Source organism: Rutidosis leptorrhynchoides, chromosome 5, assembly GCF_046630445.1.
Source record: "Rutidosis leptorrhynchoides isolate AG116_Rl617_1_P2 chromosome 5, CSIRO_AGI_Rlap_v1, whole genome shotgun sequence".
Lineage (NCBI taxonomy): Eukaryota > Viridiplantae > Streptophyta > Magnoliopsida > Asterales > Asteraceae > Rutidosis > Rutidosis leptorrhynchoides.
Genome location: NC_092337.1, coordinates 147,397,917 through 147,470,005, shown reverse-complemented (window position 1 = coordinate 147,470,005; position 72,089 = coordinate 147,397,917). Strand labels below are relative to the sequence as shown.

General features: G+C 32.2%; 3 protein-coding genes across 3 annotated transcripts; all 3 read right to left on the bottom strand.

The window, feature by feature from the left end:
• Positions 1 to 19,471: 19,471 nt before the first annotated feature.
• LOC139849087 (uncharacterized) lies at positions 19,472 to 20,645 on the bottom strand. Its single transcript, XM_071838760.1, has 2 exons — positions 20,496 to 20,645; positions 19,472 to 20,389 (listed from the first exon to the last, which is right to left on the bottom strand). The coding sequence occupies exons 1-2, from the start codon at positions 20,643 to 20,645 to the stop codon at positions 19,472 to 19,474; spliced, it is 1,068 nt and encodes a 355-aa protein (XP_071694861.1).
• Positions 20,646 to 24,307: 3,662 nt separating this feature from the next.
• LOC139850732 (uncharacterized protein At5g65660-like) lies at positions 24,308 to 24,896 on the bottom strand. The gene is made up of 2 exons (XM_071840286.1): positions 24,654 to 24,896; positions 24,308 to 24,481 (listed from the first exon to the last, which is right to left on the bottom strand). The coding sequence occupies exons 1-2, from the start codon at positions 24,894 to 24,896 to the stop codon at positions 24,308 to 24,310; spliced, it is 417 nt and encodes a 138-aa protein (XP_071696387.1).
• A 7,795-nt stretch (positions 24,897 to 32,691) lies between these two features.
• LOC139846522 (psbP domain-containing protein 5, chloroplastic-like) lies at positions 32,692 to 36,073 on the bottom strand. Its single transcript, XM_071836004.1, has 7 exons — positions 35,975 to 36,073; positions 35,630 to 35,689; positions 35,432 to 35,486; positions 35,033 to 35,082; positions 33,409 to 33,485; positions 33,266 to 33,292; positions 32,692 to 32,793 (listed from the first exon to the last, which is right to left on the bottom strand). The coding sequence occupies exons 1-7, from the start codon at positions 35,999 to 36,001 to the stop codon at positions 32,763 to 32,765; spliced, it is 327 nt and encodes a 108-aa protein (XP_071692105.1). The 5' UTR covers positions 36,002 to 36,073; the 3' UTR covers positions 32,692 to 32,762.
• Between the last annotated feature and the right edge of the window lie 36,016 nt (positions 36,074 to 72,089).

Genomic DNA, 72,089 nt, shown 5'->3' with positions numbered 1-72,089 from the left:
CAATTACAAGTATATGTTTTAATATATATATATATATATACATGATATAGGTTCGTGAATCCGAGGCCAACCTTGCAATGTTTAGTTGTTCAATGTCGTTATATGTATTTTTACTACAAAATACAGTATGGTGAGTTTCATTACTCCCTTTTTATATATATTTTTGGGACTGAGAATACATGTGCTGCTTTTATAAATGTTTTACGATATAGACACAAGTAATCGAAACTACATTCTATGGTTGAATTATCGAAGTCGAATATGCCCCTTTTTATTAAGTCTGGTAATCTAAGAATTAGGGAACAGACACCCTAATTGACGCGAATCCTAAAGATAGATCTATTGGGTCCAACAAGCCCCATCCAAAGTACTTGATACTTTAGTACTTCAAAAATTATATCATGTCTGAAGGAGGATCCCGGAATGATGGGGATATTCTTATATGCATATTGTGAATGTCGGTTACCAGGTGTTCAATCCATATGAATGATATTTTTGTCTCTATGCATGGGACGTATGTTTATGAGGAATGGAAATATGAAATCTTGTGGTCTATTAAAATTATGAAATGATTATTTATGTTAAACTAATGAACTCACCAACCTTTTGGTTGACACTTTAAAGCATGTTTATTCTCAGGTACGAAAGAAATCTTCCGCTGTGCATTTGCTCATCTTAAAGATATTACTTGGAGTCATTCATGACATATTTCAAAAGACGTTGCATTCGAGTCGTTGAGTTCATCAAGATTATTATTAAGTCAATTATAGTAAGATATATTACGAAATGGTATGCGTGTTTTCAACTTTCGATGTAATGAAAGATTGTCTTTTCAAAAACGAATGAAATATTTGTAAAATGTATCATATAGAGGTCAAGTACCTCACGATGTAATCAACTGTTGTGAATCGTTTATAATCGATATGGACTTCGTTCGGATGGATTAGGACGGGTCTCTACAGTTGGTATCAGAGCAGTGGTCTTAGCGAACCAGGTCTTGCATTAGTGTGTCTAACTGATAGTTATTTAGATGCGTTAGTGAGTCTGGACTTCGACCGTGTCTGCATGTCAAAAGTTTTGCTTATCATTTCTAGTCGGAAATCATTTGCTTATCATCCTTAGTAAATTACCTGCTCATTATTCTTAGTCTAGACACATCTTATTGCATTGACTACATGAAAAGTGTATAGACAAAATTCATATCTTAGCGTATATGCTAATTCATATCTTAGCGTATCTGTTATTGTTATCTTTGCCTGACAGCTTCCGTAGATTCCTCCGTAACTTATGAGATTTTAGTATTATATATGTATATGTAAATTATGTATTGCAGGATACTAATATACATCCTATAATCTATTTCTTATCAAAAATTCTTCATCTGATCGTACGAGATGAATCCCTCAACTAGATCGAGTCCCTCGGATTCCGACAGCTATTCCGATAGTTATCCCGACAGTTATTCAGAATGGAAAGTCATCTAAGCTCCAGAAGCAACGACACCAGAATGAATCAATCAATCAGTCATCCCCAATTCATCTGATGAGTTCGTAGCCTATTTAATCAATGGAGACAAGAAGAAGGTGATCTTTTCCATCAACTAAATTTACCTCTTGGCAAAGAACCTGAAGCACTTACCGGTGAATCTATTAGAAACACCATTTTCATACTCATTTCCCGAATACCTCGCCACGAGTAGATTCTATCTAAAATTTTAAACCGTATTCATTCGTTTGTTATGACCGACAATCATCCCGGAATAATAATTCAACAAGCCTCATGCCCGAGTTGTAGCCTTGGAAAATATGGTGCAAAACATACCAGCTTCAGCAACATCACCGACACCAACAGTACCATCAATAACGGCACCAGTACCATCAAAAATCTATGCCTCAAAATCTCATTATGTACTTCGAGCATAATCATCAATCTACGAATCATTCTATATCATTTATCTTTGTTCGACATGACGATTATATAATCTCTAATGTTTTAGAGATTATATAATCTTATTCTAACCGTAAATCAAATGAGTTTAATATCATATTGACTCATTAAATCCATGATTACATATGAAGAAAATATATATGTATATATGTTTTCATAAAGATTGTAACTAAAAATTCTTTTGTACTAATTGTTAATGGTGAAAATATTTTAACGGGTAGGTAATACCCTAGAAATATTTAGATTTCACATTAATAAGTTACACTGTACATTCTTCGAATCTGATCCAACGGTCATTTACTATCCTACTTACATCCACAGATATACATATTAATTCACTGCAGAATAACCATTTCCATTCAATTTCATACTTGGATTTTGACCTATCAGAATCCAACAAGTGGCATAATGAAGAAAACATTTGACAAGATAAAATTTGTTAGAAACAAACAAATTAACTATGAGAAATTTTGTTAAGAATCCACGCTAACTGTTCCTAGCTAATTGTTCCTACCTAACTGATTACATTTTATTTATCGCAATTTACATTCTCGCGATTTTATTTATAGTCATTTAATTTCTGTTAGTTACTTTACGCACTTTATTTATCGTTATTTAATTTCTATTATTTATTTTACGCACTTTAAATATCGGGACACGTATACAAGGTTTTGACATATCATATCGCCGCATCTATATATATTATTTGGAATCACCATAGACACTCTATATGCAGTAATGATCGAGTTCTCTATACAGGGTTGAGGTTGATTCTATAATAATATATATACTTTGAGTCGTGATCGAGTCTGAGACGTATACGGGTCACGATACTTATTAATTAATTCGAATATTATATATTAAACTATATATGAATTATTGGACTGTCAACCGTGGACTATCGACTGTGGACTAATAACATTGGACAATTAAAATGAATTAAAATATTGATTATAATATATGAAACTAAACAATTCTTCAAGTTTGCCACTTGATTTCATCTTAAACCTAAATTGTATCTTGATGATTACGACCTACGTTCAAACCTTTCATGATTCTTGAAAACACCTCAATCGAGAGGATGAACCAACCGCACTTCATATACGGAAGAAAGGATTGATGTATATAGTTATGCACTTGAAAACACTCAGAACCTGAGTAAATGTTTAACACGTAGCTGTGCTAATTCCTTTAACGTGTTATTACCGAAAATAACTTTGCAATCTCTTTCCAAATTAAAAAAATTTTTGTCACAGCTCTAGCAAGTCAACTTCGACTTTCATTCGGATTAGCCTTATTATAGCCTTGATATATAAGTCTGCCTTTCGACATCATTGTCAGGGAACCTTTTATATTCCGCCACATTAGCAGTAAACTTACCAGCAACTTCATTACTCATTGGCTTAAGTCTCTTCGAAGAACCATTATATTTATTCATTGAAACCCTATCATATACTCATCCGCATCTTGAAACGAGAACTGTCATACCAATTACCGGGAATCAGCAATCAGTACTTTGAAAACTCACAGCATATCTACATCAATAGTTACATGTATGACATTTATCTCTTAGAATTATGATCTCTCATTCTGAAATTTTGAAAAGCACTCAGTCACAAATCAATACTCTGAATGTTGAAAAAGCTGAATGAAGCAGCAGAAATCATAGACAACCGTAAACGAATTTAATCATCGGAAGTTTGATGATAAAGAATAATATGTTAGAAAAGCTCAGAAAAGTTGGAACTGGAAAACGGATTAAGCTAACCATGAAGGAGACCAAGGACAAATACAAGGACCAAACTCTATATTTAAAGAATCCAGGTAATTCTGGATCCGATGAAACCTTCAACGAATATCTTGCTCCGTACTCATGTTAAAATCTTGCGTAAAATCTTTCTTCATCAATCATCGAACTTAGAAATCCCAAAATATCATCATAAATATCTTCGATATTTCTGAGGATATTTTCATAACTCTTCTTGTCTGAAATTAGTTATATCTTCGTGCTATCTGTATTACATCATAAAGGAAAACCATTTAGTTTCTAAATTTCTTTAAAATTCGAGTTTAAATCATGAATGACTTTTGGAGTAGTGTTGGAAATTGATGCATGAGTTAGTATAATATAATGACACTTGATCAACGTGATTATATTACAGTAAGTCATGCTGAGTTTCTAAATGGAACATGATGATTCACAGATTATAACGTCATCATGTGTCATGTTACATAACTCTTTCATTCTGATTAACTTCTGAACATATCAAGAAAATATATTCTTGATAGTTCTACTCTCAGTGATTCTGGTAATTTGACAAATCAAATCGTGCTATTACGTTCTTTCTTGTTTCGAACATTAAGCTCATTCGAAACTCCACGCCTATGAATTCTGGACCATTACTTGCAAAAAGAAAACAAAAGCATGAAGCTCTGAAATAAAAAAGGGGTATAAATCGCAGCAAAAAGAGAGAGCATTAACTGTGAATGACGATGATTATAGAAGACGGAAGCGGGGACTTCAAGGTATAAAGGAAAATATAAAACCCAACGAATCAGAAATTACAAACCATGGATATTAATACGAATAGCAATATAAAGACACAGTATAATTAAGAATAGTATCACCCCAAGGCGATAGTAGAAGTAACCAGATTCTTCTTGGTGGAAGATTAAAAAGAAGGATGATAGAAATGATAATTAAGAAAATATCAAGGAGTAGAACTGGATGAAGCATTTTCCCAACCTTTTAGAAGTAAGAATTAAGAATGAAAGTATAGGAATGATGAAAATAAGGGAACGGAAGAAGTTCATTTATAGTGAAGATACCAGACAAAGCAATGAATACAGATCATAGCATTTAATTATAGAGATCTTAATTTCCTTACTCGCCGAAGAATCAAATCTTTTAGATTTCGAAGATTTCCTTTAAATCTCCTGAATTCCGAAATTCAAACGTGACCACGTCAAAGGTTAAGACGCACCTTATTTTCTAAATTCAACCATGACTAGTCAAAAAAAAATTATGATGAAACTTGTCTTTCTCATTTCACTCTTTTGTGATAGCCTCATTCGTGCTCTTCGAGTAATCGAATTGTTTTATCCATATTACTCAATGATGATAAAACTCTATTTATCAACTCAATTTTTGTCATAAAAACATTTTTATTGTTAACCATGACCACCTCACTCAAATTTCGGGACGAAATTTCTTTAACGGGTAGGTACTGTGATGTCCCGGGAATTTCTGACCAAAATTTAAGCTTAATCTTATAATGATTTCGACATGATAGCAAAGCCTGTAATGTTGAGTCACAAAACAATTTAAACTGTATTCATGTAATTATTTGAACCTTGACCAACTCCCGACGATTCACGAACAAATGGGTGTAAATAAAATTGTAAATATATATAAATATGAACATAAGTATTTTGAATAAATAAAATACACTTTAATCAATTAGAATTAAAAATATAAAATAATAATAATGATGTATTCTTAAAATGAATATATATATATATATATATATATATATATATATATATATATATATATATATATATATATATATATATATATATATATATATATATATATATATATATATATATATATATATATATACGATTCTTACTAATAACTATTATTATATGGTAGTATATATATATATGGATAAATATTAAAATGATTGTTATAATATCAACATTTGTACTAATATTAATATTAAAAATTTAATGATAGTATTATTATTATGTTTAAAAGGTAATATATGAAGATGAAAATTGATACATGTAAATTGTTATGGTATTATTGTTATCATTGTTAGTATCATTATTATGAGTAGTAAAACCTTAATTAAGATTATTATTATTATTATTATTATTTTTACTAGTTTTATTATTAAGAATATTATTATTACCATTCTTATAAATTATTATTAACAAACTTATTAAAATATATATATATATATATATATATATATATATATATATATATATATATATATATATATATATATATATATATATATATATCATTTTGGTTATTATTAAAATCCTCAAATTATTATCCTTACATTTTTTTAAATTTATTATTATCAGTATTTTATTAATAATATTTAATATAATTATTTTTAATATTATTATTAGTATATTTATATTTATATTATTTATTTAAATAAGAAATGAGCTTCTTTATCTATGGAATTAGTTTAACGTTGCCATCAAGCTGTCATCTTTTTTTGTTTTGTGTCTCTAAATTGTAAAATCAAGATTCAATCCAAACAAACGAGACAAATTCTGTTAGGACTCAAATCATTACTTTTTATTTTTTTCTTTTTTTTGCTGTACGATTTAAAAATTTTGAGAATACCCTTCTGATATTAAATCGTCCATTTAACAATTGATATGAGGGGTTCATTCAGTTCTTCATTCATCATTCTCAAATTAGAAACCAATTTATCCCTTGCTCGATTTAAATCAAAAGAATATTTTTTTTTAAAGAGCAGGTCTCTCTGTTTTTTCCTTATTTCCCCAAATGTTCAAACTCGAAAATAATTTTAAAAAGTAACAATGCAGTTATATTAGGAATTGATTATGTAAACTACCTGCAAATTTACAAATTTCAATTCATTTTATCGATTACAAAATTGGAGGTCAAAGTGTTGGGTTTTCAAAGTTAACCGAAGAGTTTATTGTGGAATTCGAATTATGTTTCATGTTTTATGATCAATTAATAATCCAAATAGTTTCTAGAAGTCATTTACAATGTAATTCATGTTGAAATCGAGAGCTAAAATGATCTAGATTGTTGAATCAAGTTTGAAGTTCATCGTTTTTTTTAAAAGGTCTGTGTTAATTTTTTTTATTTTCTGTGATCAAGAACCTTCACATTCCAGTCGTATCTGTTTTTATTTCCATAATAAAACGAGTCCTTAAATTTCTGTTATGATTGATTCTGGTATTGATCGATTGAGAGTTTAAAGAATGAAGAAGAAGAAGAGAATTAGGGAAACAGGAAACATCAGGTTTTATTTAATTTAGAGGTGATTTAAATCAGAAATAAAGAAACAGTGGAATGGTTTGAGTGATTATCAGGTGAACGGGAGGTCATGGGTTCGAGTCCCATACTAGGCAGTTTTCTTTTTAAAAAGGGCTTAAAAGGTATAATACTTTTATTACTATTATTATTATTATTATTATTATTATTGTTATTGTTATTATTATTTTCATTATTATTATTATTGATTATGCTATTATTATTGATAATGCTAAAAATGAACATATATTTCATAGCATTATTCCTCAAGAAAGACAAGCTTTTAGTTGCAATTCTCCTAATTACAAGTGATATTCGTTTAAATAATAAAAGATGAAGACAAAAGACAGATTCGACGAATTGAAGACGCAAACGACCAAAAAGCTCAAAAGTACAAATTACAATCAAAGAGGTTCCAATTATTGATAAGAAACGTCTCAAAATTACAAGAGTACAAGATTCAATTCGCAAAGTACAAGATATTAAATTGTACGCAAGGACGTTCGAAAATCTGGAACCGGGACCAGAGTCAACTCTCAACGCTCGACGCAATGGACTAAAAATTACAAGTTAACTATGTATATAAATATAATATAATATATAATTAATTATATAAATTATATATATATTATATTTATATAAAAATCCGTCGGCAAGAAAGGAGCCAAAATGGAGTGAGCTGAAATTTCAAACTCCGCGACTCGCGGAGTTTGAAGAGCAAAAATGCCGCGAGTTGCGGAGCAGCCAAATTCGAAAATCCCTATAAAACCCAACGAATTCTGATCATTTTTATCATCCTATAATCTATATTATATTTTAATTTTAATTTTAATTTTAAATCCTAATAATAAGGGTATGTTAGCGAATGTTGTAAGGGTGTAAGTTGAAATTCTGTCCGTGTAACGCTACGCTATTTTTAATCATTGTAAGTTATGTTCAACCTTTTTAATTTAATGTCTCGTAGCTAAGTTATTATTATGCTTATTTAAAACGAAGTAATCATGATGTTGGGCTAATTACTAAAATTGGGTAATTGGGCTTTGTACCATAATTGGGGTTTGGACAAAAGAACGACACTTATGGAAATTAGACTATGGGCTATTAATGGGCTTTATATTTGTTTAACTAAATGATAGTTTGTTAATTTTAATATAAAGATTTACAATTGGACGTCCCTATAAATAACCATATAAACTCAATCGGACACGATGGGCGGGGTATTTATATGTACGAATAATCGTTCATTTAACCGGACACGGGAATGGATTAATAGTCTATGGAATTATTAAAACAGGGGTGAAATTATGTACAAGGACACTTGGCATAATTGTTAACAAAGTATTAAAACCTTGGGTTACACTCAGTCGACATCCTGGTGTAATTATTAAACAAAGTATTAAAATCTTGTTACAGTTTAAGTCCCCAATTAGTTGGAATATTTGACTTCGGGTATAAGGATAATTTGACGAGGACACTCGCACTTTATATTTATGACTGATGGACTGTTATGGACAAAAACCAGACGGACATATTAAATAATCCAGGACAAAGGACAATTAACCCATGGGTATAAAGCTAAAATCAACACGTCAAACATCATGATTACGGAAGTTTAAATAAGCATAATTATATTATTTCATATTTAATTTCCTTTATTTTATATTTAATTGCACTTCTAATTATCGCACTTTTATTTATTGTTATTGTATTTAATTGCACTTTTAATTATCGTACTTTTTAATTATCGTAAGTTTATTTTATTGCACTTTTATTTATCGCAATCTCATTATCGTTATTTACTTTACGCTTTAAATTAAGTCTTTTATTTATTTAATATTTTACATTTGGTTTTAACTGCGACTAAAGTTTTAAAATCAACAAATCGGTCATTAAACGGTAAAAGCCCCCCTTTATAATAATAATATTACTTATATATATATTTGTATTTTTATAAATTAACTAATATAGCGTTAAGCTTTGATTAAAAGATTTTTCCCTGTGGAACGAACCGGACTTACTAAAAACTACACTACTGTACGATTAGGTACACTGCCTATAAGTGTTGTAGCAAGGTTTAAGTATATCCATTCAATAAATAAATAAATATCTTGTGTAAAATTGCATCGTATTTAATAGTATTTCCTGCTAAAATTTAAGCTATTTTATATACACCTCGCATAACATCAATTATTAGGAGTGTAATATTATTACTAACATAAAGAATGTTATTATTTTTAAAAGTAATTAATGTTATTATTTTCATCATGGTTATTATTATTATTAATATTACTTATTAGTATTATGGTATTATTAATTGTTATCAATATTATCAACTATAGCAAATTATTAGTAAAACAAGTATTATTGTTACGATTAGGATTACGAATTAATGTTATAGGAGCATTAGTCATTAGTTTAGAAATTTAACACAAAGATTATAATTTTCATGATTAGGAATATAAAGGTTTTAATAATATTATTACAAATATGAAAAATAAAAATCTTAGATATAAAGATTAGCAGAAAAATCATTAAGTTACAATTTGGATTATTTTATGATTCATAAGAAATACTAAAATTTCTATAACTATTATTATTATCATATCACAACTTGGTATTATAATTATTAATATCATTATTTATAATAATATTATTATTATCGCTTTTATCAATATTATTATTATAAAATATTATTACTTTTATTAACCTTAGTATTACCAAAATTAATAATAATTTCATAAACAAATGATCTTAATATAAAAGATATAAATTTAATATACATGACATAACTATATTAATATTAGGATATATAAAATGGAACATATATAAATAAATAAGGAAACTTATAAATTATTAAATATAACAATTACATCACTAATAATAATATATAGATTTATTCAACTACAAGTATATGTTTTAATATATATATACATGATATAGGTTCGTGAATCCGAGGCCAACCTTGCAATGTTTAGTTGTTCAATGTCGTTATATGTATTTTTACTACAAAATACAGTATGGTGAGTTTCATTACTCCCTTTTTATATATATTTTTGGGACTGAGAATACATGCACTGCTTTTATAAATGTTTTATGATATAGACACAAGTAATCGAAACTACATTCTATGGTTGAATTATCGAAGTCGAATATGCCCCTTTTTATTAAGTCTGGAAATCTAAGAATTAGAGAACAGACACCCTAATTGACGGGAATCCTAAAGATAGATCTATTGGGTCCAACAAGCCTCATCCAAAGTACCGGATGCTTTAGTACTTCGAAAATTATATCATGTCCGAAGGAGGATCCCGGAATGATCGGGATATTCTTATATGCATATTGTGAATGTCGGTTACCAGGTGTTCAATCCATATGAATGATATTTTTGTCTCTATGCATGAGATGTATGTTTATGAGGAATGGAAATATGAAATCTTGTGGTCTATTAAAATTATGAAATGATTATTTATGTTAAACTAATGAACTCACCAACCTTTTGGTTGACACTTTAAAGCATATTTATTCTCAGGTACGAAAGAAATCTTCCGCTGTGCATTTGCTCATCTTAGAGATATTACTTGGAGTCATTCATGACATATTTCAAAAGACGTTGCATTCGAGTCGTTGAGTTCATCAAGATTATTATTAAGTCTATTATAGTAAGATATATTACGAAATGGTATGCGTGTTGTCAACTTTCGATGTAATGAAAGATTGTCTTTTCAAAAACGAATGCAATGTTTGTAAAATGTATCATATAGAGGTCAAGTACCTCGCAATGTAATCAACTGTTGTGAATCGTTTATAATCGATATGGACTTCGTCCGGATAGATTAGGACGGGTCTCTACAAAAATGGGTCAATGAAGTACCATATGTTTTGTGGGCTCACTTTACAATGCCAAAAAGGAGCACGGGTGAACGCCGTTCAGCTTGGTTTATGGTACTGAAGCATTAATACCAGCGGAAATTCGTGTACCAACACACAGAGTTTTGGTATTTGATGTTGAAAGAAATTCATCAGTCTTGCGTGAAAATTTGAACTTGTTGGAAGAAAGACGTATCATGGCCATTATCAGTCATACGGATGTTAAACAGCGTATGGCAAAATATTACAATAAAAGAGTGAAGCATGTGCAATTTAAAGAACGAGATTTAGTGTTAAGAGATAATGAGGCTAGTAGACAAGTAAAGCAGGGAAAGTTAGGGCCACGATGGGAGTGACCATACAAGATCATCAAAGTACATCAGAATGGATCCTATACCCTTGTAGCGCCTTCCGGCAAAAAAATATAGGGAACATGGAATGCAATGAGTTTAAAGAAATTTTATGCGTAGTATTGCATATTCAATTAGCCTGATCAGCATTTTTGAATATGAGATGCAATCATAAATGTAAAAATTTCTTTAAGTAATAAGAATTGACACAATTATTCTTATGGGATAATATTCATATTTTTATCCGGCCAAAGATTTTTTAAATTAGGTGATACAAAGCTGTGTGTCATCCCTGCCCACAGAAGAGAAATTTATTATTGGGGCAGAATTTCAATCATAAACAAAAGGTTGAAGCGGATGACTTAGACTCCGCTGAGTATCCAAACAATAGATTGTATATACAACCGTCATGACGTAAAAAACTTTAAACAATACAGGGTTAGCTAGTACAATTGATTCTTTAAATCAAACATATAAAGCTTTGTCAAATATAAACAAAGTATTAAAATGTATATATTTAACATTCATACATTCAAACCACAACAAGCAATACATATCAAAGTTTGAAATTTAAAATATCATCTACTGATGAGTGAGGATCATTACAAACAACATTTAAATCAGAATATGTTAATTCCGCTTTTTGTTTCTGTACAACTTTAACCCTATCCAAAGCATATGGCTTCAGTTTAAAAGTGATAACATCAGGCAATGGATCTGGAAAATTGGGCACATTTTCCCTCAACGCTTCAATAAATCTTATCCGTTTAGCGTCTAGCGCAACCGTAATAAACTCGTTGAACGGTTTTGTCAGTGTTTCAAAGCTGAAGGCTTTCTTCACACCATTGGGAATACCTGCAGCAAGGCGTTTTGTTTCATTGTTGCTTGCATGCAGTTTTTTCTCTAAAGCGTTTTCTGATTCAGCCAAAGTTTCAATCTTTTGCAGATACCACTTTCCTTTTGATTCCAGCTCAGCAACACGAGCTTCTGCAGCACACTGTGCAATAATTGCAGTATTCAATTCAAGGTTGGCATCTTTTTTAGCACTTTCCAATTCTGTGATCTTTCCTTTATCCTTTTCAATCCTTTCAGATTTTTCTCGGTACACTTCGTCATATAATTCTAGGCGTTTTAAGTTGTCCAGCTCTGAAGCAATGTTAATAATAATGCCATGTGCATGAGATTTACGAGCATCACTCTCAGATAAGTTGTGAAATAAATCAACAATCGAAGGTGACACCATGGCTTATAGATATTTTATAAACTCTGCAAAACTACCAGGTGGACTTGCAAGGAACGATGACAGACTAGCTGTATCTAAATTAGGGAGGCTGATTTGTGAACTACTTTCGCTAATCATATTGTGATGTCCGGATGATGGAAGAGCAAGTCTTTTTGATATCCCTACTTCAGAAGGCATTGCTGAATTAAAACTACATTTATTATTTATAAAGTTTTTTCAGTCCAAACATGATGATTCAAAATTCAATAACGGGTACTTAAATGGGTCAGCATTATAATAACCACCGTTACTGGGCATTTGGTAAAAGCAAAATAGGTTTTCATTCGTAATGCGTTCAAAAGAAAGATTACCAGCAGCACCGCATTCACGCGAATTTGCTCGGGTTAACCTTGAAGTATCCGTCGGCTCATGATCAGAAATATTTTCTTCAAGTGTTTCATCAACGAGTTTTTCTGATGTAAATTGTAAATCATCAAACTTTTCATGGCGCAGCGCAGAGAGCGGATTAATCTCTGAAGCAATAATATTACAAACTTATCAGTAACATACATAATGTATAACATAAAACAATTAGGGATGGCACGTGCCAATTCATCCCATTCATCATTTACAAAACACATGGATAACATATACTCCGGTTAGCATCGATCAAGGAATTTCTTCTTGATCATAGCAATCAACAGTTGTCACTCATCTGGAAACAGTCTTGCGTGGGTAATAGTAGGAGGTTGCAAAGAAGTACGTCAATATCGAGCTTTGGTTGAGGTGTTGGGAATTATGTCACTGTTGATGAAAAAGAAAGAATCTTGCCATTCCTCTGGAGAATCACAGGCTGTACGAAAGAATCCGTGAAATTTAGCAAAATGAAACCAACCTTTATCATAGGACTTAACGACAACAAGATGAGAGAAGAGGCGAATTGATGGAGTTATATTACAAGCACGGAAATACATCTCGAAAAGCATGATTTTTCGAATGGATAATGGCTCAAATTGGCCGACGCTAACGCCATAAAAACTGCAAACTTTCAAATAAAATTCAGTAAAAGGGATGCGTAGAAGGGAATAAAACAAAGCACGATCGTAAATAGCAACTTTCACAGATGGGGGATTTGAAACACGTTCATGGGGTAAAGGTATAACAGTATCATCCCTAAGAAATTTAGGAAAATATTTTTTGACTTGCTCTAAATAGACTGGTGTAACACCACTGCAAATATTTTCAACATTTAAGGGAGCCATGATTGTATAATGATGAAGAAGAATTTTGCAGGAATCTAAGGTAGATGAAGTAATTAGGGTTTGGAGTAAATACGGCACAGTAGAAAAGGGGTTTCAAATAAGGGAGAGGAGTTAAACAGTTGGTGTAAATCGAACGATCAACAAACGGCCACGTGTCAGACGTAAAAAATATGCGGCAAATGCAAAATTAAAAAAAAGTTTTATAATTCGAAAAGGTAAATTTATGCTCCCGAGGAAAAAAGCACTTTTTATTTTTTAGTTTAATGACTTCTTTTTTACAAAAATAAAGACATTAAACTGGGGGACTTAATGGTGTATCCCGAGGGATACATGCATAAAAGCATCGATTTTACACAAAACAAAGGCTCGAATAGGCCACCCAGCGTAAAAGGCACTTCAATCGCACACTCCACATATAAAAGCATCGACTTTTTAGCTAGGCCGCCCAGCGTTATGCGTAAGCCCTGTAGACAGCTTCTATTCTTAAGCCCTTTAATAGGCGTGTGAGCGGCACGCAGCCACGTTAGTCTACACCAAAGTCAGTTTCGGATATCTCGCATAATTAAATTAATCAGCATCTGACACGTGTTTCCGAGAATTTCGGACATTCTACGCCTATAAATAGACCCCCTGGGTCAACACATTTATGAGTTCAGTCACTTGTCTGAGAGTACACTTTCTCTCTCACACAGTACTTTCTCACTCTAGAACCTTCACAGCTTAGCAACAGAAGGCTAGACAGACCAACTCTCAGTGTGGTCCAAAAAGATTGATAAGGCCACCCCACGAATATCTCATCCGTGTTTCGGGTCTGCAAGGATTCTTTCCTGAAGGCAAACTTCAATCAGCAACACATCTCTCCACGCTAGGCAGTTATAGTATTGTACTGGTACCTTTTTTAGCAGCTAGACGAAAAATAGTACCAGCAAAGACTAAATGAGACTTTGGCTTGAAAAAGACACATGATTTGAATAGATCTTGTGCTGATTTGAACAGATCTAGTGACGTTATGAACATATATACGCGTTTGGCCATCATTGACCGCCGTTTACCGAGTTATGGAACGAGTAAGAGTAGGAGTAGGAGTACTCGACAAGTCTTTGAAATTGATAACTCGGCGAGTTAATTTGAGTTTTGCAACCTTGCTAAAAACATAGATATAATTGTTCATTTATTCAAAAACCAAAAATTCTAGTTTAAATTCATGTTTAAATGTGAATCAATTTTGAATCTGAACGACTTTGACCAATTCGATTTTGAGCGATTTACCAACATTTATCGATTAATTAAAGGATTTTGAAAATTTGATTTATGTTTTCTTAAAAAAGAGTAATCGGGGTTTAATTGGGAGTAATCAAGTTTCTTGTAACAGTTCTCGTACCATGAAACCACCACAAGAATCACCTAAAAATACCGTCAAAACACAAATCCTATGCCCGGGAGCCCAAGAGCACCGCCCTCAAGACTGGAAACCAGAAGCCAAGAAAACTAACGCTCGATACCGAAGCAAACCAAAGCACCAATCACTGAAAATCATATAAACCTTAGTCCAAAAACCCAAAAACCACCTGGAATCACCACATGATGCTCGGCATTTTTGAGGTCGATTAAGAGTATTCATATTATATGCCATTAGGGTCATCTTCAAGTATGTGTGGAGTGTGCGATTGAAGTGGCTTAAATTTCTGCAAGACGTTTTCGTTATATATATTTTTATATATATTAAATCTTAAAAATTCGTTTATCGAGCATTTTAATCGCACTAGATTAATTTTTAACTGTATACACAACAGGCAAAGACATTGGACATGAATGTTCAACCACCCCAACAGCCTCAAATGTCATTAATAAGGTAAGGAGGATAGTTTGATTTAAAGAATGATTTTATTATAATGATATATTGAAGAAAATCATAGATCAAAGAACTTCAAACACAAGAGAACAATCGATGATTAACCAAATCTGTAATCAATCACAAGATTACAGAATATCAAAGTACATCACTCTCACACACTCGTTCACAATGTATGAACCAAAGATCAAGCATAAAACTCTCAAGATCTAAACAATTTGTGTGAAATAGAAAACCATAGATCTCAAAGTGAGAACGAGAGAGAAAATACAGAAATACAGTGAAAGGAAAAATAACCCGAATGAATAAATTATTTCAGAAAATCCCTTTTATAAAATAATTTAGACTTCATGGGCTCAAGTGGTGTTGGGCTTCTTTTGGGCTTCACTTTGGACTTGATCTTGAGTATACTCCAACTTAAATATTTAAGACCCATATTGATCACAAATAAATTAAGAGTCCAATAACTTAAAAATACTGCATCCCAACTCCATGCAGACTTAGACTTGTGCAGCTACACAGCTCCTTAGCACAGCTACACTTCAAGCTGGAACAATCTGCAATAAACTTAACCCAGAAATAAGTAGCAGAATATACAATTTTCATGTTAGATTGCAAAAGTAATGTATAAAAGTTAATACTCCCCCTCAATCTGAACATGAAAAAGGATCCAACATAACTAATTTTTCACATAAGAGATTATGATGAACACCATTTAAACTCTTTGTGGATATATCTGAAATGTTTTCTGTAGAATCAATCTGCTCAGTTCTAATAATCCCTTTTGAAATCTTTTCTCTTACAAAATGCAAATCTATTTCAAAATACTTTGTTCTTTCATGAAAAACAGGGTTCTTTGCAATTTGAAGAGCAGATTTATTATCACAAAAAATATTAACTGGGAAAATCAGACAAAATTTTTAAATCATTAAGTATTTTTAGTATCCAAATGATCTCACAAGTTACAGAAGCTAAGGCTCTATACTCAGCTTCTGCAGATGATCTAGAAACTGTTGAATGTTTCTTTGATTTCCAAGAAATTAAAGATATTCCAAGAAAAACACAAAAACCAGTAACAGACTTTCTTGAAAATTACATTTTCCATAATCTGAATCAACAAAGGCAGAAAGAGTATACCTTTCAGACTTGGAAATAAAGATACCATTACCTGGAGACTTCTTCAGATACCTTAATACTCTTAAAGCAGCCTTCAAATGTGAATTAAGTGGAGAATGCATATGCTGACTTAAACAATGTACCACATAAGCAATGTCTGGCCTTGTTAGAGTTATATATATTAATTTCCCAATGAGTTTTTGATACTCACTTACATTGTCTAACAAGAAATCAGAACTACTATGATGATCAGAGTTATCAAAAACAATACCACACTCCATAGGTGATATAGCAGGTTTACTAGCAAGCAATCCAAATTCAGAAATTACTTCAAGACAATACTTTCTTTGAGACAAAGTAACACCATTTGACTGATCAATTAACTCAATTCCCAGAAAGTATTTTAGCTTGCCAAGATCTTTAACTCTAAATTTCGTGTTTAAAAAATCCTTACACCTTTTGATTTCAGCTTCACTATTCCCAGTAATCGCAATGTCATCTACATACACAAGCAGATAAACACACACATCATCATTACACTTAGTAAACAAGGAATAGTCATTAATACTTTTAACAAAACCAAATTCAGAAAGTGCATCACAAAATTTCTCATTCCATTTCCTTGGAGCCTGATTTAAACCATACAAAGATTTAACTAATTTGCATACTCTTTTATCATCTTTACTAAAGTATCATTCAGGCAAATCCATATAAACATCTTCTACTAAATCACCATACAGAAAAGCATTGTTAATATCAAGTTGATACAAAGGCCTACAATTATTAATAGCAACAGAAATAACAATTCTCACAGTAATCATTTTCACAACAGGACTAAAGGTTTCATCAAAATCTAATCCTTCTCTTTGATTATAACCTTTTGCTACTAATCTAGCCTTATACCTATCAATCTCACTAGAAGACTTGTACTTTATTCTATAAACCCAGTTACAACCTATAGATTTTCTACCTATAAGTAAGTCAGTTAGAATCCAAGTACCATTCCTATTTAAGGCTTCAATTTCATCATTCATAGCATTTACCCAGTTCTGATCAAGAGCAGCCTCAGAGTAAGTCTTGGGTTCACAGCCTTTATTTAAATTAACAACAAAGTAAAAATTTTCAGAACCAAGTTTGGAGTAATTCACATATTTATTTAAACCATATTTTACTTTTCCATCAAGAACAAAGTCCTTAAATTTTGTTGGTAAATTACTCCTTCTACTTGTTCTTCTTAAAACAGTTTCATTTTCAGTAACATTGGTATCAGTATTGCCCTCAGGGACAGTGTGCTCAACACAAATATTCTCATCATTGGAAGTTGCAGGTATACTTTCAACAATTTGAATTGTTGAAGTATGATTGCCATCATCCATAAGACTGTCTCTCCCTTCATCATTGGGACTTAAATCATTTTCAGTCAAAAAACTTTCTTTACTTTTAGAACTCACATCAGACCTATCAGAAACAGTACTCGAATCTTTTGGATTAACAGCATTGTCAAAATCAAAATAAGTTGAATCAAAAAAGTTTAAATTGTTTAACTTTCCTTCATCATAAACAGTTTTGTATACAGAATCAAGTTTGAAAGGAAAGATGTGTTCATAAAATTTGACATCTCTTGAAAAAAAAAAAGGTTTTATCTTCTAAGCAAAACAGTTTAAAACCTTTTTTAAAATTAGAATATCTTATGAAAACACACTTTAAAGACCTGGGAGAAAATTTATCATAATTATTCAAAACATTTGCAAAACACAGACATCCAAATGATTTTAAATGGGAGAGATTTGGACTAGACCCATACACCAACTCATAAGGACACTTCCCTTTCAGAACTGCAGATGGTAACCTGTTAATTATATAAGTTGCAGTTAATATACATTCAGACCAAAGATAAAGAGGAATTCCTCCTTGAAACACAAGTGACCTAGCTACATTTAAAAGATGTCTATGTTTTCTTTCAGCTATTCCATTTTGTTGAGGAGTGTATGCACAAGATGTTTGATGTATTATACCCTTAGCCTTTGTAAATAATAACATTTTATTATTTACAAACTCAGTACCATTATCACTTCTTATGATTTTAACATGTTTTTCAAACTGAGTAAAAAGCATATTAACAAACAGCTCAAAACAATCAAACACTTCATTCTTTGATTTAAGTAAATAAACCCAAACAGCCCTAGAATAATCATCTACAATAGTAAGAAAATATTTAAACCCTTCTTTACTTTTAACTTTATAAGGCCCCCAAACATCTAAATGAATAAGTTCACCAATTTTATTTGTTTTGTGTTCACTTAAAGGAAAGGGTTCCCTTGTTTGTTTTGCCTTATGGCAAACATCACAAGGACTATTGTAAGACACTTTTTCAAGACTAAGTTTTAACTTTAATACACTCATAACTTGGTCAGATGGATGACCAAGCCTATTGTGCCATAAGTTGAAACTTTTAAAATTTTTAGAAGACATATTGGCAAAACAGGGCTTACTTTTACTTAACTCATCAAAGAAATATAAACCACCAGATTCATTACCAGTCCCAATCAACCTTCTTTGAGTTAAATCCTGAATGTAACACTTATCAATATTAAAACTCACAACAAGATTATTGTCCTTAACAAGCTTATTTACAGATAACAAACTAACACAGTATTGTGGAATAACAAGAACATCATGTAACTCAATCTTGTCAGAAAGTTTTAAATTTCCCATTTGTTTTATAACAACAACAGTACCATTTGGATGATTTACAGTTAAATTTAAATCAGAGACATCAACAACATTAATAAAGTTTGTATTTGAAGAAACCATATGTTAATTAGCTCCAGAATCAATAATCCACCCATTTGAAAACTTTTCAGATGTGTTCATACAATTAGTAGAAAAGAAAAGATTGAAATTTCCATTAAACAGAGTATTATTATTAACAAAAGTACCTGCCATATTGGCATCAAGATTTCCAACACAAGGTTGATCCTTAATAAGACTCAGAAGTTTCATAATCTGATCACTAGTAAGTTGCACAGAAGAACTACAACCATCTTTTTTGTCAGTAGAACAATTATTACTGTTAAATCTAGGTGACCCTTGATTAAAAGGTTTTTTAATATAACCAGGAGGATATCCAATTAACTCATAACACCTATCAACAATATGTCCTAACATATTACAGTTTGTACACTTAAGAGGTGGATTCTTGAACCTTTTCTTGTTATTATTAAAACCAGTTTTACTAACAAATGCAGTGGGTTGACTTTTAGCATTATGTATATTTTCAGAGTGCATTCTATGTGATTCATCCCAAGAAATAATAGAGAAAGCAACTTTAACAGATGGAACATGATCACTAGTTAGAATATGACTTCTTATAGGTGTATATACATCATCAAGACCCATTAAAAACTGCATAAGTTTTAAAAACTTACAATGATCTTGAAAAGACTTATTTGCAGACACAACATCATCAATTTTAACCATTTCATCAAACTGTCTCCACATAGCATTTAGTTTATGATAGTAATCAGATAAAGATAAACCAAATTGACTACATGAATTAATTTGCTGGTATAAATTGAATGTAACAGAAGCATCAACCTTATCATAAGTCTCTTTTAATTCATTCCATACAGTTTCAGCAGACTTAGAAAAAATTTGACCATTGTAAACATCTTCAGATAATGACACAAGAATCCAAGTAAGAACAACAGAATTGCATCTATCCCACTGTCCTTCCTAGTAGTACATCATCATCTTCATAACTAAATTTTGGACAACTACCATCAATAAATCCCAACTTATTTTTAGTTTGAAGAGCCAGTTTAATAGTACAACACCAAACCTTATAATTTTCTGTTCCTTTCAATTTTTGTGTTATTAAAGAAGCACCAGAAGTATCACTAGAATGCAAATACAGAGGGTCATTAAATTCAAGTGCACTTATTTTAGTAACATGTTCAGCAGAAGACAACGAAGAATCATCACTAGCCATAAAGAAATATTAACAAATATAGCAATTAAACAAGTAATTAGATAAAATAAAGATAAAAAAAACAAGCAAGCAATCAGATATCACACAGAACACTTAAAACCGCAACAAATCCACGGTTCAGACACTTGTAGAGAAAAAATTCATTTACAGAGTACTCCAGAATAAAACTGACTACTAGTCAGGCGTCTTATAAGATAACACAACAGATACAAAATACAGCAAGAATGTAAAGCAGACTCAAAATACAGAATAGAGTAATATGGTCAAGAAGAAGGTTCTTCTTGACTACTCCAAAGCCTGCAGGTGAATTTGGACTGAAATAGACAGAGCCAGGGTTTCACACCAATCACGTTGGTAGATCAAGGATGCCTATTTCCCAAAAACCCCACGAATGTGACTCAGAGTGGATAATGAAAGAAGACTTACAGTGGGTGTGATTGAGTACAAAAGAAAAGATTATCAGATGAATTGCAGCGGAAGAACACAAAATTAGGGTTACGAGAAACCCTAATTTTACCAAAATAGGGGTTGTTCAACCAAACACCTTAAATCACCAGATCTTGACCCAAAAAACGTCCCACAGTCTTTGTCGAACCCAATCACAGTAAAGAATAACCAGATCTTTCAATAAACTTGAAAAACCCCAAATTGAGAAAACCCTAATTGTAACCGACGAATAAAAACTAGGATGAATCACAACCACCGATAAACCGTATCACAACCACAGCTCTGATACCATGAAGAAAATCATAGATCAAAGAACTTCAAACACAAGAGAACAATCGATGATCAACCAAATCTGTAATCAATCACAAGATTACAGAATAACAAAGTACAGCACTCTCACACACTCGTTCACAATGTATAAACCAAAGATCAAGCATAAAACACTCAAGATCTAAACAATTTGTGAAACAGAAAACCCTAGATCTCAAAGTGAGAACGAGAGAGAAAATACAGAAATACAGTGAAAGGAAAAATAACCCGAATGAATAAATTATTCCAGAAAACCCCTTTTATAACCAAATAATTTAGACTTCATGGGCTCAAGTGGTGTTGGGCTTCTTTTGGGCTTCACTTTGGACTTGATCTTGAGTATACTCCAACTTAAATATTTAAGACCCATTTTGATCACAAATAAATTAAGAGTCCAATAACTTAAAAATACAGCATCCCAACTCCATGCAGACTTAGACTTGTGCAGCTACACAGCTCCTTAGCACAGCTACACTTCAAGCTGGAACAATCTGCAATAAACTTAACCCAGAAATAAGTAGCAGAATATACAATTTTCATGTTAGATTGCAAAAGTAATGTATAAAAGTTAATATATATATATCCACTTAAGCATAGTCTACTGGCCACCGAGTTTCGTGTGAAGCAGAAGACATAAGTTCGAATCTTGGTAACGCCTAAGATCGAATTAAAATGGGCTCTTCTCCGGAGGTGGCACTAATGTGCGCAATTCATCCGGTTACGGGTTTTGTCGCTTGGAGGCTCGTCACCTAGGGGTTTTACTTGCTAGTAGGGACCCAATGTGATTGTCTCTAGAGAGATTTCCTCTACGAACCCAAAAAATTATACTAATTATACGGGAGGATAAATATTTAATAATAAAACACTTTAATACAGGACCACATCACAACTTCGAGCACTATTAATGTTGTTAGCAAAGTCATGACTCATATACCACAAGATTTGATTATTGATAAAATACTTATGGAATTGAGACATGAATTTTCTATCATATCCATACCTAATTTTTTCATCTTTCAATGATTCCATCCAAAATGAAAACCTTGTGGCTGCGTTAACTTGTATGTCTTGATACGCAAAACAATATTCCTATTCCTTACCTAATTAATTTAAGACATGCAAATTAAAATATTCAACGTATCGTTGTCATGTTAAAATTTTTGTACGTGGTCGCTTGATTTCGTATATGTTAGCTTCTGACTTGTAATTTTTTTTATCAATACAATTGCTTGCCTTTAAAACTCACTAGCATGAGCACATATTAATAGTTTGAATGATAACTAGCATATACTCGTATGAAAAACCAATCCATTTCTAACAATAATAGCTGTATATTTCATTTTAAATATAAGTCAGTACCCTTCGAATATTTGAGTTGTAAAATTTAGTTTTTGTTTCCAACATTTTTTTCCTTTTTTTTTTTTTTGGACATTGCTATACTTATAATATGTGAAATAGGTTATAATTATAGCATGGATCATTTTCCTTAAAAGTATTTTTTATTGGATACGAATCTAAAGTGAAATCTTGGATAAGTTGCAGTTCATGACTATTGGAAGAATATTTTAATAATATATGCCGAGTTTATTAATAAACCGTTGGGAACCATAACGAATTTTAAATGTAAAAGTCTTAATAGTGCTCAAAAGTATAGGTAATAACGGATCAAAATGAAATGATAAGCCTATGTGGAAAGCTAAATTCAATTTTTTAGACCTTATTTAGTGGTGATGGGTGTGATGGGGTGTGATGAGTGTTTTTGTGGGGTATAGTGGTGATTTGGTAAAGGTGATGACGTGATAGTGTGATGAAGTTTGTAGTAGTATGGCGTGATGATTGTGTGATAGAGAGTATGTCCCACCATTTTTATTTTCTTTTTCATATTTTATTTGAGTTATTTATTATTATTTTTAATATATTAATTATATTAATTAGTTTAAAATATTTTTTTGTTAGTTATTATTCCATATATTTATATTTATTTATATTTATGTTGTGATTTTCATTTGTTTCAAGTTTAGGGTTTAAGTTGTAAATTCATACAAAGTATAGGGATTACAAGTGTAAATTGATTTCTTTTATCCCCTTCATCGAACAAACAGATCTGGAATGAATTCATTGTCGTCTTCATCTCATTTTCTTCAGCAATTAAAATCAAAATGCACCCAAATAATTAAAATCAAAATACACCCAAAAATTGCAATCGAAATAGAAAATATTACATGGAAGCTTCTGATTGGGCAACACTCCCTCACGCCACCAACCTTCTTCCGTGAAGCAGGCGAATTTTGCAGCCCATCACGCCGCGCTGCGGCGCCATGGTGGCGTGATGGTGGTGATTTCGGAGCCACCACGCTGCGTTAAATGAGGTCTTAATGGTTAAAAAGTGTCCAATTTGTTAAAAATAAAGAGTAATGATATGAATGGTTATATACTTGCATCATTGCAATTAGAGAGTCCACCAGTAGCCTTTGTTTAAGGGCAAAGTCCCCTCATGTTCTTGAATCAACAATAAGATAAGCTCGACTATATATAGATAGTGGACTTATTATATACTCTAGTACTATTAGGTACTATATATACATTTGAGGGATCATTAAACTATAAAAGTAAATACCTTTTTACCTATAAGAGTCATGTATGTATGGATCCATATACAATTTGGCTATTATTGAATATAACAATTCCCATTAAAATCTTCTTAATCGTTAATTAATCTCCATCGCTTAGAAAGTAACACAAAAAATACTTATTTTGCATTAACATGCAAAAGAATGAGAACAAAATGTAAAAAGTCTTCATGGCATATTCTTAAGAATCAGTACCGTATTTGTATTTCATAACAATTGCTATATACAGAGGAAAATGGAGGCATACTAGTTTAAATTATGATGTCATGTAATTAACTAATTCATGTGAACAATTATATGGGGCGATTTTTGTGGCGTTTCAAGTTCTTCTTGTAGGTTGATCTTGTGCTCTCTTGGCGGTTCGCGAGGACATGGCAATGCCATAAACTTTGCAATTCGATCTCCCGCCATTATCACTGGCAAGCTCTCTTTCTTTACTTCTTTAATTTCCTGCTAAATAATAATTATAAACATTACAAAAATGCTAGTACATAAAAACATCTCGTAAAGATTCAAGTTCAAAACTCATAAATGCAGCTTTAGGGTCTTGCCTTAAAAAATATGCTACTGACAATTAATATCATTTTGAATTCAAATCACCGAATCAAGTTAAATAAATTACCGCGAGTTTAACATTTGGTTTAGTAGGTGAGGACTCGTCAGCATTATGATTAACATACGAACCACGAAGATGCCGTAGCTTGTCCCAATGGTAACAACAAGAGAAAAAACCACTTAGGCTAAAAATTATGATTAGGAGTAACGCGGTGCCGAGAGGGAAGCCTAACGTCGGGCGAGATTGAGCTTGGTGTTGCGGTGGTTGGTAGTAAGGAGGTGACTCGGCTAACTTCATGACAACTTCCATGTTTTTTTATAATGTTTTGGTTTAGGATTTGGTTTTTAGTACGAGGAGACAAGAATAACATTCAAGATAATATTGTTCGTGATGAATATGAACGTTTTTTTTCTTCATGTTTTGTGAAGTAAAATTTAGCCCGATTTAGAGTTTAGGGTTTAGGGTTTAGGGTTTGGTGTTTTGGGTTTATACTCTAAACCGTTCATGTTAAAAAGTCAATCTAAATCCTAAATCTAAACCCTAAATCTAAACCCTAAACCCTAAATTTCTAAACCCTAATATCTAAACCCTATAAACCCTAATATCTAAACCCCAATAGCTAAAACCTCAACATACGCTCGAAAAACACGATAATTGTTATATATTACTTCTTCGAGCGTTTTCCCGCAAATATAAAAACATTTATCACAAAGTGTCTCTACTAAATGTTCATATTTTCATCTCATCTATAATGTTCGTGAACAAAGTTTTTTCAAAAAACGAAAAAAAAAAAAAAAGGTTTTTGCTTCCCCCCGCTTCCCCCCGATTTGTTACTTCCCTAGAATACATTAAATCAATGTTATAGGGGCTTAATATTTTTAAAGTGTCAAAATGTACTAACGAACTATTAATAAGTCTATGATGAACATTAAACCAAATATTTTATAGGGGATTCAATTTTTTAAAGTTTCAAAATGTACTAACGAATAAATAAAAAGTAAAATTTTGATTAAAATTATATAAATCATCTCCGATATCGTGATGTAGTTTTAGGCATTGAATTAAGAATTGTGGATGGTTATCTCAGATCTTCGTTGTATTTTCCCACATATTAGACAATGTAGTTATTTTTGTTAGATGATCATGATTTGTGAATATGTCATAACTCTTTGTCTAGTTGTTAGTATTTTGTGCATTCCCTGAGAAAGTCTTCTGTCGTAATTCTTCAGCCTATAATGAGTTGAAACATTATATTTGTAATAAAAAGCATAATATTGTAATATTTTTTTAATTATTTCGAAAATGTATGAAGTTTATGATTTGGTATACTTCATCCATAAAGTTGTGCATAATAGTAAGTTTTTCAACTAAAAATGACATACAATTGTAATAACTTGAGATTGCAACTTCGTCTTCTTTATTCACAAAATATTTCCCTGCTAAAGTATTTGACATTGTGGCTTCTAAATTTCTAAATTTTGTAGTAAGTGCAATCTCTTCGTTCGTAATTTCAAATGTTAAAGATTTCATTTTTCAAGTTGAGGTCCAAAAACTTCAACTGTTACAATCAAGATTAAGTTAATGTATGTTAATCTCGAAATTGAAATATGAAAAAGTAGTTAATATAAACCAATAAGAATAAATACGGTAAAGAAATAGTTTTATGTACTTGCTTGTAGCATATCAGTTGGAGGTAATCCACCAATTCACATTATACGCTGCTGAGTAGGACACATCCAAGTACCATAAGTAATACTAAAGACATCAAATTTAGTAGCAAACTTTTTCATATTAAATAAGCTATAGAAATGTGATAATAACTTTTCAATAATCGGTAGAATGTCGTCTTCAATGAATTCTCCAATCAATCTTTTACGTAGTTCTAATATACGTTGGTGATGTTTAACAAACCAATCACTAAACCCTAAACCCTAAATCAACCCTAAGCCAACAACCGTTTACCCTACACAAAACCCTAAACCCTAACTCTAAACCCTATACCCTAAATGCTAAATGCTAAACTTTAAATTCTAAAATATAAACCCTAAACCCTAAACTCTAAACCCTAAATCCTAAACCATATACCCAAAACCCTATACACTAAATCCGAAAACCTAAACCCTAAATCCTATACACTAAACTCTAAACCCTAAACCATGTATCTGTACTTTAAACCATAAATTGTAATAAACTAAACTCTAAGCCCTAAACCTTAAACCCTATACTCTAAACAATAAATTCTAAAATCTAAACCTTAAAGTCTAAACCATAAACCCTAAACAGTAAACCCTAAACCATATACAAAAAACTCTAAACCCTAAATCATATATCTAAACCCTAAATCAAACCCTTAACCCTATACACTAAACTCTAAACCATATACCCTAAACCATAAATTCTAAACTCTAAACTCTAAAACCTAAACCCTATACACTAAATCCTAAACCCTAAACCCTACACACTAAACCGTAAAACTCTAAACCCTAAACCTTAAATTATATACCATAAAATCTAAAAACTAAAGCCTAAACTCTAAACCCTAAACCCTAAACCCTAAAGAATAAATTCTAAAATCTTAACCCTAAACCCTAAATCCTAAACTGTAAATCATAAACCGTAAACTCTAAATAGCAATTCATAAACCTTGAACCATTAACTCTCAACGTTAATCCTTTTTATCCATTAAGCTTAAACCATATACACTAAACTCCAACTAAAAACTAAACGAACCCTAAACCCTAAACCACCAACCTTTTACCTTACAAACTGAACCCTAAACCCTAAACTCTAAACCCTAAACCCTATACCCTAAAATCTAAACCCTAAACTCTATACCCTAAACCCTAAACTATATACCCTAAACCCTATACACTAAACCATAAACCCAAAACCCTAAATCCTATACACTAAACTCTAAACCCTATATCTCTACTCTAAACCATAATTTGTAAAAACTAAACCCTAAGCCCTAAACCCTATACCCTATACCCTAAACCCTAAACCATAAATTTTAAAATCTAAACCTTAAACCATAAAGTCTAAACCATAAACCCTAAAAACTAAACTCTATACAATAAACTCAAAACCCTAAACCACCAACCCTTAACCCTACACACTAAACGCTAAACCATAAAACCTAAACCATAAATTCTAAAATCTAAACCCTAAACCCTAAAATCTAAAACCTAAACCCTATACACTAAACCCCAAACCCTAAACCCTATATCTAAACCCTAAACAATAAATCCTAAACTATAAACCATAAAACCCTAAACTCTATACCATAGGTTCTAAAAACTAAACCATAAACTCTAAAGCCTAAACAGTAAACCCAAAACCCTAAACTCTAAATTCTAAACCCTAAACCCTAAAGCATAAATTCTAAAATCTTAACCCTAAACCCTAAATCCTAAACTATAAACCATAAACCATAAACCCTAAATAGCAATTCCTAAACCTTAAACCATTAACTCTCAACGTTAATCCTTTTTATCCATTCAGATTATATTAGTTGTCAAAAAGAATTTAGTTTGTACTATAAGTATATATTTAATTATAGATGTACAAAAAATATTCAAAGGATATTTAACCATAGAACATTTACATCTTAGTCAAATATGTCTTAAGACTTTCTTATAAACAACATTCTTGGTGGTTTTTGAATCATTCTCGTTGTCGTCCAATATGATTGGTTTTAATCCTTTTTTTGTAGTTAAATACCCATGTTTGCAATGATTGTTTATTCATTTTATTGAACGAAGTAAATGCATATTAATAATTTTTGTAATATGATGTATATTTTACATGACAAATGCAATGTGTCATTATTTTATTATTAATTTTTTTGTCATTAGAATGTAGGATGAAAAGTATGGTGTAGAAAAATGTTCAGGCTTGAACAATTTAGATTGAGAAAAATGTATTCGGTGAATATAAACAAATTATATTTAAGTAAATATTTATTTGTTAAAGAACATACTAAATTATTTTTCCAAAAGAAGTAGTTTTAACAACAATTTACATTGAACGTTCCATGAAAGTGGAAGTATTAGCGGTAACGACAGCAATAAGTGATGGTAGTCCTATTGATGAAGCCATGACCCTTCATAACTATAACTAAAATAACTAAAAGGTATAATAAAGCAAACATAAAACATAGGAATTAGCATCAAGATACATAAATTATATTGTTATAATATAAAGACACACATACAACAAACTTCTCGCATTTAAATACAACAAATTGACAACAAAACAACAACAATTCACAATTTGTTTGCATTTATTAGTTGACACAAAAATAGCAAGAGCAAAAACCTATATAATATTCCACCCACTTCGTTTATTGCATTTATTGTTCAGTCCAAGAAGTTTCTCAAGAAGTTCATGGCAACCGCAGTCACCATATATATTCCACCCACTTCGTTTATTGCGTCAAGAATCATCTGACACCAAAAAAGTAAACCATTATATCATGTTCCGTAGTTAAAATTTACCAAACGGGCTGCTACTAAAAGGTTTTTGGTTGATGATTTAAAACCTTAACAACTTGACCAGCAGCCTTGCAGGGCACAATTGTAGCCTCGATGTCTCCGGTATGCCCAACCATGTCACCATTTGGTAAATTCACCCTTACCTACAACCACAATAATACAGATTTAGAGGTGGCAAATTCGACCCACTTATTTATAAAATGGGTTCACTCGGAAATGGATCCAAACGGGTCAAAGGGAACCTAAAATGTATATCCTAAATCTTTTTTTCAAGATACTTGATTATTCTCAAAATAACAAACTTTCCTGATGATATTTGATAGTGTTTAATAAAAGGAAGTCAAAAACAGTTTGGAGAAGAGAAGTGTTTTGACCTGGTCAAACTTGCGACTGAGGATGGCATTTCTCACCAATCTCCAAAGCCTTCATCTTTGGTTGCATAAGATTACAATATAAGATATCACCAGCTCACTCTTGCGAGCATCTCATTTTGTATGTTACTGTCACAAAATATTTGTGAGAAAGATGACACGTCTATAGAAGTAAATGAAATTAAAAAACTGACTACATATACATATTGATTTTATATTCCAAAGTTAAAAAATCAGAACATGGACATTCGCAGCAGCAACAACAACAACAACAACAACAAACCATCAATATGGCACTAAATCGAATTAGCATATCGAATTTTGTAAAAGATAGAAACAAAAGGGATTAGGTTAATTGAATTTTGCCAAGTAAATCGGATTCATCAGACGTATGTGTGGAAGTTCTTACATCGAAGAATTGATGATCGGTTTTATTGAACGAAATCTAGTTAGGGTTTAGTAAACAAGATGAGAAGATGAAGGGATTAAGTAATGTAGGTGTTCCGTGTTTTTTTTTATTATTAAGGGTATTTTAGGGATGGAGTGTATGTAAAATTGATTTATTAGCTAATATTTTTAGTAGATGATTTAGGACCGTAAGATTAAGGGGTATTGTAACGTAATTTTCTAATCTAATGGTAATTAAGGGGGTTTTAAAAACATTTATTAGCTAATCGAGACTCTCTTTTAATGTATATATATATATATATATATATATATATATATATATATATATATATATATATGTGTGTGTGTGTGTGTGTGTGTGTGTGTGGGATCAATGGGGAAGTAACCAATAGGGGGGAAGAAAAAAAAAATTCTCGTTTTTTTTGGAATTTTTTTTTTCAGGCATCAAGATCACACGAAAATATGAACATTTAAAAAAGACACTTCGTGATGAATGTTATTATTTAGGTGGGAAAACGATCGACAAAAATAACATTCAAGATAATATTGATCGTGAAGAATGTTAACGTTTTTTTTTCTTCATGTTTTGTGAAGTAAAATTTAGCCCGATTTAGAGTTTAGGGTTTAGGGTTTGGTGTTTTAGGTTTAGTCCTTAAACCCAAAATCCCAAACTCTAAACCCTAAACCCTAAACCCTAAACCCTAAACCCTAAACTCTAAACTCTAAACCGTTCGTGTTAAAAACTCAATCTAAATCCTAAATCTAAACACTAAATCTAAACCCTAAACCCTAAATTTCTAAACCCTAATATCTAAACCCTATAAACCCAAATATCTAAACCCGAATATCTAAAACCTCAACATACGCTCGAAAAACACGATAATTGTTATATATTACTTCTTCGAGCGTTTTCCCGCCAAAATAAAAACATTTATCACAAAGTGTCTTTATTAAATGTTCATATTTTCATCCAATCTATAATGTTCGTGAACAAATTTTTTTCAAAAAAAAAAAAAAAAAAAAAAAAATTTGCTTTCCCCCATTTCCACCCGATTGGTTACTTACCCCTTGATCCTACCACTATATATATATATATATATATATATATATATATATATATATATATATATATATATATATATATATATATATATATTATATAATAAATCTAAATTATACTTATACGGAGTATAACTCTACTCCCTTCAATTTTTTGGACGGTTTTTAACTATTTTCTTGACCCACTCCCTTTGCTATAAAATAAACATAATTATAATCTATGATAGCAGTATTACATGTAATGTTTTTTTTTTTTTTTTTTCTTCGAACGACAGAACTTTTATTAACAAACTAACGAAAAACTATTACAAAGAAACAATTACAAGGCAACTACAAAGCATAAAAAGGAGATTGTAATCAATCCGTCCAAGTCTCTTCTTAGGGTTTCTAGTATGCAAGGGCAAATCTAGCTTCTGATTTATGGGATCACGAGACACAACTAATTTAAATTTTTTATATAGGAAACGTATTTTTAAATTTTTATAGAACACTACTAAATTTAACTACATGACTCATACAAATGAAATAGGCTCTATTACATTGAACAAATACAATAGAAACATCAAACAACTAGTGAAACATCCGTACCCGACTCCTTAAACAATCATCACAAAGAATCACCAACATACAATTGAATAAGTTTAGTATACTGATACGGAGTATTTATTAATGTTTATATCAAATTATTAAAAATTACATGTACAGGTTTAACATGATGGGATGATAGCCACCAAACATGATAAAGCGGCTATATAACAAAGTACAACACATTTATCTGAATTTGGTAAGGCGGCTAAGCTGGTTGTACGGTGGAATTGAAGGGTGTCACGATTGCCAAGTGGGAAAAAAATTAGTATAAGAGAAACAGTGGGAGAAAGCTGTTGGCATATTGGATGATATATGAAATTCCTAGCTCATTCTACCAAGTAGAAGGAAAAAAGATACTAAAAATAAATAACTTTTACAACGAGATTTTCACCTAAATTTTAATATATTCATCAATATTGTTTATTGTTTATTATTACAGAATTGCATTCTACTATATGGTGAATATATAAAAATAGGATAGAGTACTAATATCATCAAATGAATATTAAAATTTCACTTTAAGCATATCACGGGGTGATCAGGGAGAGGGTCAGATAACATCACTGTGTTACTCAATTAAATTGCGTGCATCTGAGTAAAACAAGAATTGAGGGTTCGTGCGTTGCTACTCTAAGGTTTATGCGATTTTAACGCAAGATATCGATTTAGAAGGCACATTTTACTTCATGTATCTATCAATGTATATAATTCAGTTTTAAAATACATGTCGACCTATAAGCTCAAATAAACACAAAGACATAATATCATATGTGTTTTTCCACAACAAAGAATTATTGAATAAAGAAAAGACCCATGCTAAAGACATGTGAAACATGAAAATTAATATACACTTGTTCCTTGTTGATGTTGTTTTTGAGAAGCTTAACTTGCATCGCAGAACACACTGCAACAACCACAAAGGTAGTAACGGCGTAAGCAGTTAGAGGAAGCTTTGCAATAGACTAACTGATGAAGAAACAAACAGAACCAACAATTAAACAATTACCTCTTTCATTTTTTTATGGTTGTCATAATGTCAGCAAACAATATCGCGGAGCAAATAACAAAATGCAAGATTCCTTTAAAAACATAACCTATGTAACAAAACTTTACACACACATATAGCATACATGCTTTATAATGGCCTAAAAATTCTTCGGCCTTTACCACAAAGTTAACATCTTCAAACCATATCCATGACTGACTTTGAAAAATCAAGCAACCACCTAACACGTAAAGCTGTCATTCAGTGACATTTATCTCCGAATCACACTTTGTAAAGTTTCCCTGCAAAAAAGCATCTATATTATCTCTGGGCAATAAAGTAACGTATCTTGCATATGTTTGTAGACTCATAAAGCATCTATAGGGTAAAAGGGGACAAAAGGGATGAAACTTACTAAAATTCTATCTTCTGTATATACAACCTTCCGATGCATTTTATTAAACAATTTAGATTGTTCAATCGATAACATACATGCTGGTGAAAGACGTTAAGCTTCGAAAATTTTTTTTATAAAAAACAAAAAATGCACTGAATAACATTATAATTAACCATATTGTTGTAAAAAAAATAACATAACCATGTTTAATAAAGCAAGCTTTTCAGGTCCCACAGTTCAATCACTTCGTTGTTTCCATATTAGGCTTTTAGCTAAGCTTTGCAAGCCCCGTAATTTCTCAACATTGTGCACTTAGAAGCATATAAGAAACTTTTTTTTTTTCACTCTTAACATGTACTCAAGATTGTATTACTTACCAATGAGCATAGATTATGTTTCCACATCTGCAATAAACAACCCCCCGTATGTCAACAGAAACCAACAGAAAACTCCCCAAAAAAATAATAACAAATAAATAAAATTAGAAAGTTTAAAAAAGTGTAGATACAACAAAACAAACCTCTTCCAATATCTTTTCAAAGGGTTCTCTAACCTGCGAGACCGGTTCTTGAGGAACTTCTTGCACTCCATTGCTTCCTGAGAGATTTTCATTGATCCAATTACATTAACAAAGAGTCAAGCATAACATGAGTTCAATTTGAACTTAATAAACAAAGGCAGCAGTATTAATTTGTCAAAATAAAAGAACATACTATTATAAATAAGTCATAACGGATAACTTGCACCATAAACGATTTGAAATCAACATAAACGATTCGACTAATAATAACCATTACATTCCTACATCAAATCGAATGACAAATGATAACAAAACCAAAAAAAAAAAATTGCATAGTAGACGTATACCATAATGTAAGAGAATTGGGTCTAACCTTGATTATAAGAGATTTGACCAGTACTTACAGTGCTTGTATTTTCTGACCTGAACTTGTTATGACTCATTAATCTACCCATTATGCCGATGCAAGACCCGACCAGGTGGCAACAGGGCCGGCCCTAGGGTAGGGCCACAGGGGCGACCGCACCTGGGCATTACATTTTAAGGGGCATCAAATCTGGAGTTTTAAGTTTTTTTTAAGTGCAAATGAGTTTTTTTTTTTTTTTTTTTGTAAGTTTATCGGAGAAATTTTATGGAGGAAGGGAGAGGAAGAAAGAAAAGTCAAAATATGGTATAGAAAAAATCTTTTTTTCCTTAATATTTTAAGCTTTTTTCATTTGTTATATATGTTAATTTTATTAAAATCCAATATATCATACAAAAGATATAGCGTATTGTACAATCACGTATGAATTTTGAAATTCCAGTCTAGCAATAGATGTGCCAAAATAATATGAATTCATAAAATAAATCTACTGATTTCTTAATATAATACTCCATAGTACTACTTAATTTTTATATTTTCTTTAATTTAATTATTTCTATAAGGAACAAAAGTCCTTTTTTGAAAGTTCTATTTTATTTGTGTGTCACAGACAAATTTTGGTATAGTATAAAAATGAACCTTTTTAAGTATTCAATTTTGAGAAAATGTTTAAGAAAAAAAAATTTAAAGTTGATTGTTTCTTTTGAAGGTAGACAATTATTTTGAAACAAAAGAAAAATAGAATTATAGACACATATTTCGGGATCAAGTAATAGTCTAATAATTTAGACACATGTTACATTACTCGATATATTTTTTTTTTTTTATAATTTACGCATTAATTAAATCACGTATGAAAAAAGAAAAAGACACTATAAATTTTTTAACTAGACTTGAAGTCATCACTTTTATCGTAGTTTATCTCTTCAAATTGTCACACTAAGTTTATTTAAAAAAGAATTAACGTGAAAATGAGTTATATAAGTCCATTAGCTTTCGAACACTTGTTTATAAATAGAGTAGGGGGCATTATTTGATCGATTCGCCCCGGGCAACAGAATACTCAAGACCGGCCCTGGGTGGCAAACTAACAATATATATAAAATTTTGGGGGAGTTAAATAACCAACCACCTTTGCAACTCCAAATGATCTAACCACATGTATTATCACAAAGAGATTATAACGACCATATATTATCATCGATTGATATGTATATACAATTCACAATAAGGTGGAGTAGGGTTGGTTGAGAGAGTTACCATGTCCCATTGCTTGTTGAGAGTTGAAGCGTTCAAAGAGTACAAAAATCCTACAAACAATAACGTCGATGTATTAACAAAAGTGTTAAAAAGGGAGTTGTGAAATAATCAGTTTCCAATTTAAAAAAAAAAAAAGATAAACTTTTAGTTATTTTATGTAACTTTTAGTTAGCATTTTGCAGATTTCTTGTTCCAAATCAAAAATAAGGATTAGAAATAAAAAAATAATAATCAGTTTCCAATAAAATAAAATAAAAAACTATGTTATGATGGTTACAAAGGGGCTATTTTGCCTCTGGCCACATAAGTAGTAAGTTAGTAACCCAAGTTACTCAAAGATTCGTCTAGGTATTGAAAAAACTGTCTCTACCTAAAAGAGAAAATGAAATAGGATCAGACCATCGCGTTCGACGGATGCAGCAAGATAATGCCGGAAGATGTTTGAATCTTGCACCTACATTTTACATATCAATGAACACCCTTTAACATATTTACAAAACAGAGGTGGCAATTATGGTCATATAAATAATAAAAGGTTGATTTGATGTTTTGTCTCTATAGTGTCAAATGGCCAATCGGGTTAAACTAAAAACTTACAGTTTTTGTAGGTGATTTGCGAACCAGGTATTCATAGTACCAATATGGGTCCCCATCAATCTAAGATACCAAACAAAATTAACGCACAATATGATTAGATATAGGTTTAAAAGCAAGTTATCATAGATAGATCATTATCTTCAAAACTAATTTTGGGTAAATAAGATATGGGCTAAATCCGTTCTAGGCCACATGAGTCGAAAGATTTCCAAGCCTGCACAATAGTATCAATTAACAACAAAAAAGCCTCTGGAATTGCAACGTCAAGAACAAAAAAAATAGGTTAAACGCATAATAAGAACAAAATCAATAAAAAGCAAATTGAAACAAAAGGAAAAATGATACCTTTGATGATCCACCTGTAGAAACCATGACATGAAAAAGGAAATGAAAAAAGGTTAACGATTGTGGAATTAGAAAATCAACCTGCAAACGGTTACTGAATTTTTTTTAACTGTCACAATGTTAAGAATCCAAATAATTAGTGGTGTCTTCAAATTTATTAGATTTTAATAGATTATTAAACCTTTATAATAGTGTTAACAGAAAACAAAGTAAGCATTTTCAACCGAGGCTGAAATAGTCTTTTTGCGTTTATTTTGTCTAATATAACGTATATACAAAGCATTTAAAGCATTTTCAAATTCAATCGCTAACCGTAGTTCCCAAAATCCAAGTCGTCTTCAATCCACCATAATTACATGTTTTGCAATCATGGTAAACTGATATATGTAAGTAAAATGACCAACCATATAAGTAAATATGTATTTTTGCAATCATGTTGACCTGTGTTGACCTGTTTTGACCAGTAGTTTGAATTGACTATAGTAAAATCAACCAAAGCAAACTGCAGTATGCAAGTAATTTATTTGCTGACTTGCAAGTAATTTATTATCCACCATCAAAGCATGCATTGTTTTGTGCAATTTTTTAACCTGAAACAAATAAGTAACCAAAGTGCAATATGGAAACAAAATAAAGCAATAGCTTGACCTGTTTAGTCAAAAGTGACCAATTTCATTCAAGGGACCAAATGACCAATTTCAGTTAGTGACCACATGCATCTAAACATTATTATGCTAAGCGACCAAATGACTATTATACCTTTAGAAACAGAATTATTGAAGAGTACATCCAAAATTACCATGGGTTGTAGTCTTAATGTATATGGATTGACACCAGTTTGTCTTGGTCCTCTTGGATCATGTTAATATGTGTAGTCGACCTATACATAAGAAACAAAGAAACACAATTAATAATCCAAATTCATAATCTGCTAAATCAATTACTTTATTAACAATTTCAACAAACAAATTTGATTTGTTCCTAACATGATGCATTTTTTAGGATTGACCTGTCAATATCCTTATCGCATTCATAATTTCTTCCAGGCAACTGTGATTACCAATATTTTCCCCATTTTACACAAGTATCCTAATTCGAAAACTAAAACAAACAAATTCTTAAAATAGCGAACGAACACTTATAAAAACTGAAAAGATCAATAAAAGATAATCGCACCTTGCGATTTATAATCGATGTTTCACCACGTACCAACATCACAATTAAAATGGTTTCTGCATATTAAACAATTGAACAAATCATGACGAAAGATAAGATTCAATACCACTCCAGCCTCATTAGCCATCCTCAGTTTATCATTTAGGTTGGCCATGTAGTGACCCGAACTTTTCCATGTTTATATATATATTAAATGAAATTGTTATTTACATGATTAAGTGTTTCCAACATGTTAAGCAATCAAACTTGTTAAGACTTGATTAATTGAAATAGGTTTCATATAGACAATTGACCACCCAAGTTGACCGGTGATTTACGAACGTTAAAACTTGTAAAAACTATATGATGACATATATATGGTTATATATATAGTTAACATGATTTTATTATAAGTATGTATCTCATTAGGTATTTTAACAATGAGTTATATACATAAAAATGAGACTATTAATTTAAGAAACTCGAAAACGATATATATAACGATTATCGTTATAACAACGTCTTACTAGGTACATATGAATCATATTAAGATATTGATACACTTGGTTAATTATGTTAAATGATAAGTAAATATATTATTAAGTGTATTAACAATGAAATACATATGTAAAAATAAGACTACTAACTTAATGATTTCGAAACGAGACATATATGTAACGATTATCGTTGTAACGACATTTAACTGTATATATATCATACTAAGATATATTATATATCATAATATCATGATAATATAACAATTTAACATCTCATTTGTTATAATAAACAATAGGTTAACAACATTCAACAAGATCGTTAACCTAAAGGTTTCAAAACAACATTTACATGTAACGACTAACGATGACTTAACGACTCAGTTAAAATGTATATACATGTAGTGTTTTAATATGTATTCATACACTTTTGAAAGACTTCAAGACACTTATCAAAATACTTCTACTTAACAAAAATGCTTACAATTACATCCTCGTTCAGTTTCATCAACAATTCTACTCGTATGCACCCGTATTCGTACTCGTACAATACACAGCTTTTAGATGTATGTACTATTGGTATATACACTCCAATGATCAGCTCTTAGAAGCCCATGTGAGTCACCTAACACATGTGGGAACCATCATTTGGCAACTAGCATGAAATATCTCATAAAATTACAAAAATATGAGTAATCATTCATGACTTATTTACATGAAAACAAAATTACATATCCTTTATATCTAATCCATATACCAACGACCAAAAACACCTACAAACACTTTCATTCTTCAATTTTCTTCATCTAATTGATCTCTCTCAAGTTCTATCTTCAAGTTCTAAGTGTTTTTTCATAAATTCCAAAAGTTCTAGTTTCATAAAATCAAGAATACTTCCAAGATTGCAAGTTTACTTCCAAGTTTTCTAAATTCATTCCAAGTAATCATCCAAGATCAAGAAACCTTTGTTACTTACAGTAGGTTATCTTTCTAATACAAGGTAATAATCATATTCAAACTTTAATTCAATTTCTATAACTATAACAATCTTATTTCGAGTGGAAATCTTACTTGAAATTGTTTTCGTGTCATGATTCTGCTTCAAGAACTTTCAAGCCATCCAAGGATCCTTTGAAGCTAGATCTATTTTTCTCATTTCCAGTAGGTTTATCCAAGGAACTTGAGGTAGTAATAATGTTCATAACATCATTCGATTCATACATATAAAGCTATCTTATTCGAAGGTTTAAACTTGTAATCACTAGAACATAGTTTAGTTAATTCTAAACTTGTTCGCAAATAAAAGTTAATCTTTCTAACTTGACTTTTAAAATCAACTAAACACATGTTCTTTATCTATATGATATGCTAACTTAATGATTTAAAACCTGGAAACACGAAAAACACCGTAAAACCGGATTTACGCCGTCGTAGTAACATCGCGGGCTGTTTTGGGTTAGTTAATTAAAAACTATGATAAACTTTGATTTAAAAGTTGTTATTCTGGGAAAATGATTTTTATTATGAACATGAAACTATATCCAAAAATTATGGTTAAACTCAAAGTGGAAGTATGTTTTCTAAAATGGTCATCTAGACGTCGTTCTTTCGACTGAAATGACTACCTTTACAAAAATGACTTGTAACTTATTTTTCCAACTATAAACCTATACTCTTTCTATTTAGATTCATAAAATAGAGTTCAATATGAAACCATAGCAATTTGATTCACTCAAAACGGATTTAAAATGAAGAAGTTATGGGTAAAACAAGATTGGATAATTTTTCTCATTTTAGCTACGTGAAAATTGGTAACAAATCTATTCCAACCATAACTTAATCAACTTGTATTGTATATTATGTAATCTTGAGATACCATAGACACGTATACAATGTTTCGACCTATCATGTCGACACATCTATATATATTTCGGAACAACCATAGACACTCTATATGTGAATGTTGGAGTTAGCTATACAGGGTTGAGGTTGATTCCAAAATATATATAGTTTGAGTTGTGATCAATACTGAGATACGTATACACTGGGTCATGGATTGATTCAAGATAATATTTATCGATTTATTTCTGTACATCTAACTGTGGACAACTAGTTGTAGGTTACTAACGAGGACAGCTGACTTAATAAACTTAAAACATCAAAATATATTAAAAGTGTTGTAAATATATTTTGAACATACTTTAATATATATGTATATATTGTTATAGGATCGTGAATCAACCAGTGGCCAAGTCTTACTTCCCGACGAAGTAAAAATCTGTGAAAGTGAGTTATAGTTAAAATCTAATATTTTTGGGATGAGAATACATGCAGGTTTTATAAATGATTTACAAAATAGACACAAGTACGTGAAACTACATTCTATGGTTGAATTATCGAAATCGAATATGCCCCTTTTTATTAAGTCTGGTAATCTAAGAATTAGGGAACAGACACCCTAATTGACGCGAATCCTAAAGATAGATCTATTGGGCCTAACAAACCCCATCCAAAGTACCGGATGCTTTAGTACTTCAAAATTTATATCATATCCGAAGGGTGTCCCAGAATGATGGGGATATTCTTATATATGCATCTTATTAATGTCGGTTACCAGGTGTTCACCATATGAATGATTTTTATCTCTATGTATGGGATGTGTATTGAAATATGAAATCTTGTGGTCTATTGTTACGATTTGATATATATAGGTTAAACCTATAACTCACCAACATTTTTGTTGACGTTTAAAGCATGTTTATTCTCAGGTGAATACTAAGAGCTTCCGCTGTTGCATACTAAAATAAGGACAAGATTTGGAGTCCATGTTTGTATGATATTGTATAAAAACTGCATTCAAGAAACTGATTTCGATGTAACATATTTGTATTGTAAACCATTATGTAATGGTCGTGTGTAAACAGGATATTTTAGATTATCATTATTTGATAATCTACGTAAAACTTTTTAAACCTTTATTTATGAAATAAAGGTTATGGTTTGTTTTAAAAATGAATGCAGTCTTTGAAAAACGTCTCATATAGAGGTCAAAACCTCGCAACGAAATCAATTAATATGAAACGTTTTTAATCAATAAGAACGGGACATTTCAGTTGGTATCAGAGCGTTGGTCTTAGAGAACCAGAAAATTTGCATTAGTGTGTCTTATCGAGTTTGTTAGGATGCATTAGTGAGTCTGGACTTCGACCGTGTTTTCTTTAAAAATGATTGCTTAACATTTTTGTTGGAAACTATATATTATTAACATGTATATATTATGTGATATATTAATCTCTTAACATGTTTGATATTGTGTGATAGATGTCTACCTCTAGCACAAATCCCATTGACTCACCTAATAATAACGAAGAGTCGAATATATATTGGACTGATTCACAAGTTCCCGAAGAATAATCGGAAGAAGAATCAGAACCGGAAGAAGAATCAGAATCGGAAGAGGAGGAACCGGAGGAGGAAATAGAACCGGTGGGGGAAATAATAAAACGGTTAAGTAAAAGAAAATCCTCAACCAACCGACCAAGGTTAATTATGGTCAATGGTGTTTTCGCCAAGGAAGCAAAATATTGGAAGGCTTACCAATTCTCCGATGAATCGGATTCCGACGAGAATTCCGATGATGTTATAGAAATTACCCCAACTGAATTTAAAAAGGCAAAAGAAAATAATAAGGGAAAGGGCATAAAAATAGAGAAATCTAATTCCAACCCCGATGAACTTTATATGTATCATCAACCCCCGAAGCTCTTAAGTTGTAACAATGACCCGGGAACCTATAAACCACCAGGTTTTTCTAAACCGTTGTGGAAAATGACAGCTCGTATTAGGGGAACATCATATATCCCTAGAAACTTAACAAAACGGACCAAAACCGAAGAAGAAGAAACGAGCGAGTCGGAATAAGATAGTTGTATTCGTGTGGTGTAATATATGTAATATAGTGTGCTTATGCTTTATCATATATGTAAAAATTGCTTGTATTAATAAGTATTTTTTTTATGAATCTAACTCTTGTCTATTTTACAGTATAAAAACACAAAATGGATAGACAACCCAATATTTTAAGAGACCTACCCGGAGACATGATTGATGAAATCTTGTCTAGAGTCGGTCAGAATTCTTCGGCACAACTATTTACGGCGAAATCAGTTTGTAAGACATTCGAAGAACGTTCCAAGAATGTCTTGGTTTATAAGAGACTTTCGTTTGAAAGATGGGGGATATCACATTGGGAAACCCATAAGTTACGATGTGTTTACTTTGACGCATATATTGCGGGGAACCCAAATGCTATTTTACGTAATGGGTTAAGAAATTATTTTGACTCAATGTATCCGAATATAGGACTTCATGATTTAGAAAAAGCGGCTAACATGCAACATAAAGAAGCATGCTATGCTTACGGGTTAGTAATGTTCGCTTCTCACCAAAGTGAGAAAAAGAACATCGGGCTACAACTATTAAACAAAATGTTCCCACAAGTGACGGAGTCGGTAATTGGGGTAAGAAATGAGGTTTTTAGGTTATTACGAGACTGTTGATCATTACGTAACCCTCGTCCCTTTGACGATGTTACAACACGCTGTCTTATCAACGGCCATAACGGTTATGTTCCACAAGACCAAGGATGGGAAGTAGTCCTAGTAAAACCAGAATGCATGACTTGTTTCTGGACGTATGAATTACGTGTCTTTATTGCCTTTGCTGAACGACTTGTGTACTAGCTAGAATTATCTTCACAACTATCTTGTATCAAAGTTATTGTGTGCTATATTTCATGCTTTATGTAAAATAAGCGGTATTGTAAGTTTGTAAAATACTGTATAAAAGTTTGAACACGAAATATTATTATAATCAGTTTTTCATATAGAATTGTAGTAGTTGAATTGTATATTAGCTACTAAGTATGAACTTAACGGGTAGGTAATACCCGAATTTAAACTTATAAAACGCTAATATGAAGAAAAAGCTTTTATAAATGAGTTCATATTATGCTATGAAATACTATTAACTACTCTTAATATTCTGTATAATTAACGTGTTCCATTTGACTATTTTGAAGGAAATGGCACCGACTACTCGACACACCGTGAATATGAATGAAGAGGAATTCCGTACTTTTCTAGCTTCAAACATAGCCGCAGTACAGGCTGCGCTACATACCAACAATAACCTTGGATCTAGCAGTACAGGAAATCGTGTAGGATGCACCTACAAAGAATTCACTGCCTGCAAACCTTTGGAATTTGATGGAACCGAAGGACCGATCGGATTGAAACGGTGGACCGAGAAGGTCGAATCGGTGTTTGCCATAAGTAAGTGTACTGAAGAGGACAAAGTGAAGTACGCTACGCATACCTTCACAGGTTCTGCGTTAACATGGTGGAATACCTATCTAGAGCAAGTGGGACAAGATGATGCGTACGCACTACCGTGGTCAGCATTCAAGCACTTGATGAACGAGAAGTACCGTCCCAGAACCGAGGTCAATAAGCTCAAGACAGAACTTAGAGGGTTACGAACCCAAGGATTTGATATTACCACGTACGAAAGACGATTCACAGAATTGTGCCTATTGTGTCCGGGAGCTTTCGAGGATGAGGAAGAGAAGATCGACGCGTTTGTGAAAGGATTACCGGAAAGAATCCAAGAAGATATAAGTTCACATGAGCCCGCCTCCATACAACAGGCATGTAGAATGGCTCACAAACTAGTGAACCAGATTGAGGAAAGAATTAAAGAACAGACGGCTGAAGAGGCCAATGTGAAGCAAGTCAAAAGAAAGTGGGAGGAAAACGGTGATAAGAATCACCAATACAACAACAACAGCAATTACAATAATAATCGCAACAATTATCCCAACAATCGCAACATCAATCGCAACTACAACAAATGGCCCAACAACAACAACAACAACAACAACAGCAACTACAACAATCATCCCAACAACAATAACAACCGCAATAACAACAACAATCAGAAGCAGCTATGCCAAAGGTGTGAAAAGTATCACTCGGGGTTCTGCACCAAATTTTGCAACAAGTGTAAAAGAAATGGTAATAGCGAGGCGAAGTGTGAGGTCTACGGACCAGGGGTTAATAAAACGAAAGGAACAAATGGTATCGGAACGAGTAATGGCGGAGCAAGTAGTGTCGGAGCAAGTTATGCCAATGTAGTTTGTTATAAATGTGGAAAACCGGGCCACATTATTAGAAATTGCCCGAACCAGGAGAACACGAATGGACAAGGCCGCGGAAGAGTTTTCAATATTAATGCGGCAGAGGCACAGGAAGACCCGGAGCTTGTTACGGGTATGTTTCTTATTGACAATAAATCTGCTTACGTTTTATTTGATTCGGGTGCGGATAGAAGCTATATGAGTAGAGATTTTTGTGCTAAATTAAGTTGTCCATTGACGCCGTTTGATAATAAATTTTTACTCGAATTAGCAAACGGTAAATTAATTTCAGCAGATAATATATGCCGGAATCGAGAAATTAAACTGGCTAGCGAAATATTTAAGATTGATTTGATACCAGTAGAGTTAGGGAGTTTTGATGTAATAGTTGGCATGGACTGGCTGAAGAAGGTGAAAGCAGAGATCGTATGTTATAAAAACGCAATTCGCATTGTACGAGAAGAAGGAGAACCCTTAATGGTGTACGGAGAAAAGGGGCAACATGAAGCTACATCTTATTAGTAATTTGAAGGCACAAAAACTAATAAGAAAAGGTTGCTATGCTGTTCTAGCACACGTCGAGAAAGTACAAACCGAAGAAAAGAGCATCAATGATGTTCCCGTCGCAAAAGAATTTCCCGATGTATTTTCGAAAGAATTACCGGGACTACCTCCACATCGATCTGTTGAATTTCAAATAGATCTTGTACCAGGAGCTGCACCAATAGCTCGTGCTCCTTATAGACTCGCACCCAGCGAGATGAAAGAACTGCAAAGCCAACTGCAAGAACTATTAGAACGTGATTTCATTCGACCAAGCACATCACCATGGGGAGCTCCTGTTTTGTTTGTCAAGAAGAAGGATGGTACATTTAGGTTGTGTATTGACTACAGAGAGTTGAACAAACTTACCATCAAAAACCGTTATCCACTGCCGAGAATTGACGACTTATTTGATCAACTACAAGGCTCGTCAGTTTATTCGAATATCGATTTACATTCTGGATATCATCAAATGGCAGTAAAGGAGGATGATATTCCAAAAACTGCTTTTAGGACGCGTTATGGTCATTATGAGTTTATGGTTATGCCGTTTGGATTGACTAACGCACCAGCTGTGTTCATGGACCTTATGAACCGAGTGTGTGGGCCATATCTTGACAAGTTTGTCATTATTTTTATCGATGACATACTTATTTACTCAAAGAATGATCAAGAGCACGAAGAACATTTGAGAAAAGTGCTAGAAGTATTGAGGAAAGAAAAACTGTACGCTAAGTTTTCAAAGTGTGCATTTTGGTTGGAAGAAGTTCAATTCATCGGTCACATAGTGAACAAAGAAGGTATCCAGGTGGACTCGGCAAAGATCGAAACCGTTGAAAAGTGGGAAACCCCAAAAACTCCGAAGCATATACGTCAATTTTTAGGATTGGCTGGTTACTACAGAAGATTCATCCAAGATTTCTCCAAAATAGCAAAACCCTTGACTGCATTAACGCATAAAGGGAAGAAATTTGAATGGAAGGATGAACAAGAGAAGGCGTTTCAAGTATTGAAGAAAAAGCTAACTACGGCACCTATATTGTCATTGCCTGAAGGGAATGATGATTTTGTGATTTATTGTGATGCATCAAAGCAAGGTCTCGGTTGTGTATTAATGCAACGGACGAAGGTGATTGCTTATGCGTCTAGACAATTGAATATTCACGAGCAAAATTATACGACGCATGATTTGAAATTAGGCGCGGTTGTTTTTTGCATTAAAGACTTGAAGGCACTACTTATATGGGGTCAAAAGTATTATATATACCGACCACAAAAGTCTTCAACACATATTTAATCAGAAACAACTAAATATTAGGCAGCGTAGGTAGATTGAATTGTTGAATGATTACGACTTTGAGATTCATTACCACCCGGGGAAGGCAAATGTGGTCGCCGATGCCTTGAGCAGAAAGGACAGAGAACCCATTCGAGTAAAATCTATGAATATAATGATTCACACTAACCTTACTACTCAAATAAAGGAGGCGCAACAAGGAGTTTTAAAAGAGAGAAATTTAAAGGATGAAATACCCAAAGGATTGGAGAAGCATCTTAATATTCGGGAAGACGGAACCCGGTATAGGGCTGAAAGAATTTGGGTACCAAAATTTGGAGATATGAGAGAAATGGTACTTAGAGAAGCTCATAAAACCAGATATTCAATACATCCTGGAACGGGGAAGATGTACAAGGATCTTAAGAAACATTTTTGGTGGCCAGGTATGAAAGCCAATATTGCTAAATATGTAGGAGAATGTTTGACATGTTCTAAGGTCAAAGCTGAACATCAGAAACCATCAGTTCTACTACAATAACCTGAAATCCCGGAATGGAAATGGGAAAACATTACCATGGATTTCATTACTAAATTGCCAAGGACTGCAAGTGGTTATGATACTATTTGGGTAATAGTTGATCGTCTCACCAAGTCAGCACAATTTCTGCCAATAATAGAAGATGACAAGATGGAGAAGTTAGCACGACTGTATTTGAAGGAAGTTTTCTCCAGACATGGAATACCAATTTCTATTATCTCTGATAGGGATGGCAGATTTATTTCAAGATTCTGGCAGACATTACAGCAAGCATTGGGAACTCGTCTAGACATGAGTACTGCCTATCATCCACAAACTGATGGGCAGAGTGAAAGGACGATACAAACGCTTGAAGACATGCTACGAGCTTGTGTTATTGATTTCGGAAACAGTTGGGATCGACATCTACCGTTAGCAGAATTTTCCTACAACAACAGCTACCATTCAAGCATTGAGATGGCGCCATTTGAAGCACTTTATGATAGAAAGTGCAGGTCTCCGATTTATTGGAGTGAAGTGGGGGATAGACAGATTACGGGTCCGGAGATAATACAAGAAACTACCGAGAAAATCATCCAAATTCAACAAAGATTGAAAACCGCCCAGAGTCGACAAAAGAGCTACGCGGACAGTAAAAGAAAAGATATAGAGTTTGAAATTGGAGAAATGGTCATGCTTAAGGTTTCACCTTGGAAAGGCGTTGTTCGATTTGGTAAACGGGGGAAACTAAATCCAAGGTACATTGGACCATTCAAGATTATAGATCGTGTCGGACCAGTAGCTTACCAACTGGAGCTACCTCAACAACTCGCGGCTGTACATAACACTTTCCACGTCTCAAATTTGAAGAAATGTTTTACTAAAGAAGATCTCACTATTTCGTTGGACGAAATCCAAATCAATGAAAAACTTCAATTCATTGAAGAACCCGTCGAAATAATGGATCGTGAAGTTAAGAGACTTAAACAAAACAAGATACCGATTGTTAAGGTTCGATGGAATGCCCGTAGAGGACCCGAGTTCACCTGGGAGCGTGAAGATCAGATGAAGAAGAAATACCCGCATTTATTTCCAGAAGATACGTCAACACCTCCAACTGCTTAAAATTTCGGGACGAAATTTATTTAACGGGTAGGTACTGTAGTGACCCGAACTTTTCCATGTTTATATATATATTAAATGAAATTGTTATTTACATGATTAAGTGTTTCCAACATGTTAAGCAATCAAACTTGTTAAGACTTGATTAATTGAAATAGGTTTCATATAGACAATTGACCACCCAAGTTGACCGGTGATTCACGAACGTTAAAACTTGTAAAAACTATACGATGACATATATATGGTTATATATATAGTTAACATGATTTTATTATAAGTATGTATCTCATTAGGTATTTTAACAATGAGTTATATACATAAAAATGAGACTATTAATTTAAGAAACTCGAAAACGATATATATAACGATTATCGTTATAACAACGTCTTACTTGGTACATATGAATCATATTAAGATATTGATACACTTGGTTAATTATGTTAAATGATAGGTAAATATATTATTAAGTGTATTAACAATGAAATACATATGTAAAAATAAGACTACTAACTTAATGATTTCGAAACGAGACATATATGTAACGATTATCGTTGTAACGACATTTAACTGTATATATATCATACTAAGATATATTATATATCATAATATCATGATAATATAACAATTTAACATCTCATTTGTTATAATAAACAATGGGTTAACAACATTCAACAAGATCGTTAACCTAAAGGTTTCAAAACAACATTTACATGTAACGACTAACGATGACTTAACGACTCAGTTAAAATGTATATACATGTAGTGTTTTAATATGTATTCATACACTTTTTAAAGACTTCAATACACTTATCAAAATACTTCTACTTAACAAAAATGCTTACAATTACATCCTCGTTCAGTTTCATCAACAATTCTACTCGTATGCACCCGTATTCGTACTCGTACAATACACAGCTTTTAGATGTATATACTATTGGTATATACACTCCAATGATCAGCTATTAGCAGCCCGTGTGAGTCACCTAACACATGTGGGAACCATCATTTGGCAACTATCATTAAATATCTCATAAAATTACAAAAATATGAGTAATCATTCATGACTTATTTACATGAAAACAAAATTATATATCCTTTATATCTAATCCATATACCAACGACCAAAAACACCTACAAACACTTTCATTCTTCAATTTTCTTCATCTAATTGATCTCTCTTAAGTTCTATCTTCAAGTTCTAAGTGTTCTTCATAAATTCCAAAAGTTCTAGTTTCATAAAATCAAGAATACTTCCAAGATTGCAAGTTTACTTCCAAGTTTTCTAAATCCATTCCAAGTAATCATCCAAGATCATGAAACCTTTGTTACTTACAGTAGGTTATCTTTCTAATACAAGGTAATAATCATATTCAAACTTTAATTCAATTTCTATAACTATAACAATCTTATTTCGACTGGAAATCTTACTTGAAATAGTTTTCGTGTCATGATTCTGCTTTAAGAACTTTCAAGCCATCCAAGGATCCTTTGAAGCTAAATCTATTTTTCTCATTTCCAGTAGGTTTATCCAAGGAACTTGAGGTAGTAATGATGTTCATAACATCATTCGATTCATACATATAAAGCTATCTTATTCGAAGGTTTAAACTTGTAATCACTAGAACATAGTTTAGTTAATTCTAAACTTGTTCGCAAATAAAAGTTAATCTTTCTAACTTGACTTTTAAAATCAACTAAACACATGTTCTATATCTATATGATATGCTAACTTAATGATTAAAAACCTGGAAACACGAAAAACACCGTAAAACCGGATTTACGCCGTCGTAGTAACACCGCGGGCTGTTTTGGGTTAGTTAATTAAAAACTATGATAAACTTTGATTTAAAAGTTGTTATTCTGGGAAAATGATTTTTATTATTAACATGAAACTATATCCAAAAATTATGGTTAAACTCAAAGTGGAAGTATGTTTTCTAAAATGGTCATCTAGACGTCGTTCTTTCGACTAAAATGACTACCTTTACAAAAATAACTTGTAACTTATTTTTACGACTATAAACCTATACTTTTTCTGTTTAGATTCATAAAATAGAGTTCAATATGAAACCATAGCAATTTGATTCACTCAAAACGGATTTAAAATGAAGAAGTTATGGGTAAAACAAGATTGGATAATTTTTCTCATTTTAGCTACGTGAAAATTGGTAACAAATCTATTCCAACCATAATTTAATCAACTTGTATTGTATATTATGTAATCTTGAGATACCATAGACACGTATACAATGTTTCGACCTATCATGTCGACACATCTATATATATTTCGGAACAACCATAGACACTCTATATGTGAATGTTGGAGTTAGCTATACAGGGTTGAGGTTGATTCCAAAATATATATAGTTTGAGTTGTGATCAATACTGAGATACGTATACACTGGGTCGTGGATTGATTCAAGATAATATTTATCGATTTATTTCTGTACATCTAACTGTGGACAACTAGTTGTAGGTTACTAACGAGGACAGCTGACTTAATAAACTTAAAACATCAAAATATATTAAAAGTGTTGTAAATATATTTTGAACATACTTTGATATATATGTATATATTGTTATAGGTTCGTGAATCAACCAGTGGCCAAGTCTTACTTCCCGACGAAGTAAAAATCTGTGAAAGTGAGTTATAGTCCCACTTTTAAAATCTAATATTTTTGGGATGAGAATACATGCTGGTTTTATAAATGATTTACAAAATAGACACAAGTACGTGAAACTACATTCTATGGTTGAATTATCAAAATCGAATATGCCCCATTTTTATTAAGTCTGGTAATCTAAGAATTAGGGAACATACACCCTAATTGACGCGAATCCTAAAGATAGATCTATTGGGCCTAACAAACCCCATCCAAAGTACCGGATGCTTTAGTACTTCGAAATTTATATCATATCCGAAGGGTGTCCCGGAATGATGGGGATATTCTTATATATGCATCTTGGTAATGTCGGTTACCAGGTGTTCACCATATGAATGATTTTTATCTCTATGTATGAGATGTGTATTGAAATATGAAATCTTGTGGTCTATTGTTACGATTTGATATATATAGGTTAAACCTATAACTCACCAAACATTTTTGTTGACGTTTAAAGCATGTTTATTCTCAGGTGAATACTAAGAGCTTCCGCTGTTGCATACTAAAATAAGGACAAGATTTGGAGTCCATGTTTGTATGATATTGTGTAAAAACTGCATTCAAGAAACTGATTTCGATGTAACATATTTGTATTGTAAACCATTATGTAATGGTCGTGTGTAAACAGGATATTTTAGATTATCATTATTTGATAATCTACGTAAAACTTTTTAAACCTTTATTTATGAAATAAAGGATATGGTTTGTTTTAAAAATGAATGTAGTCTTTGAAAAACGTCTCATATAGAGGTCAAAACCTCCCAACGAAATCAATTAATATGGAACGTTTTTAATCAATAAGAACGGGACATTTCAGGCCACATCGTTCTTACTTTCCAAAAGTTCTTTCTGATGTAAAAACAATTATCCACATTCACATTAGATAAATAACAAATATGAATTTATAACAAAATATAAATATCAAGTAGCTTGTAGTCCTATAAAAGAGAAGTTGAGTTACTTGACGAAAATCTAACCTCGGAGTTCTCAAGTTTTTGATTTACTTCTTTAGCCAACTGATTTAAAAGTTCTTGAAAATTCATTACTTCCTGTAAAAATCATCAATGTATTAGTGTTTCGGTAGTATTATAAAAAGGGCCTTACACATTAATTAAAATTGTTACTATGTTTTAACTTACTTTTTAACTCTAATTTCTCAGTCAATTCCTACAAAAAGAACAAAGTAAATACATGTTACTTGATCAGTGATAACCAAAATGATCTTCGACAAAATATATATTGGTAAGTAAACCTTTTTGGCAGCTTCTTCACTAAGGTTGACCCCAAAACCGACTACAAATACATCATCATCAGTCGGATTCAAAAATCAAGAATAAAAATATGGTTGAAAATGAGGATATCATCATCATCAGTCGGATTCAAAAATCATGAACAATAGAATCAAGTAAACTACAAATACACATCAGTACAATAAAGCAAAATCGATTTAAAAAGAAAAAATAAAAAAGAAGAAACATAGATGTATCATGAACAATAGAATCAAGCAAACTACAAATACACATCAGTACAATAAAGCAAAATCGATTTAAAAAGAAAAAATAAAAAAGAAGAAACATAGATGTAACAAAATGAAAGCTTTACCTGATGCGCATCAACCTTCAAAACAACAAAAAATGGTAAAACCCTAATTTGTAGATGTCGATCTGGATTAAGAAATACAAGCCAGGTGAGAAAGACACCAACCCTAAATTGCTTCAATTGTTGTTTGGTAGAAAGTAATTGGGTGTTGTTAGAAGGGAAAAGTGAAGGTATGGATTGAAGGTAAGGTGGATGACGTGAAGGTATGGGTAGTAGGTATGGTGTAGAGGATGGAAAATTGTATGGATGAGAATGAATTTTCTTCTCCCGGTTCAAATATTGTGTGGTGGATAGAGGGTGCAAATCGTGAGCAGTAACATCTTGTGAGAGGAGAGTGAAACGTGGACCAATGGGAAGCCATCAAATTCGGCTGCTATTAGTATGTGGGTAATATTTGTCCATTCCGAATAACCAGAATATGGAAAACCTTATCCGTTTATTCGGCGATTAATCTATCAAAAATGACGTTGAATTATGATCTCTTATGGTAAGCACAAAGGAAAAAAAAACAACGTAAGAGCAGTCAATATATACCTAACGTTTCTCTTAATTACATCCCTATGTTTTGTTCTCGAGATTTAAAAAGAAAGAAAAGTAAAAGGTATGAATAGGAACTAAAGAGTTTATTGTGTAGCAATATTCAAGAATTCTTGCAACTAAAAAGGTTGGGGTTTAAGCTCCGTCGTGAACATATTGGTGAATTAATACTTGTTGAATGTGTAAGTTATCGTTTTAAAGAAAAAGAATTAAGAGAAGAAAAAAAATAAGATGCTCTAAATTTGTGAAGAAAAATAGAAAGTAAAATTACATTTAATCATTTGTCCACCACATTGTTAATGTACTAAACCGGTGGGATTTTTGGTCGTTTTGGTCATCCCAAAGTTTTCAAACGACATCATAACCAATTTTTCAAACATGTCATCTCATTCAAGGTCTAAATTGTAATTTTTCAAGGGTATAAAACATAAAATTATTATTCTGTTACAAAACTTAAAAAAACATCACTCAAATTTTTAACGGCTGTATATTCCTGCTCGTCGCGAGTTAAATTTCTCCGCCATCACCGTTCAACTATAAATAATTATACGAACACAACGGAACTAACTATACGCAAAACAGACGTTTTTTAAAAAACCGCTAATATATATACACATATAATAAACAAACCAAACTAACTACATCATATTGATGGTTTCGTCCCCATTTTTACGCGATTTTTCTGGTGTTAAAAATGCGCAGGTCATTAGGTATACTAGGCACTAACCACATGTATCCAAACACACCCGTAGCAACATGTTTTTAATTCTGCAAATATATAACGCTACGTTAAATATGAATATGCAATCCGAAAGGTCCCACCGCATCGCGCGGGCCGATGTGGATCTTGTTTTCTTTATTAGATAAAACTTTGAGAATACAAATCTTTTTTGGTTGATTTTTATTTTTCTTCTTTTCACTTCAAAACAAAATAAATATGTATAGCAAAAGTACCCCTAACAGAAGCACAAAACGATGTAATAACCTTAGAAATGATAAACGTGTTGAGATTATGGTGTGAAGCTACAACAAATAAAGTCATGAACAGAGATCTCGATCCCAATGAAATCTTACTGATCGGAGTGAGATAATTTGTATGGATGTGAACAAAAATTCTGATTATAATGGGATTGCAGTTGATCCAAGTGGGATTGGCATGACTTGGAGGCCAAGTTAAAAATCCAAATTTTGAGTTTATTTTTGGTATTGAATTTGGTTTCAACCTTCTAGGCTTCATATATAATATAAAAAACCTAACCTCATGTAATTTTGTGCACAATAAAAAAGAAAAATATATGATTTCCTTCCGTGGACTAAACTCTTCTCCAGACCAATGGACTTGTGATATAACCACATTATATCCTCATGTAATGTTTTTTTGAACATCGAGATTGGAGTCAGTGACGGGGGACCACTAAAAGAGTTTCCACAACCCGATCATATCCATTACACGTGTCAAGGATGTTCCACCGAACAACTGTAATAGGACAAGCTCTGCGTGTAGTCACCCTTTTGAAGCACCCCCTGAACAACTGCCATAGAACTAGCTTAGACAGCGATGACTCCATAGGACTTCATAACCAACTACAAAACAAATTGCATTATAAATAAAACATAAGTATAGACCACGAGATTTCATCGTAAAACATTATCAAAAGAGTATATAACATGAGCACTCAAATTACGAAGCTTAACACCACATAAAGTACCCTATGTGATTTCCTTTACCCCTTTCTAGTGCACACTTACACTAGTGTATCGTTTACGAAGTAATAAACACCTCATTTAATGTAGGGTGTGGTTGTCTAACCTGATAGATCTACCTTTAAGATTCACGATTACAAAGCATTAAAGTATTCGAGCTAAAGGATTTCAGCGTAGTAACTCATGTATAAAAAATTTATGTACTCGTGTCTACGTTGTAAAGTATATAACATCATGTATTCTCATCCCGAGTATAAACAGTTAAAGTTGTAGGACCCTAGATACATGAATATCGTGTATATTGATGAAGATATGAAGAACAATGATATGAATATTGAGAGGAAAAGTCAATTAGTCAAGATTGACCTTTTCACAACTCTCTTGAACTCTACGAAGTGCTTTAGCTATAGGTATGAATGGCTCAGTTCTAAGGATGCCTTGGTAGGATATTTATAGCCCTCGTCATATCCCACCACTACAAGGCATGGCACACAATCTATGTAATTCCTAGGGGTTCTAATAATCTCCCCCTTTGCATCGATTGTGTGTAAAAAAATTAGCATCCTTACTACTTACATACAAATAAATCTAAAACTACTAGTCTAGTCTTCGATTTATGTATGTTACCGTTGTTTAAACATTTTGACATTCTTGAATTCTGAATCTTCAACGAACTTCTTGAGAATCTACTTCAAATTGCTGAAGACCTCACTTTTACTTTCCATTTTATTTCCACCTCAAAATGTGATTAAATCTCTTAAGCATATTTGGATTAGAGAGGGAAATGGTATCAGAGCATAAGCAAAAGTAATCGACGTTGTATCTTCATGCATAGCTCCCCCTTGACAAATGCATAAACTTAATCAAGGTATCAGAGTCATGAATCATGTGTCAGCATGAGTTCACTCTTCCTAGAAAGAACAATAGTTGCTCTCTTAGAAGTAAGAACATGTTCTCCCCCTTGACAAGTTACGTCAATCAAGACACATGTGATGTTTAACATCTATTTGAAGAGCTGGTCCCATACAAAAGTATATGGAAACTGTAGTGAAGTTAAATCATCATGAAAACCTGTGCCACTTGTAGGTATTATCGATCCAATCTATGGATTCTTCACTCCACTTTGTTGGAATACTTGGTTCAGCTTGTGAGAATAATTCTGGTGGTACTGAAGGAAATGAAGTTTTATCCATAATCACGGACCTTGGCTTAAACTTGAGCAACTCTTGAAAAGATTATTTGGTTGGTGTAGAAGAATCGGGTGTGGTGTCAGTTTTGATTGCGCCTTTATCACTTGACACTTGTTTTGGAAACTGAAGCTGTGAGGTTTTAGAAACAAGGTCAACTTTAGTACGAGGTTGATAATGCTAAAAACGAACATATATTTCATAGCATTATCCCTCAAGAAAGACAAGCTTTTAGTTGCAATTGTTCTATTTACAAGTGATATTTGTTTAAATAATTAAAGGTGAAGACAAAAGACAGATTCGACGAATTGAAGACGCAAACGACCAAAAAGCTCAAAAGTACAAAATACAATCAAAGAGGTTCCAATTATTGATAAAAAACGTCTCAAAATTACAAGAGTACAAGATTCAAAACGCAAAGTACAAGATATAAAATAGTACGCAAGGACTTTCGAAAATCCGGAACCGGGACATGAGTCAACTCTCAACGCTCGATGCAACGAACTAAAAATTACGAGTCAACTATGCACATAAATATAATATAATATTTAAATAATTCTTAAAAATTATTTATATATTATATTTATATTTAAATAACGTCGGCAAATTAAAAGACAAAATGGTGTGAGCTGGGTTTACGAACTCCGCGACTTGCGGAGTTTGTAGTGGAAAAACACCGCGACTCGCGGAGCCCCAAATTCTGAAACTGCCTATAAAAGCCAGCGAATTCGACGAGTTTTATATATCCTTTTTCTTCTTCTCTCATCAAACGTATTATATATATATATATATATATATATATATATATATATATATATATATATATATATATATATATATATATATATATATATATATATATATATTATAATTTTAATTTTAATTTTAATTCTAATAATAAAGGTATGTTAGCGAATGTTGTAAGGGTGTAAGTCAAAATTCTGTCCGTGTAACGCTACGCTATTTTTAATCATTGTAAGTTATGTTCAACCTTTTTAATTTAATGTCTCGTAGCTAAGTTATTATTATGCTTATTTAAAACGAAGTAATCATGATGTTGGGCTAAAAATACTAAAATTGGGTAATTGGGCTTTGTACCATAATTGAGGTTTGGACAAAAGAACGACACTTGTGGAAATTAGACTATGGGCTATTAATAGGCTTTATATTTGTTTAACTAAATGATAGTTTGTTAATTTTAATATAAAGATTTACAATTGGACGTCCCTATAAATAACCATATACACTCGATCGGACACGATGGGCGGGGTATTTATATGTACGAATAATCGTTCATTTAACCGGACACGGGAATGGATTAATAGTCTACGGAATTATTAAAACAGGGGTGAAATTATGTACAAGGAAACTTGGCATAATTGATAACAAAGTATTAAAACCTTGGGTTACACACAATCGATATCCTGGTGTAATTATTAAACAAAGTAATAAAACCTTGTTACAGTTTAAGTCCCCAATTAGTTGGAATATTTAACTTCGGGTATAAGGATAATTTGACGAGGACACTCGCACTTTATATTTATGACTGATGGACTATTATGGACAAAAACCAGACGGACATATTAAATAATCCAGGACAAAGGACAATTAACCCATGGGCATAAAACTAAATCAACACGTCAAACATCATGATTACGGAAGTTTAAATAAGCATAATTCTTTTATTTCATATTTAATTTCCTTTATTTTATATTTAATTGCACTTTTAATTATCGAACTTTTATTTATTGTTATTGTATTTAATTGCACTTTTAATTATCGTACTTTTTAATTATCGCAATTTTATTTTATCGCACTTTTATTTATCGCAATTTCATTATCGTTATTTACTTTACGCTTTAAAATAAGTCTTTTATTTATTTAATATTTTACATTAGGTTTTAACTGCGACTAAAGTTTTAAAATCGACAAATCGGTCATTAAACGGTATAAACCCCCCTTTTATAATAATAATATTACTTATTTATATATTTGTATTTTTATAAATTAAAACTAATATAGCATTAAGCTTTGGTTAAAGATTTTTCCCTGTGGAACGAACCGGACTTACTAAAAACTATACTACTGTACAATTAGGTACACTGCCTATAAGTGTTGTAGCAAGGTTTAAGTATATCCATTCTTTAAATAAATAAATATCTTGTGTAAAATTGTATCGTATTTAATAGTTTTTCCTAGTAAAATTTAAAAGCTATTTCTTATACACCTCGCATAACATCAAGTATTTTTGGCGCCGCTGCTGGGGATTTTAAAATCTAGCTTAAAAGCCGGAAGCTCAACGCTATATAAAAAAAAAAAATTTAGTTTACTTTTATAAAAATACGCTTTTGTAAAAATACGTTTTAAATATTCGAAAACATAAAAAGAAAACAAAAATATAAATATTTTTAAGAGTTGTTAAATTTTTAAGTTTTATAAAGTTTCTTTATTTTTATTTTATAAAAATATAAGTCTTATTTAAATATTTTTTGTTTATTTAAAACATAAAAAAACGAAATATATATATATATATATATATATATATAAATCTATTTTTAAGTTTTTTATAAAATTATAAAGTATTTCTATTTTTATTTTAGTTTTTAAAACATAAGTTTTTATTTAATTTATATAAATATTTTATTTAATTATTAAAACAGAAAAATATATAAAATATAATTTAAAAAAAACTACAGAACCTGTCAAACGAAACCACCTTATCTGAAATTTCAAACCCCGCGACTCGCGGAGTTTATTACCAGGTTTACCGCGACTCGCGGAGCCACCCTGACACGCGCCTGACAGAACCCTAATCTGCATTAAATACGAAGTATTATTAATTATTATTAATTAATTTGTATTTACGGTTAAATATTTAATTAATTTAGTATTTAATTTAAGTTTTAATTAATTTATGTATTTAGTTTAATTAGTTTTATTAAATTATAAAATTAATAGTTTTATTAAATAAATAATATAAAAATAATATTTTTATAAAAATTGTACTTTTTACAACTTTTAGTATATTTTTATATTTTGTCCCTTTTTAATTGTTTTAGCGTAATTTGTTGTATTTTTCGCTCGTATTTAGTTTTAAATATAGTTTTTGCCATAGTTATTTTTACTTCTAGATTTTTAGGCTTTGCCGTAAAATCCCTTAAGTGCTTTTCCTTTAGACTAAGATTTAAGTGCTTTAGAATTTTGCGACGCCTTTTTAAGTTTTAGTACCTTTTTAAGTTATTGCCATTTGGGATATGGTTTTACTTGTAAGCTTTAATATTTTTAGAAGCAACTTTTAAATCTTAGTTTTTAGTTTTTTTTTTAAGTTTCAACGCGCTACTTTCTTATTTTTATTTTTCGACGTCTTTTACCTATGTATCAATTATCACTCCAATTAGTAATCTCAATTTGCAATTTTAATTTTAAGTTAGTGATAATAATAAGGTTAGGTTAGTCGAGTGTTTTAAAGTTTTATAAGTCACTCTTTTTCTTTCTTATTTTTTGACGCCTTTTATTTTTCAGCCCTTTTCTTTTTCGACCTTTTCCGACGCGCTCTTTTTCTTTCTTATTTCTCGCCATTCTAGTTTTTAGGACATAGATTTTTATTCTATTTCTTATCTAAATTTCTTAAAATTACGAAAATTTATTTTAAGTAGTTAAATTGAAAGACATCAAAATTTTCTGGTTCGTAGTAATAGTTGGATTTGTACGTGGACCGGGTTATTGGAGCTAAACAGTACTCAATTATATTGAGACCAAACGAATCCTGCCCCTCATGCAATTACTCATCCTGACATTAATGCGCCAGATTATGAAATCAAAGGACAAATTCTACACATGGTAACTAATCAATGCCAATTTAGTGGTGCGCCGAAGGAAGATCCAAATGAACATCTTCGTACCTTTAATAGAATCTGCACACTATTTAAAATAAGAGAAGTTGAGGATGAACAGATATATCTCATGTTATTTCCCTGGACTTTAAAGGGAGAAGCCAAAGATTGGTTGGAATCGTTACCTGAAGGGGCGATTGATACATGGGATGTTTTAGTTGAAAAATTTCTTAAACAATTCTTTCCGGCATCTAAAGCCGTGAGACTTCAAGGAGAAATTGTTACGTTCACACAGAAACCGAATGAAACTCTATATGAGGCGTGTACTAGATTTGGAAAGTTATTAAGAGGATGTCCGCAACATGGTTTAGACACTTGACAAATAGTACAAATATTCTACCAAGGATGCGACATCACTATAAGGAAAGACATCGATATAGCAGCTGGTGGTTCTATTATGAAGAAAACCGAAACTGATGCTTACAAAATTATTGATAACACTGCTTCCCACTCACATGAGTGGCACCAAGAAAAAGATATCGTTAGATCATCTAAAGCAGCTAGAGCCGATTCTAGCCATGACTTAGATTCTATTTCCGCAAAGATAGATGCTGTCGAGAGACGAATGGAAAAGATGACTAAAGATATTCACTCAATACGAATTAGTTGTGAGCAGTGTGGAGGACCACATTTGACAAAAGATTGTCTCAGTATTGAGCTAACAATGGAACAAAGAGAGAATATTTCATACATAAACCAAAGGCCTGGAAATAATTATCAGAATAATTATCAACCGCCAAGACCAATTTACAATCAAAACCAGAATTATAATCGAAATGTTCCATACAACAACCAACAAGGTCCTAGTAATCAACAAGTATCCAATAATACTTACAATCAGCAAAGACCTAATTTTCAAAACAAACCACCACAAACCGATGATAAAAAGCAAAATTTAGAAGATATGATGACGAAGCTAGTTGAAACTCAAACGCAGTTTTTCACATCTCAGAAACAAACCAGTGAACAAAATGCTCAAGCATTTAGAAATCAACAAGCTTCTATTCAAAACTTGGAACAAGAAGTAAGTAACCTAACAAGGTTAATAGGAGAAAGAAAACCGGGAAGTTTACCTAGTGATACAAATGCTAACCCCCGGAATGAAACAGCTAAAGCCATTACCACAAGAACTGGTACAACACTTAAACAACATGAAATACCTGTAATTTCTGATGAAGCTATTCCTACTCCACAAGAACCACAACCTGAACAAGATAAGGAAAAAGAACCGGTAGTTGAAAAGGTTAATGAAGATAACACAGTTAAGGCTAAACCTTATGTTAAACCATACCAACCACCACTTCCTTACCCGAGTAAAATGAAAAAAGAGAAACTTAAAGCCGAGCAATCCAAATTCTTGGATATGTTTAAGCAAATAAATGTCAATCTTCCTTTCATTGATGTGATTTTAGGAATGCCTAGATATGCTAAATTTTTGAAAGATCTAATCTCAAATAGAAAGAAAATGGAAGAACTCTCGGCCGTTACTATGAATGCTAATTGTTCAGAAGTGCTATTGAATAAGATACCAGAAAAACTATCAGATCCAGGAAGTTTCACAATTCCATGTTTTCTGGGTAGTCTTAGTTCAATAGAAGCATTGGCAGATTTAGGTGCTAGTATAAATTTAATGCCGTATTCACTATACACTAAACTAGACCTTGGAGAATTAAAACCAACAAGAATAAGCATACAACTAGCCGATCGGTCAATAAAATATACTAGAGGGATAATGGAGAACATGCTAGTTAAAGTTGGTACTTTTGTATTTCCAGTAGATTTTGTTGTTCTGGACATGGAAGAAGATTCTCAAGTTCCTCTTATATTAGGAAGACCATTCTTAAACACGGCTAAAGCAATGATAGACGTGTTTGGTAAGAAACTGACCCTAAGTATAGAGGACGAGAGTGTTACCTTTTCAGTTGATAGAGCAATGCAACAACCGCAATCTGCAGATGATACATGTTATTATATTCAAACTATAGATTCACATGCAGAATTGTTAGAAGAATTTCCAGAATTACAAGGAATACGAGAATGTTCTTAGGAGAAGGAACTGAACCAATTGATGAAACTGAAATGTTAGCTACACTAATAGCTAATGGATATGAACCAACAACAGAAGAAATTCAAATGCTAAAAGAAGAAGACAGATATCGATATAAATCATCGATAGAAGAACCACCGACATTAGAGTTAAAGCCACTTCCAAACCATTTGGAATACGCTTATTTACATGGTGAATCTGAATTACCTGTAATAATATCGTCTTCTCTTACTGAAAATGAGAAATCACAACTCATTTTTGTGTTGAAAGCTCATAAACCAGCCATTGCATGGAAAATTCATGACATTAAAGGAATAAGTCCTTTGTATTGCACACATAAAATCCTTATGGAAGAAGGTCATAAAACGTATGTGCAACGCCAACGAAGACTAAATCCTAATATGCAAGATGTAGTTAAGAAAGAAATTATTAAACTGCTAGATGTAGGTTTAATTTATCCAATTTCTGATAGTCCATGGGTAAGCCCAGTTCAATGCGTGCCTAAGAAGGGTGGCATGACTTTCATTACAAATGAGAAAAATGAGCTTATTCCGACTAGGACTGTAACAGGATGGCGTGTATGTATTGATTATAGAAAATTAAATGATGCCACCAGAAAAGATCACTTTCCCTTACCTTTTATTGATCAAATGTTGGAAAGATTAGCCGGAAACAGTTACTATTGTTTTCTTGATGGTTTTTCCGGATATTTTCAAATTCCAATAGCACCCGAAGATCAAGAGAAAACCATGTTCACGTGCCCTTATGGTACTTTTGCTTACAAACGCATGCCATTTGGACTTTGTAACGCCCCTGCAACCTTTCAAAGGTGCATGATGGCGATTTTTCACGACATGATAGAAGAATGCATGGAAGTTTTCATGGATGACTTTTTAGTCTTCGGTGATACATTTGAAACATATCTAGTTAATCTTGAACGAATGCTGATTAGATGCGAACAATCAAATCTAGTACTTAATTGGGAGAAATGCCATTTCATGGTTAAAGAAGGCATCATTCTTGGTCATAAAATCTCAAAGGAAGGAATGGAAGTGGATAGAGCTAAAGTAGATGTAATTGCTAAACTTCCACATCCCACCAATGTTAGAGGAGTTAGGAGTTTTCTAGGGCATGCCGGTTTTTACCGACGTTTCATAAAAGATTTTTCTAAAATTGCCACTCCTATGAATAAACTCCTAGAAAAGGATGCTCCATTCATCTTTTCAGATGAATGCATCAAATCTTTTAATATTCTTAAAGAAAAACTCACTAATGCGCCGATCATGATAACTCCAAATTGGAATCTACCATTTGAACTAATGTGCGATGCAAGTGATTTTTCAATGGGAGCCGTTTTAGGACAAAGGATTGAAAAACGATTTCAACCTATATATTATGCTAGTAAGACATTACAAGGAGTACAAACAAATTACACAACTACTGAAAAAGAACTCCTTGCTATTGTCTTTGCTTTTGACAAATTTCGTTCATATCTCGTTCTAGCTAAAACGGTGGTCTATACCGACCATTCTGCTCTTAGATACCTATTTTCGAAACAAGATGCTAAACCAAGATTAATCCGTTGGATCTTACTCTTACAAGAGTTCGATATTGAAATCCGAGATAAAAGAGGAGCAGAAAATCTCGCCGCTGATCATCTTTCTCGTCTTGAAAATCCTGAATTAGAAGTTCTAAATGAATCGGCCATACAAGACAACTTTCCTGATGAATATCTATTGAAGATAGATTATAATGAAATTCCATGGTTTGCAGACTATGCAAACTATTTAATTTGTGGATTCCTTGAAAAAGGATTATCGTACCAAAAATGAAAGAAATTCTTTAGTGATATAAAACACTATTTCTGGGAAGATCCACATTTGTTTAAAAGTTGTCCCGATGGAATAATAAGCCGATGTGTATTCGGAGATGAAGCTAGTAAAATCTTAAACCATTGTCACACAGGACCAACAGGAGGGCATTATGGGCCTCAACTAACAGCAAGAAAAGTTTACGATGCTGGATTCTATTGGCCTACAATTTACAAAGACGCACACCTTCTTTGCAAATCCTGTGATGCTTGTCAAAGGGCCAGAAAAATAAGTCAACGTGATGAAATGCCACAAAATGTCATTCAAGTATGTGAAGTATTTGACATTTGGGGTATTGACTTTATGGGTCCATTTTCAAAATCTCATAATAATCTCTATATTCTCGTAGCCATTGACTATGTATCTAAATGGGTGGAAGCACAAGCTCTCCCAACTAACGATGCACGAGTTGTAGTCAACTTTTTAAAACGTCTTTTTGTAAGGTTTGGAACACCGAAAGCTTTAATAAGTGATCGGGGAACTCATTTCTGTAATAATCAACTTGAGAAAGTTCTTAAAAGATATGGAGTAACTCATAAAATCTCCACCGCATATCATCCACAAACAAGTGGACAAGTTGAAAATACCAACCGAGCTTTAAAACATATTCTAGAAAAAACCGTAGGATCAAATCCGAAGGAATGGTCCATAATATTGGAGGATGCACTCTGGGCTTTTAGAACAGCCTACAAAACTCCAATTGGAACCACACCTTTTAGACTCGTTTATGGAAAAGCATGTCATCTTCCAGTAGAAATTGAACACAAAGCATTTTGGGCTTTGAAGACATGTAATCTTGATTTACATGAAGCTGGACGTCTACGATTAAGTCAACTAAACGAATTAGAAGAATTAAGACAAGAAGCATACGAAAATTCGTTAATCTATAAGGAAAGAACAAAGAAATGGCATGATAAAAGAATCAGAAGTTCAAAAGAATTTAAAGAAGGAGACAGAGTTCTTCTTTTCAATTCACGATTCAAGCTATTTCCTGGAAAATTGAAATCAAGATAGTCTGGACCATTCATAGTCAAAAGAGTTTTCCCATACGGAACAGTAGAATTAATAAATTCAAATGGGATTGAATTTAAGGTTAATGGTCACAGAGTTAAACACTACATAGATAGTCCGATGGAAGTTGACAACGAAGTTAATCACAATTTCGATACCACAGCTAACTAAGTGTGGGGAGAATCAAGTCTTTAAAGGATAATATGTATTTCTGTTAGAGTTAGATTTTCTGTTTTCGTGTAGTTCTCCAAAATGGAACCCGAATGGTCTTTTCCTAGCAGACCCTAAAGAACTAGTCTTCTCCCCCCATTCTGAATTTTTATTTTTTTTAGGTTTTTACGAAATGAAGACTTCCTGTGAACTAAACCATGGTCTAATGCTACACGCTTTGATCATTAAACGTAATAATGACACACTACCGAGTGAACTGGTATCAGTAATCAGAGAAAAATTGGACGGAGTAAGAAAATAATCCAGATGCGAAGATAATAAGTTACAATTTGGTAAAGGAAAATCAAAATCCGCAGCGAAAAGAAGAGCACGACACCTTGAAAGATGTCACAAATGTGGAAAATGGTCACACGAAGGTAAATGTTCAAATAATCAAACCTATTCAAACACCGAATTTGTTACTTTATGCAGAGATGGACCGTTCATATGTTTAGAAGAAAAAACATTAAATGCTCGAGGTTACGCCTATGTAGCCATGGAAAATCAATTAGTCCGACTATCTTATGAGTGGACTAGAGCATATCACTAAGAAATATATTTCACAGGTAAGTTTGTACAGTTTTTATTTTTATTTTTATTTTTAACCTTTTGATAATAAACGCTAATTTTTTCGCTATAAAGTATTAAATTGGTATTCGATGAAATTAGGTCTTGCGACCGAAATTATTGATATCATACAAAAATTTATTACATCACTGCGAAATTTACCGTTTATTCTTAAGGTATAAATATCTTTAATCAATCAACTCAAAATATTTCAAAAATTCGTCATGAGTTAAATTAGGTCATGGAACCGAAATTACTTTACCGAAAAGAGGGGCGCATATTTTTGATAATATTTGATTGATTAAAGTGGGTTAAAAGCCAAAAATATTTTTAATTTTATTTTTACCATATTTTTAAAATTAATATATAAATCTTAACTTGATATTGTAAACTTTTTTAAATCAATATATTTAAAATTGTAAATATTTGGAAAATTAATATTTTTAATATAAGTTTGTATGTATAAAAACAAAAATATAATTTAAGTTTGGTGTGAATTTATAATATGAATTTTTAATTAAGTTTGGTGTGAATTTTTTTAATTTTATGCATTTTAAATTTAAGTATGGTGTGAAGAATTATTGTGTAGTATAGAAATAAATGATCGGGTAGCTACTTTAACCGATCAAACTTTTATAAGATTTTTGTTAGGAGGTTCGATGTGCCACATGTCTCTACTAGACATGGCTCAGGCCTTACGTATATATACGCCTGAGGAGCTAGCATCTGCCAACTGTCGAGGGTTGATATTAAATGGTAGGAAGATTGATGAAAATTTTGATACGCATGGTGTATGGAGTCAAATGACTAGCCATCACCGATTTAAAGGGGGAAATTACTCTTATTTGGATATAGATAGAGCTGAGTTAAGAGTAATTCACAGGTTTCTAGCGAACTCGATTACACAGCGAGGTAAAAATAAGGAAAAGGTAAATGAGCAAGATTTATTTTACCACATGTGTATTCGAGACCCACAAAGCGCTGTAAGTATACCTTATTGTGTGGGTTATTATTTATCAGCTATGGTTAGGGGGATGAGACCGCACAGTATAATAGGAGGTGGTATATTTATTACATTAATTGCTGAGTATCTCGATGTGGATATAAGTCGAGGGGGATTATTAATCGAAGAACCAGAACCCCACGATACAATTGGTTTAAATGTATATCATGGTGCTAAGGTTTTGAAGAGGCGAAATAACGCCGCAGTACAATATAATGGAAGACATCCACAGGTTGAAAGAGATCAACAGCCAGGTAATGTGGGAGGGGGAAATGAAATGACAGAAATGCAAAGGTTTATAGCTTCACAAGAGTATGAAAATGCTAGACATCGAGCATTTGAAGATTGGCAAGTTCATCAAAACCACATCATAGCTCATTGCCAACATATAGGTAGAAACTATATTCCTACTCCAAAGCCCGTATTTCCTCCCTGGTCTATAGAGATCCAACCACCGTATCCTACTTATAACCCAGCTGAAGCATTCTATAACACATATGGTTATGCATGGAACCCCTACTGGTATCAGTATCAACCCTAGTTTATTTAGTTTTATTTATTTTATTTTTGTAATGTTACTACATTTAGCACTTATGTTGATATTGTAATAGTTTTTATAATTTTCTAACTTTTATTATTAGATTTTAATAATTTTTGAATGTGGGGTAATATACCAAACTTCAAAAATATGTATATATGTTTGCAGTTTATCTTATGTACACAACAGGGTAAAACAACGCATTTTCAAAGACTGGCATTAAGTTCAGCAAAAGCAACTAATTTTGACGACAAGATGAAAAATAAATGTGATGTAACAACAAGACGGAATGAACAAATGATATGCACCATTTATCATTCAACACAAACAACAATATATTTGGAAACTTTGGTAAAATTTAATCATTTTTTCTGCACTAATCACCCTCAATAATTTAAATTGTTACTGATTTCTTGCAAATGTGGGCATTGCAAGATCTTAAGTGTGGGAAGGGGTTAAATTCTTTTGGATTTTTAAAATTTTTACTTTATACACTTGGTTACCATTAGAAATACTAGTAAAGCAGTAGTTGTATTAGAATCTAGTGCTCTCTGATAATAAAGAACAGCCCTAGTCTTATATACTGACTACCCACTTCTAGTAAAAAATTTTAAAATTTTCAATTAAATGAACTCAAAATCATGTTTATACATATTTATGAACGATAAAACTAGGTGGTAACACCGAAATTATTGTTACCTCGGAAAGGACATAAATTGAGAAACAAACCAAAATGTTAGAATTCATTTAAAATGGAATAGAGGACAATAAAATGGAAAATAAAAGCCAAGTGTGGGAAAATTTACCAAGTTATTTTAAACATATGTCACATATTTCTGTAACAAATAATTAAAGATACTTTTGCTTTGGACTAAACTAAACAGTTTTACCCGATTTACTGTAAGAAAGATGGATCTACACGATGAATCAATTCCATCATTTAAAGGAAGTAAAGTCTTCCTAAAAAGAAACGCGCTTCTTAATTTAGGTCATGAAGTTGTCATCCAGACCAGCTGTAGGTTGACGAAAAATCTAGAAAAGTCATCTCTAAAATCAGCAGGAAATTCACGGACCTCAGCATCAAACAGGGTCGCCAAGTGATCAGACTTATCCTAACCATGAGAGGATCTGTCTTGTAAAATGGGGAGGACGCCGTGCAAATTAGCTGGATAAGACTAATGAATCAGATCCCAGAAAGGATAATCTCCTTAAAAGATCAAAAATCAGCTTTTAAGACTGATATTACTCAATCCTTTAGATTGACCTTAAAGATTGAGAATTACAAACTTATGGAATTCAATGATATATAAACTCGAGCTTGAACGAGAAAATATTTTGATAAAAAATTAAAACCGATTTGTTTTCTGAAAACCCATTTTCAATGCGTTCATTACCATTGAACGTAAAATCCTAGGAATTCAACTGGAATTCATTAGGTCACCTGAACCAAATCGGGTGTCAACCGTAAGAACGGTGGTTGCATAGCATGGTCAAAGACAGGACCTTGTGCCAGACCGAAAAATTATAAGGGTGAGCTTTACTATTGCTCCTACAAAGGATAGTAATTGCGTCCGACACGTTATAGACCATAATTAAAAGCATGTCAGGGGACATTGCCTTAACAGTTGCTTGTTCAACGCTTTCCTTTACAACCGGACGGTAGTTTACCGAAAGGTAATATACGGAGCAAGTATACTGGACGTGTTGCTTTCCCAATACAAGGTTAGCAAGTGGGTGACACAAAACTGCAAGTTTTGAGCTAAAATTTTCAAATCTGAAACCCACTAAACCCACAAAAACAATTTGCAAACACCGGTGAAGGGTTATTCCGGAAAACTTAGCTAGGGTAAAAGCTAGAATGAATTTTCAAAAGATCAAATATTTTCATAAAGATCCAATTTCCTTAATGGATCTAAATTTTTATAGTCATGTGGGACTGTAAACCACATCGTTACTATCATTGTTCATAACCGCCGTATTGAAATCACTGATGTACAAAGTGTGAAGAATAAAGAAGTGATTCAAGTATGTTTTTATTTCAAGACTATATTGCTTGAGGACAAGCAACGCTCAAGTGTGGGAATATTTGATAATGCTAAAAACGAACATATATTTCATAGCATTATCCCTCAAGAAAGACAAGCTTTTAGTTGCAATTGTTCTATTTACAAGTGATATTCGTTTAAATAATAAAAGGTGAAGACAAAAGACAGATTCGACGAATTGAAGACGCAAACGACCAAAAAGCTCAAAAGTACAAAATACAATCAAAGAGGTTCCAATTATTGATAAGAAACGTCTCAAAATTACAAGAGTACAAGATTCAAAACGCAAAGTACAAGATATAAAATAGTACGCAAGGACGTTCGAAAATTCGGAACCGGGACATGAGTAAACTCTCAACGCTCGACGCAACGGACTAAAAATTACGAGTCAACTATGCACATAAATATAATATAATATTTAAATAATTCTTAAAAATTATTTATATATTATATTTATATCTAAATAACGTTGGCAAATTAAAAGAAAAAAATGGTGTGAGCTGGGTTTACGAACTCCGCGACTTGCGGAGTTTGTAGTGGAAAAACACCGCGACTCGCGGAGCCCCAAATTCTGAAACTGCCTATATAAGCCAGCGAATTCGACGAGTTTTATATATCCTTTTTCTTCTTCTCTCATCAAACGTATTATATATATATATTATAATTTTAATTTTAATTTTAATTTTAATTCTAATAATAAGGGTATGTTAGCAAATGTTGTAAGGGTGTAAGTCGAAATTCTGTCCGTGTAACGCTACGCTATTTTTAATCATTTTAAGTTATGTTCAACCTTTTTAATTTAATGTCTCGTAGCTAAGTTATTATTATGCTTATTTAAAAGAAGTAATCATGATGTTGGGCTAAAACTACGAAAATTGGGTAATTGGGCTTTGTACCATAATTGGGGTTTGGACTAAATAACGACACTTGTGGAAATTAGACTATGGGCTATTAATGGGCTTTATATTTGTTTAACTAAATGATAGTTTGTTAATTTTAATATAAAGATTTACAATTGGACGTCCCTATAAATAACCATATACACTCGATCAGACACGATGGGCGGGGTATTTATATGTACGAATAATCGTTCATTTAACCGGACACGGGAATGGATTAATAGTCTATGGAATTATTAAAAAAGGGGTGAAATTATGTACAAGGACACTTGGCATAATTGATAACAAAGTATTAAAACCTTGGGTTACACAAAGTCGATATCCTGGTGTAATTATTAAATAAAGTAATAAAACCTTGTTACAGTTTAAGTTCCCAATTAGTTGGAATATTTAACTTCGGGTATAAGGATAATTTGACGATGACACTCGCACTTTATATTTATGACTGATGGACTGTTATGGACAAAAACCAGACGGACATATTAAATAATCCAGGACAAAGGACAATTAACCCATGGGCATAAAACTAAAATCAACACGTCAAACATCATGATTACGGAAGTTTAAATAAGCATAATTCTTTTATTTCATATTTAATTTCCTTTATTTTATATTTAATTGCACTTTTAATTATCGTACTTTTATTTATTGTTATTGTATTTAATTGCACTTTTAATTATCGTACTTTTTAATTATCGCAATTTTATTTTATCGCACTTTTATTTATCGCAATTTCATTATCGTTATTTACTTTACGCTTTAAATTAAGTCTTTTATTTATTTAATATTTTACATTAGGTTTTAACTGCGACTAAAGTTTTAAAATCGACAAACCGGTCATTAAACGGTAAAAACCCCCTTTTATAATAATAATATTACTTATTTATATATTTGTATTTTTATAAATTAAAACTAATATAGCGTTAAGCTTTGGTTAAAGATTTTTCCCTGTGGAACGAACCGGACTTACTAAAAACTACACTACTGTACGATTAGGTACACTGCCTATAAGTGTTGTAGCAAGGTTTAAGTATATGCATTCTTTAAATAAATAAATATCTTGTGTAAAATTGTATCGTATTTAATAGTTTTTCCTAGTAAAATTTAAAAGCTATTTCATATACACCTCGCATAACATCAGAGGTCTTTTTCTCGGACCTATGAATGGCTTCTTGGGTTTGTGTGAAAACCAACCATATTGATCGTGATAACCCGTAATCTCTTAATTATCCGGATATAACTAAAACAGACAGTTTTGTTCGTGCGGTGTCGTTGGGTCGCAGGGCGTCAAATTTGGTATAGCACAGATAAGTTTTCGTTTAATTTATATTTTGCGAGGCCTAAATTTACTTTTAACTTTCTAATGTAGAAGGTGTAAGTTAACCTAATGTCGTACTTTTGAATGGTTTAACGAATTGAAGATCAAATGGATAATTGTCTTTTATTTAAATTACCTGGATAAAAGATAGTAGTTGGTTTAAGCTAAAATCCTAATTGCAGAAAAGGTAAATAAATTGGGAGGATGTCCGGAGTGTGCAGATCACGAAAATGTTGACCAAGATATCAGTTTGGGTTAGGGAAAGGTAATTATGTTGATATTAAAGCTTATGATTGAAATGGTGTAGATCTGGTTGGATGAACCAATTACACAGACCTACTTATCTCTAAACTCTCAGAGTTCTCGTTGAGTAGTGAAAAGTATGTCACGTGGTTGTAAGATTGAAACGTGACAATACTTTGGAGGTTACCCTTAGTAAAGCACTAGGTTTATTAGTGAGTTGAGTTCTAATCCTAACCCTCGTTATCAGTTTGGTTAACTAAATAACAACGTGCCGTGTTGATTGAACACTGATCACAAACGGAAGGAGTCCGTCGGGTTAAGTTGACAAAATTTTAAATGAAAACTAAGAACCATTTCATCATACTAATGAGATCAAACCAAGACAAATGTTATACAGCATTAAAGTTGATATATTGAAAGTAAAGCAGATAGAAACCTAACAGGTACCTAGACAGTTGGTATGACTTAATCCTAGGGCAACAATCAAACAAGAACATGCAATAGGTTTGGATCATACAGTCAAGGAACTAGCTAGATCTTAACAGCTCCTAAGAGGTCTCTTTGGAACAGTCAATAGATATACTAGGTCATTCATGTCTCAATTCCTAGGTTCTGTGTCCTAAAAGCGCATTAAATGCCTCTCGGGAACTCCGACCATACCGAGTTCATAGAATCTTCAGATACAGTATAATCAGGGGTCTTAATCCTATGAAGTAGCTAAGTTCATATAGATGGACAAGTCCTGATCACAAACTAGGTTGGTCAATCCTTATGATGCTAGCATACAAATCTATCAGACTTCCTAGTTCAGCATAATAACAATAATCGTACTAATTTAACATAATTATGCTAACCCAAACTTCTATCATTGCAACATACAGATTACTTAAGCTATCATGGTAATATCGGAATGCATTATTAAACATAAAAGGTAAGGATACATGTTTAATACAAAAGACAAGTGTTTCGGATAAAAACCTGAAAAGGCCGAAGAAATCTGCCCGAGATCGCAGGGACTCGCCGGGATATCCTCCAGAAAATAAAAGTTAAGCTAGCTACTACTAAAAACTAACCTAAAACTTGAAAATATAAAATGAATTGTAAATTGAGTGTGTGTTGAAATGAATGGAGAAGGCCTTTAAATAGACTTGATTTTTGCCTGCAAACGGCTGGCAGGCCGTTTGCCAAGCCAGGCCGTTTGCTTGGGCCGTTTGCTTGGGCCGTTTGCTTTGGCCGTTTGGCAGGCCACTTCTGAGCTAGGCAAGCCATTTGGCTTGCCTGGTTAGCCTGATTTCATGGATCGTAACTCGTTTTCTTGTTTTTCACCGTTTTCGCTCTAGATTCTTTGTTTAGCTCCATTTTACTTGATTCTTTTTGCATCACCTTTGTAATTACTTAATCTACAAAATCAATCGACAAAGCGATTATTTTTGAGATAAAGTTTGGAACTTTATGGGTTTTGAGGCCTAATATC

Coding starts and splice junctions, on each gene's coding strand:
- LOC139849087 (XM_071838760.1), bottom strand. CDS start 20,645: ATGGCTAGTGATGATTCTTCGTTGTCTTCTGCTGAACATGTTACTAAA. Junction 20,390..20,495: donor AAGGAACAGAAAATTATAAG/GTTTGGTGTTGT, acceptor ATGTACTACTAG/GAAGGACAGTGGGATAGATG.
- LOC139850732 (XM_071840286.1), bottom strand. CDS start 24,896: ATGGAAGTTGTCATGAAGTTAGCCGAGTCACCTCCTTACTACCAACCA. Junction 24,482..24,653: donor AACCAAATGTTAAACTCGCG/GTAATTTATTTA, acceptor ATTATTTAGCAG/GAAATTAAAGAAGTAAAGAA.
- LOC139846522 (XM_071836004.1), bottom strand. CDS start 36,001: ATGGTTTCTACAGGTGGATCATCAAAG. Junction 35,487..35,629: donor GCAAATCACCTACAAAAACT/GTAAGTTTTTAG, acceptor TGTAAAATGTAG/GTGCAAGATTCAAACATCTT. Junction 32,794..33,265: donor AACATAATCTATGCTCATTG/GTAAGTAATACA, acceptor GCTTTTTTGCAG/GGAAACTTTACAAAGTGTGA.